This window comes from Chlorocebus sabaeus, chromosome 6, assembly GCF_047675955.1.
Source record: "Chlorocebus sabaeus isolate Y175 chromosome 6, mChlSab1.0.hap1, whole genome shotgun sequence".
Lineage (NCBI taxonomy): Eukaryota > Metazoa > Chordata > Mammalia > Primates > Cercopithecidae > Chlorocebus > Chlorocebus sabaeus.
In genome coordinates, this window is record NC_132909.1 from 16,183,541 (window position 1) to 16,255,629 (window position 72,089).

At 42.1% G+C, this 72,089-nt stretch overlaps 1 protein-coding gene and 1 pseudogene across 3 annotated transcripts in view; both read left to right on the forward strand.

Annotated features, from left to right (window-relative positions):
• Positions 1-18,354: 18,354 nt before the first annotated feature.
• Positions 18,355-41,400, forward strand: LOC140711847 (pregnancy-specific beta-1-glycoprotein 2-like; annotated as a pseudogene).
• Positions 41,401-61,771: 20,371 nt separating this feature from the next.
• Positions 61,772-72,089, forward strand: part of LOC140711846 (pregnancy-specific beta-1-glycoprotein 7-like) — an 18,923-nt gene continuing 8,605 nt past the window's right edge. For all 3 annotated transcript variants that reach the window (XM_073016371.1, XM_073016372.1, XM_073016373.1), the window contains exons 1-3: positions 61,772-61,986; positions 63,256-63,615; positions 69,252-69,530. In XM_073016371.1, coding sequence (XP_072872472.1) covers positions 61,905-61,986; positions 63,256-63,615; positions 69,252-69,530 — 721 coding nt within the window. In that variant the 5' untranslated portion in view covers positions 61,772-61,904. The remainder of the gene's footprint in view (positions 61,987-63,255; positions 63,616-69,251; positions 69,531-72,089) is intronic.

Sequence of the window (72,089 nt, forward strand, 5' to 3'; positions counted from 1 at the left end):
CTGCATCAAATAGGGAGCAAAATAACCAGCTAATACTACAATGACAGGATCAAGTTCACACATAACAATATTAATCTTAAATGTAAACGGACTAAATGGTCCAATTAAAAGACACAGACTGGCAAATTGGATAAAGAGTCAAGACCCATCAGTTTGCTGTATTCTGAAGACCCATCTCACATGCAGAGACATACATAGGCTCAAAATAAAGGGATGGAGAAAGATCTACCAAGCAAATGGAAAACAAAGAAAAGCAGGGGTTGCAATCCTAGACTCTCATAAAACAGACTTTAAACCATCAAAGATCAAAAGAGACAAAGAAGGCCATTACATAATGGTAAAGGGATCAATTCAACAGGAGGAGCTAACTGTCCTAAATATATATGCATCCAATACAGGAGCACCCAGATTCATAAAGCAAGTCCTTAGAGACTTACAAAGAGACTTAGACTCCCATACAATAACAATAGGAGACTTCAACACCCCGCTGTCAACATTAGATAGATCAACTAGACAGAAAGTTAACAAGGATATCCAGGAATTGAACTAAACTCTGCACCAAGCGGACCTAATAGACATCTACAGAACTCTCCACCCCAAATCAACAGAATATACATTCTTCTCAGCACCACATCACACTTATTCCAAAATTGACCACATAGTTGGAAGTAAAGCACTCCTCAGCAAATGTAAAACAACAGAAAATATAACAAACTGGCTCTCAGACCATAGTGCAATCAAACTAGAACTCAGGACTAAGAAACTCAATCAAGACCGCTCAACTACATGGAAACTGAACAACCTGCTCCTGAATGACTACTGGGTACATAATGAAATGAAGGCAGAAATAAAGATGTTCTTTGAAACCAATGAGAACAAAGATACAACATACCAGAATCTCTGGGACACATTTAAAGCAGTGTGTAGAAGGAAATTTTTAGCACTAAATGCTCACAAGAGAAAGATGGAAAGATCTAAAATTGACACACTAATATCACAATTAAAAGAACTAGAGAAGCAAGAACAAACATATTCAAAAGCTAGCAGAAGGCAACAAATAACTAAGATCAGAGTAGAATAGAAAGAGATAGAGACACAAAAAAAACCCTCCACAAAATCAATGAATCCAGGAGCTGGTTTTATGAAAAGATCAACAAAATTGATAGACTGCTAGCAAGACTAATAAAGAAGAAAAGAGAGAAGAATCAAATAGACGGAATAAAAAATGATAAAGGGGATATCACCATCAACCCCACAGAAATACAAACTACCATCAGAGAATACTATAAACACCTCTATGAAATAAACTAGAAAACCTAGAAGAAATGGATAATTTCCGGACACTCACACTCTCCCAAGACTAAATGAGGAAGAAGTTGAACGTGAATAGGTCAATAGCAGGCTCTGAAATTCAGGTCATAATTAATAGCCTACCAACCAAAAAAAGTCCAGGACCAGACAGATTCACAGCTGAATTCTACCGGAGGTACGAGGAGGAGCTGGTACCATTCCTTCTGAAACTATTCCAATCGATAGAAAAGGAGGGAATCCTCCCTAACTCATTTGATGAGGCCAGCATCATACTGATACCAAAACCTGACAGAGATACAACAAAAACGGAGAATTTTAGACCAATATCCCTGATGAACATCGATGAAAAATCCTCAGTAAAATACTGGCAAACCAGATCCAGTGGCAAAACAAAAATCTTATCCACCATGATCAAATGGGCTTCATCCCTGGGATGCAAGGCTGGTTCAACATATGCAAATCAATCAACGTAATCCAGCATATAAACAGAACCAAAGAAAAAACCACATGATTATCTCAATAGAGGGAGAAAAGGTCTTTGACAAAATTCAACAGCCTTTCATGCCAAAAACTCTCAAAAAATTTGGTATTGATGGAACTTATCTCAAAATAATAAGAGCTATTTATGACAAACCCACAGCCAATATCATACTGAATGGGCAAAAACTGGAAGAATTCCCCTTGAAAACTGGCACAAGACAGGGATGCCCGGTCTCACCACTCCTGTTCAACATAGTGTTGGAAATCCTGGCTAGGGCAATCAGTCAAGAGAAAGAAATAAAGTGTATTCAGTTAGGAAAAGAAGAAGTCACATTATCCCTGTTTGCAGATGACATGATTGTATATTTAGAAAACCCTGTCATCTCAGGTCAAAATCTCCTTAAGCTGATAAGCAACTTCAGCAAAGTCTCAGGATACAAAATCAATGTGCAAAAATCACAAGGATTCTTATACACCAATAACAGAGAGAGAGCCAAATCAGGAATGAACTTCCATTCACAATTGTTTCAAAGAGAATAAAATACATAGGATTCCAACTTACAAGGGATGTAAAGGACCCCTTCAAGGAGAACTACAAACCACTGCTCAGTGAAATAAGAGGACACAAACAAATGGAAGAACATATCATGTTCGTGGATATGAAGAATCTATATCGTGAAAATGGCCATACAGCCCAAGGTAATTTATAGATTCAATGCCGTTCCCATCAAGCTACCAATGAGTTTCTTCACAGAATTGGAAAAAACTGCTTTAAACTTCATATGGAAGCAAAAAAGAGCCCACATTGCCAAGATTATAATAAGTCAAAAGAAAAAAGCTGGAGGCTTCACGATACCTAACTTCAAACTGTACTACAAGGCTACAGTAACCAAAACAGCATAGTACTGGTACCAAAACAGAGATATAGATTAATGGAACAGAACAGAGCCCTCGGAAACAATACCACACATCTAGAACCATCTGAACTTTGACAAACCTGACAAAAACAAGAAACGGGGAAAGGATTCCCTATTTAATAAATGGTGCTGGGAAAATTGGCTAGCCATAAGTAGAAAGCTGAAACTGCATCCTTTCCTTACTCCTTATGCGAAAATTAATTCAAGATGGATTAGAGACTTAAATGTTAGACCTAAAACTATAAAAGCCCTAGAAGAAAACCTAGGTAATACCATTCAGGACATAGGCACGGGCAAGGACTTCATGTCTAAAACACCAAAAGCAACGGCAACAAAAGCCACAATTGACAAATGGGATCTAATTGAACTAAAGAGCTTCTGCACAGCAAAAGAAACTACCATCAGAGTCAACAGGCAACCTACAGAATGGGAGAACATTTTTGCAAACTACTCATCTGACAAAGGGCTAATATCCAGAACCTACAAAGAACTCAAACAAATTTACAAGAAAAAAACAAACAACCCCATCAAAAGTGTGCAAAGGATATGAACAGACATTTCTAAAAAGAAGACATTCATACAGCCAGCAGGCACATGAAAAAATGCTCGTCATCACTGGCCATCAGAGAAATGCAAATCAAAACCACAATGAGATACCATCTCACTCCAGTTAGAATGGCAATCATTAAAAAGTCAGGAAATAACAGGTGCTGGAGAGGATGTGGAGAAATAAGAACACTTTTACACTGTTGGTGGGATTGTAAAATGGTTCAACCATTGTGGAAAACAGTATGACGATTCCTCAAGGATCTAGAACTAGAAATCCCATACGACCCAGCCATCCCATTACTGGGTATATACCCAAAGGATTACAAATCATGCTACTATAAAGACACATGTACACGTATATTTATTGCGGCACTATTCACAATAGCAAAGACTTGGAATCAACCCAAATGTCCATCAGTGACAGACTGGATTAAGAAAATGTGGCACATATACACCATGGAATACTATGCAGCCATATAAAAGGATGAGTTCGTGTCCTTTGTAGGGACATGGATGCAACTGGAAACCGTCATTCTCAGCAAACTATCACAAGAACAGAAAACTAAACATCGCATGTTCTCACTCATAAGTGGGAATTGAACAACGAGATCACTTGGACTAGGGAAGGGGAACATAACACACTGGGGCCTATTATGGGGAACGGGGATGAGAGAGGGATGGCATTGGGAGTTATACCTGATGTAAATGACAAGTTGATGGGTGCTGACGAGCTGATGGGTGCAGCACACCAACATGGCACAAGTATACATATGTAACAAACATACACGTTGTGCACATGTACCGTAGAACTTAAAGTATAATTAAAAAAAAAAAAAGAAAATTGAAATTATATGAAGTACTCTCTCTGAGACAACAGTAGAATAAAACTGGAAATTAACTCCAAATGGAAACTTTAAAACCAGGCAAACACATGGAAATTAAATAACTTGCTCCTGAATGATCACTGGGTGAAATATGAAATCAAGATGGAAATGTAAAAACCCTTTGAACTGAACGATAGTGATGCATCCTATCAAAACATCTGGAATTCTGCGGAGAGTGTGCTAAAAGTTCATAGCTTTAAATGCCTACATCAAAATGACTGAAAGAGCACAAATAGACAATGTAAGGTTACACTTCTGGAAATTCAAGAAACAAGAAGACACCAAAGCCAAATCCAGCAGAAGAAAGAAAATAACCAAGATCAGAGCAGAACTAAATGAAGTGGAAACAAAATAATGCAACCTATAAATAAAATGTAAAGCTGGCTTTTTGGAAAAGTAAATAAAATTGATAGACTTTGGCAAGATTAACCAAGAAAAGAAGAGAGAAGAGCCAAATAAGCTCATTTAGAAATGAAATGGGATCCATTACCACCAACAAAACAGAAATACAAAAGATAATTCACAGGTACTATGAACACATTTATGTGCATAAACTAGAAAACCTAGAAGGCATGAAAAAATTCCTGGAAATATAAAACCCTCCTAGATTAAATCAGAAAGAATTCGAAACCCTGAAGAGACAGCAAAAAGCAGCAAGATGGAAAAGATAATTTAAAAATTAACAACAAGACAAATTCCAGGACCAGACAGATTCACAGCTGAATTCTACCAGACACTCAAAGAAGAGTTGGTACCAATTCATTTGACACTATTGCACATGCTTGAAAAAGATGGAATTCTCCCTGAATCATTCTATGAAGCCAGTATCGCCCTAATACTAAACCCAGAAAAGAACATAGCAAAGAAAACTACAGACCAAAATCCCTGATGCACACAGATGCAGAAATTCTTAACAAAATACTAGCTAACTGAATCAGAAATATAACGCACCATGATCAAGTAGGTTTCACATTAGGGATGCAGGAATGGTTCCACATACACAAGTCAATAAATGTGGTACACCACATAAACAGAATTTAAAAATCACATGATCCTCTCAATAGACCCTGAAAAGGTACTTGACAACATTCAGCATCGTTTTATGATTAAAACTCTCAGCAAAATTGGCACACAAACCCACAGTCAACATAATACTGAATGAGAAAAAGTTAAAACCATTCACTCTCAGCAGGGGAACAAGACAAAGACGGCCACTGACTCTCACCACTTTTATTCAACAGAGTATTGAAAGTCCTAGCCAAATCAATCAAACAAGGGAAATAAATAAAGGGCATCCAAATTGGTAAAGAGGAAGTAAAACTGACGCTGTGTGCTGATGATATAACTACATACCTAGAAGACACTAAGGACTCCACCAAAAAGCTGTTAGAACTCATAAACGAATACAGCAAAGTTTCAGTATACAAAATTACTGTGCACAAATCAGTAGCTCTGCTACACACCAACAGTCACCAAGCAAAGAATCAAATCAAGAACTGAACCCCTTTTACAACAGCAGTCATAAAGAAATAATAACTAGGAATATATCTAAACAAGGAGGTGAAAGACCTCAAGAAAAGCTACAAAACACTGCTGAAAGAAATCATAGACGACGCAAAAAATGAAAATGCACCCCATGCTCATGGATGAATAGAATCATTATTGTTAAAATGACCATACCGACAAAAGCAATTTACACATTCAATGCAATTCCCATTAAAATGCCACCATCATTCTTCACAGAACTAGGAAAAACAATTCTAAAATTTATATGGAAACAAACAAGAGCCAACATACAGAAAGCGAGACTAAGAAAAAGAACAAATCTGGTGGTGTCACATCACCTGACTTCAAACAATTCTCTAAGTTCATAGTCACCAAAAAGCGTGGTAATGGTGTAAAAATAGGCACATAGATCAATGGAACAGGATACAGATTCCAGAAAAAAAAACCTAAATACTTACAGCCAACTTATCTTTGACAAAACAAACAAAAACATTAAATGGGAAAAGGACACCTTATTCAAAACATGGTGCTGAAATAATTGGCAAGCCGAATGTAGGAGAATAAAACTGGATCCCCATCTCTCACCTATACAAAAATCAACCCAAGATGAATCAAGGACTTAAATCTAAGACCTGAAACTATAAAAACTCTAGAAGACGACATTGGAAAATCCCTTCTAGACATTGCATTAGGCGAAAACTTCAGGACCAAGAACCCAAAAGCAAATGCAACAGAAGCAGAAATAAATAGGTGAGGCTTCATTAAACCAAAGAACTTCTGCACAGCAAAGTTACAGTCAGCAGACTAAACATATCACCCACAGAGTGAAAGAAAATCTTCACAATCCATACATCTGAAAGATAACCAATATCCAGAATCTACAAAAAACTCAAATTACCAAACAAACAATCCCATGAAAAAGTGGGCTAAGTACGTGAATAAACAATTCTAAAAAGAAGATATACAAATGGCTAACAAACATAGGAAAAAATGTTCAATATCACTAATGATCAGGGAAATGCAAATGAAAACCACAATGTGATACCACCTTACTCCTGCAAGAATGTTCAAAATCAAAAATGAAAAAATAATAGTTGTTGGACAGGCACGGTGGCTTACACCTGTAATCCAAGGTGGCCAAGATGGGCGGATCACTTAAGATCAGGAGTTTGACACCGGCGTGTACAACATGGTGAAACCTTGTGTCTACTAAAAATACAAAAATATTACAAAGGTGAGGTAGCAACATGCCTGTAATCCCAGCTACTCCAGAGGCTGAGGCAGAAGAATGGCTTGAACCTGGGAGGCAGAAGTTACAGTGAGCCAAGTTCACGCCACTGCTCTCCAACCTGGGTGAAAGAGCAAGACTCCATCCATCTCAAAAATAAATAAATAAAAATAATTGTTGATGTGAAAGCAGTGAGAAGAGAACACGTCTATACCGCTGGTTGGAATGTAAACTATAAATGAGTGGATAAAGCAATTGTGGTATATATATATATGATTGAATACTACTCAGCCATAAAAGGAATGAATTAATGGCATTTGCAGCAACCTGGAAGAAACTGGATACTATTATTTTAAGTAAAGTAACTCAGGAATGGAAAACCAAACACTGTATATTCTCACTCATAAGTGGGAGCTAAGCTACAAGGATGCAAAGGCATAAGATTGATTGATAAAATAGACTTGGGGAAAAGGGTGGGAAGGGGGTGAGGGATAAAAGACTACAAATGGAGTTGAGTGTATACTGCTTTGGTGATGGGTGCACCAAAATCTCACAAATCACCGCTAGAGAATATATGTAATTAAATACCAAATCCCCAAAAACCTATGGAAATAAAAGATTCAAAAATAAAATAAAATAATAAAAAATTTAAAAACATAGTTACTAAAAAATTCTTCTTAAAAAAAAAAAAGTTTCTGATGGTGATATACCAAAAACTCTATTATGTTGCCTCTTAATGCCTATATTTGAGGCCACTTGCTCAACTTCTGAGAACTTATCGGGAAGCTGCTGATCACTTGTTTCAGGTGTTTTCTATCTATTGTGAGACTGTATCTCCCTCTACCTAACTGCAAGCAATCTTACTTTAGAATTAACAAACACTTGACTTGACCATCACCTGGTGATGAACACTTGACATTTCTAGTGTGTGGAAGTGGAAGGATCTCTCCTGCCCTGCTCATGTCTGACCAGCTACCTACTGCAACACTTTCAGGTTTTTGTTTCTTTGTTTGTTTGTTTTTTAAGATGGAGTCTCGCTCTGTCACCCAGGCTGGAATGCAGTGGCACAATCTCAGCTCACTGCAACCTCTTACTCCTGGATTCATACCATTCTCCTGCCTCAGCCTCCCGTGTAGCTGGGACTACAGGCCTGCGCCACCATCTCCAGCTAATTTTTTGTATTTTTAACAGAGACGGGGTTTCACTGTGTTAGCCAGGATGGTCTGGATCTCCAGAACTAGTGATCCGCCCACCTCGGCCTCCCAAAGTGCTGGGATTACAGGCATGAGCCACTGCGCCCGGCCTCAGATTTCTTATCATCAGATGTTAGGTAGGACAAATAGCTGATATTTCTGGCTTTTGATTTTCTTTTTTTAACCAAAAGTATTAGTTCCCAAATGAAATTAATAAGCCTTAACCAAGATTATGGCTTAGCCAAGCATGTATGAGGCACCTCCAAAGAGGTGAAGGAACACCTCAAAAACTCAAAAATCACACAAATATCAAAACAAATAAGGCTGGTTCCTTCATCCGAAATTAAATCCAGGATGCAGCAGTAAAAGCATAAAATTTTTAACTATTCGATCACAAGGTAAAGTGGATTTTATTGTTATTTGCTGAGAGGTTCTAAGGCAAGCAGTTTGAGCTTACAAAAAAATTAACTTTCTTTTAGGTCAGATTTTTGCTCTGTAATTTAGTCAAAAGAAATGTTAAGGCTAGCCATAACACTATTAGGTAGGTGTCTTTCTTTGAAATTCAATCCTCTGATCAACCGTTTGGAATAAGAGAGCTCTAAAATATTTTTTAACTTAGAAGTCCCAATTTAAAGAATCCATCTTCTGGCCATGGACAATTAGAATTTCCAGTGATGTATTGATTCCAAGTGACTCGATCCAACAGCCTCTTCAGTGAAAAACCAACCCCAATGATCTTTTCCCCCACCCCAACAAAATAAAATATGTACTCTCAGGAATAGGCTTAGGAAAGCAAAAGACTCGTGTTGCCACAGCGCTATCCAAGCAAAAAGACTTGGGATGACCAAAGTCCAAGATGGATGGGATTTCTTATGACAAGCCCTCCTGGGAGCTTAACACATTTGGAAAACAAAAGAAAAAATAAAAAACCTCAGGTTCTCAACCATGTTAAGGCAGTCAACTAATGTGACTCAAAAATGATTCCTCCCCCTGATGGTGGAGACCAAGAGTGAGTGCTCTGACTCCGTCACAGATCAACCCCTCAAGGACATATGACAAGATGAGAGAAAACTTTATTCAGTAATTCCATTTATGAACAACACTGAAGGAAAGAGGTAAAGGAAAAGACTATTTCTGGGAGGAAATGGATTAAACAATCAAAATATTCATACCCCAACATCGCTAAAAAGTACACCAGAATTACTACACCAAGACTAGTCCAACACAAATCTTCCCCCATTGATCAAAATTTGATGGAGGAAACAGTGATTTTTACCATCCTATTGGAAAGAATGTACAGAGAGAAGCCAGAAAACTCGAGACTAACACATTTTTACCCTTTAGCTGGTTGATTATTTATCTACATTTCTGCATGTCCAAAACAAGGTTATGGCAGTAAATCAGGTTTAGTGGTAATACAGGTCATGGGAGAAAGAAAGGAAGTTCAGTTAGCAAAGCTGGTCTTGTGTCAGTGAAACCTTGCACGTAGCAGCCCTCAGAGAAAACTCAACGCTACATTTTTTTATCTTTAAGGTATCAGATTCAATCTATTTCTCCCAGATCCAGATAAGGAAAGACATTATCAGTGTAAAGTCTAACAGACTTTAGTTTTAGGAGCTAGACTTAGATTGCACACTTAAAGTTACAATTGATGTGACCTTGTTTTATGAGAAAAAATACAGCTTAACATGTAGATGAAAATGAAGAGGAAAAACCCTGCTAAACACTGGGGACTTTTATGTTTGCACCTCATATAATGCTCACAATGACCCTTTAATCAGTTACTATTATACCACTGTCCCAAAACATCGATGAACTTGTCCCTTATCTCAGAGCCCATTAAAGGTGGAACCAGGACTCAGACTCACATTTCTGAATCTAAAACTCATGCTTCTAGCAAAGAAACTGTCAACCGAGGGAACAGACAACTTAAGAAATGAGAGAAAATATTCAGAAATTATGCATTGGACAAAGGTCTGATATCCAGCATCTATACAAAACTTAAATAAATTGAGAAGAAAATAAACCATTAAAAAGTGGGCAAAGGACATGGAGAGACACGTTTCAAAAGAAGTTATACATGTGGCCTACAGCACATGAAAAAGCTCAATATCTCTGATCATTAGAGAAATATAAATCAAACCCACAACCAGACACCATCTCACACCAGTCAGAATGGCTAGTATCAAAAAACAAAAGATAACATGCTGGCAAAGCTACAGAGAAAAGGGAATGCTTATACACTGTTGGTGGCAGTGTCAATTAGTTCAACCATTGTGGAAAGCAGTGTGACAATTCCTCAAAGAGCTAAAAACAGAACTACCATTTGACCCTGCAATCTCATTACTGGTTATATACCCAGAGGAATATAAATCATTCTACCATAAAGACACATGCACACAAATTTTCATTGCAGCACTATTTCCTACAGAAAAGACATAGAATCAACCTAAATGCCAGTCAATGGAACTTGGATTTTTTAAAATGTGGTACATATACACCATGGAATACTATGCATCCATGAAAAAAAAGGATGAGATCTTGTCTATTGCAGGAACATAAATGGAGCTAGAGAATAATACCCTTAGCAAACTAATGCAGGAACCAGTAAATGAAATATTGCATGTATAAGTGGGTACTAAATAAACAGAATACATGGATGCAACGGGAGCAACACACACCAGGACCTACTTGAGGGTGGAAGGTTGGAGGCAAAAGAAGAGAAGAAAAAATAATTATTGAGTATTAGGCTTAGTACCTAATTGGTGATATAATCTGTACATCAAACCCCCATGACATGGGTTTACCTACGTAACAGACCTACACATGTACCCCTGAAACTAAAACAAGCATTTTTTGAAAAAACCACAATGAATTTCAAACATCAACAATTTTGTCTCTAATCCTTCTCCAATCAAAATTTTAAGATTTGTTTTAAAAGGAAAATTTTTAATGAGGAGAATAAATTAGCTGCTTTTTTCTAATTAATAATATTGTGTATTTCACTCTACACAATTATACTTACCAGAATTCAAAGAAAGGAAAGTTGGCTGCCTCTAACAGAAATAACCATACAAACATCAATGAAGAGACAGGGTCTGAAATTGGCCTTAGGACAAAAAACAATTAAGGAGGTTGAGTGTCTGAGTCGGACTGGCAGATCCTGAAACAGCGACGGATGAACAAATATACTCAGACACAAATATCCAACGAAAGAATGGGCTGGGCTGCGGAGCCACTCACCCATACCAAGAAAGTTCTGGAAAAGAGTTAGTAGCAGTGGCCCAAATCAGCCAGCTAAGTTCGCATTTATTTAGTACAGATTAAATTACAAGCGTCTTGAGTAAACACCACTAGAGGGTCATTGACATTACCGACCTCCTGCAGATAATCAAAGGTTGTTCTTAAGACCACCTGAGTAAACTCCTCTACAATCCTATATATCTACACCTTTTAAGAGAATTCAGCTGCCTTCAGCCAAATCTTTTACTGAAGCTATGCAACCTCCCCGGCCTTCCAAGAAGGTTTGCAACTATTTCCTATAACTATCTTTATAATTTTCCACTAAAATCATCTCCACCACCCTGACTGAACTCCCACATCTCCCTCTTTTCTGTTTCTTATATCTGTCTCAAACAACAACAACAAAAATATTTCTTGGCACTTGTTCCCAAAGCTCTATGTCTAGCTTACCTTCTTTCGGGAACCATGGGTTAAGTGATACAATTTGCATTAGATCCCTTAGTTGAGCCTCCAAAACATGGCTCCAGTGGCTTAAAGCAGCTGTTTGAATACTTTTAGATACTGCTCCTGTTGTGCTGATAACTGTTGTCCCGTGATAAAACCATACCCTGAACAATTCCCTCGAAATTGGAGATCCCAAGCGGGCACCCATGACCTACTGACTTACTGACTTATCGACTTACTGGCTTACCAACTGCACAGTCTTCTCCTTAGTTTTCAAAGGTTTTGTTATGATTATTTGCAGGTATATCTCAGAACTGATCACCAATATGCCAGGTCCTCTCACGGGACACCAACTGTCTGGATCCAACCGGTAGACCCTGACCCAGCAATGGATGAACAAATACACTCAGACACAAATATCCAGTGAAAGAGCAGGCTAGGTGGCCGAGTCACTCACGGATACCTAGAAGGGTCAGGTAAAGAGTTAACAGCCTTGGCCCTGATCAACCAGGGAAGTGCATATTTATTTAGTACAGATTAAATGACAAAGGTCTTGAGTAAACACCACTAGAAGGTAATTGACATTGCCAACCTCCCCAAGAGTAGCTCCACCAGCATAAGATTAAATGTTGGCTTTAGGAATGCCTAAGTAAACAAGCTATTTAGATAAACTCCTCAACATTCTTGTGTATCTATGCCTTAAGCATTTAAGATAATTCAGCTGCCTTCAGCCAAACATCTCACTGAAGCTATGCAAACCCCCAGACTTCCAAGAAGGTTTGTGACTATTTCCTATAACTATCTTTATAATTTTTCTTCTAAAATATTTCCCACCACCTTGACTGAAGTCCCACAGTTGAGAAGACCGGGAAGAGCATCACACAAGCAAGAAAAAATTAGAACAAGTTTGGCCATAAGAAACTAAAATATTGGTCAAGTCCTTCAACACGGATCAAAAAAAAAAAAAAAGGGAGATTAGGGCTATGCTATGAGGACACTGAATGACAGCCTACGTAATGGGAACTTCATCCTACAGATAAGAGAAGTCACTGGAAAGCTTTGAGAAGGTCACAAACATGACCAACAGCATTTCCAGGAAGATTACTCTGACCAGTATTAGGCAAGAGAAGTTGGGAAATGATCTTCAACTTTGGAAACTTAATAGAAATATCTAAAAGATCTCTATTTCTTTTCTTTTCATGTTTAAGTTTGAAATAATTTCAGACTTTCTAAAATCTTCCAAAAATAGGCAAAGTCCTCATATGCTTTTCATTCAACTTTCCCAAATATTAACATTATAGATATGCACCTAATAATCAAAATCAATAAATGATTATTAACACTGTAAAATGAATGTCTGTACAGACCTTATCCAAATCCCCTCTATGTTCTGACTAATGTCCTTTTTCTGGACCAGGATCCAATCTAGTAACACATATTTCTCTTCATTGTACTGTTCTTTCAGTCTCCTTTAATCTGTGAAACTTAGGATTTACCTTTAAGAGCTTCACATTTTTGAAGAGTATTGGTTACTTATTTTGTAGCATGACCCTCAGTTTGGACTTTTCTAATATTTTCTCATGATTAAACTCAGGTTATACAGGTTGTACAAGAATACTACAGGGATGATGCTGCACCTTCTCCATCCATTATATTACAATGCCCTAATATGTCGTTAACTCTGATTACTGTGGATGTTAACTTTGATCACTGGGTTAAAGTTCCTCCAATGCAAAGTGACCCTTTTCCTTGAAAGCATTGTTAAACAACCAATCCCTGGGTTACACCACACATCAGCCAAATCAGATACACTTGAGGGATGGTACAGGCATTGCTAGGTTTTAAATGCCCTACAAGTGACTGTAATCAGTATCTGGAAATGCAAACATATAACTGACAGTGAAGATTAGAATCCTGAAAATCAGCTAGGAGACCATTCCTAAGACTTGTCTTTAAAAAAAAGAAAAATCTATTTCTAAACAAAAGCAAATACATCTGGATTTTGGTATAGACATATGGTAGAGAAATAGAGGAAAAATAGAAATCACCTGATGGGGAAAGAGATGAGAGAGTAGACCGCAGTCCAATTTGAGGGAAAAAAAAAAAAAGCAGAATCAGGTGGGGTGACACTTGCTGGTAATTTCAGTATTTTGGGAGTGAAAGTGGGTAGATCACTTGAGCCCAGAAGTTTGAGAAAAGCCTGGGATTTCTCCAGCCTGGGTGAAACCCTATCTCTACAGAAAAAAAAAAACACAAAAAAATTAGCTAAGCATGGTAGCACGTGCCTGTGATTCCAGCTACTTAGGAGGCTGAGACAGGAGTATCGCTTGAGCTCACAAGGTTGAGGCTGCAGTCAATTATAAACTCGCCACTGCACTTTAGCCTGGGTATGAGAGTGAGACACTCTCTCTTTAAATTTTTTTTTTTAAAAGGTAAAAATAATGTTCTAAGGTCATATCTAGTACAAAAACTGCATCTTATTCTGTGATATTTAGATACCACAATTAAAATAGAACATGGAGAAACTGGGAGCAAGATGGCCAAAAGGAACAGCTCCAGTCTCCAACTCCCAGCGCGAGCGACAGAAGACAGGCGATTTCTGCATTTTTAACTAAGGTACTGGGTTCATCTCACTAGCGAGTGCCGGACAATCAGTGCTGGTCAGCTGCTGCAGCCCGACCAGCGAGAGCTGAAGCAGGGCGAGGCATTGCCTCATCTGGGAAGCGCAAGGGGGAAGGGAATCCCTTTTCCTAGCCAGGGGAACTGAGACACAGAACACCTGGAAAATCGGGTAACTCCCACCCAAATACTGTGCTTTACCAAGGGTCTTAGAAAACGGGCACACCAGGAGATTATATCCCACACGTGGCTGGGAGGGTCCCACGCCCACGGAGCCTCCCTCATTGCTAGCACAGCAGTCTACGATCTCGCCACAAGGCAGCAGCGAGGCTGGGGCAGGGGCGCCTGCCATTGCTGAGGCTTAAGTAGATAAACAAAGTGGCTGGGAAGCTTGAACTGGGTGGAGCTCACAGCAGCTCAAGGAGTCCTGCCTGTCTCTGTAGACTCCACCTCTGGGGACAGGGCACAGCTAAACAACAACAACAAAAAAAAAAACAAAACAAAAAAAAACAGCTGAAACCTCTGCAGACGCAAACGACTCTGTCTTACAGCTTTGAAGAGAGCAGTGGATCTCCCAATACGGAGGCTGAGATCTGAGAACGGACAGACTGCCTGCTCAAGTGGGTCCCTGACCCCTGAGTAGCCTAACAGGGAGACATCCCCCACTAGGGGCAGACCGACACCCCACACCTCACACGGTGGAGTACACCCCTGAGAGGAAGCTTCCAAAGCAAGAATCAGACAGGTACACTCGCTGTTCAGCAATATTCTATCTTCTGCAGCCTCTGCTGCTGATACCCAGGCAAACAGGGTCTGGAGTGGACCTCAAGCAATCTCTAACAGACCTACAGCTGAGGGTCCTGACTGTTAGAAGGAAAACTAACAAACAGGAAGGACACCTACACCAAAACCCCATCAGTACGTCACCATCATCAAAGACCAGAGGCAGATAAAACCACAAAGATGGGGAAAAAGTATTGCTGGTGAGATTATAAAAAGGTACAGCCACTAGCAAAAACAGTTGTGCTGTTCCTCAAGAAGATAATCATAGAATTTTCACATGAAACAGCATCCATTCCCAGGTATATACCCAAAGAATTGAATCCAGGGACTCAAATAGGTACTGGCATGGGAATGTTGACTGCAGCATTACTCACAAAAGATAAAATATGAAAACAATCCAAGTGTTCATCAACTCATGAAAAAACAGATGTGGTGACACATGCAACAGAATGTTAATCTGCCATAAAAAGGAAGGAAGCTCTGACATCCACTGCAACATGCATGGACTTTGGAAACATTATGCTAAGTGAAATATGTCAGAAATTAATAACATACATATATAATTCCATTTATATGAAACATCAAGAATAGGCAAATTCATAGAGATAGAGAAGAGATGATCAAGGTCTAGGGTGGAAAATAACAGGGAGTTATTATTGTTTCAAAGATACAAACTTTCAGTTTAAAATGACAAAAGTTTTCTAGGAAAAATAGTGGTGATGGGAACTTAACACTGTGTATGTGGTTAATTCCACCTGATTGTACATTTTAAAGTGATTAAAATAGCACATTATTCACAGGACTATGCAAAATCTATTTCTATTATTTAATTCACCCAGGTTAAGGTGTTTGTTATGGCAGCTGAAGCACATGAATACATCATCTGACCCAGTGTTTTCCATGAAACGTATCACTTTTTCAATCAAGTTAGCTGCAGACTCCTGTCCCCAGAAGAACCAGACGTCCCAAAACAAGAGCTCCAGCAGGGGTTCAACCAGCACAGGTCCCATAGGGCAGCCTCGATGTCAGGCCCTGGATGGCATGTGAGGCTATAATGATAAAACCACAATGTGAAAGTGTAAGTGTTTTTTCTACTTACAGACACTGGAGAGCACTCGGCACACCTGGAAACCACAGATACAGAGGTCAGCGAGGCCAGGCAGGGAGGAGAGAAGAGACTGGTAAGCCGATGGCTTTATTAAGTACACGTGTTATCTGACAGGTTTCCAGCAGGGAGCTCTGATGGATGTGTTTCAAGCAAGCGGCAGACACTGGGACCAGGAGAACATGCTGTGACTGAGAAGTGGTCACTTTAAATGTAAGGGCAAATGTCAGAATTACCAGTTTAAAGAAAGTAGATGGAGAGAAGGGAGCCCAGCACACCAAGCAGGAGAGATGCCTCTAAGATTTCACCCCTGGCCACCAACTGGAGAAACTTGAACCAGATACAGTATTGAAAACTGCCATGGTGAGCAAGGCCTGCCTCTGATGTGAGGCAAATAAATTTACACCTTAAAAAATGAATGCCAAGGCAACATGACACTATGAGCACTCATGACATCCAGGGACACCAGCAGGGTGTGGTACTGCGCCCTGGACTCAGAATCCTGGGTTCTGGTCTCTGGGACTGAGGAAATGAAAATGAATTGTCCCTGCCTCCCTGGCATTGATCCTCCCGCCCTGCTGCTCCATCTTCTGTTCCCAAGACCATGTGCAGTGCTCAGCCCCAGACATCACTGCCCCCAGGGTATACACAGTGCCGCCTACTGCACACACACACAAACTCACAGAAGGTGACGAAAATCTGCGTTCGGGACACTCGATTATGAAAGAGGGAGAACAGAGAACGTAGAACCACAGAGATGGGACTCACGGGGCTGGAAGGTGATGGAGCCGTAACATAACATATGTGTGACCTCGCGTGAAATGTGCAGATCCTTTAGGAATAAAACACGCAACCTGGCCTGGGACTGTGGCCACCCACACTTCCCTTCCAGTCCACCAGAGGGCGGCAGAGTCCTTCCAGCCTGGAGCTTTCCCAGGGAATGCCGACCAGAACCTGTAGCCAAGCAGGGTCCACCCTCACCAGGGTCACCTCGGCCCAAGTCCTCAACGTCCTCCATGCTCCCCACAGGGACTGTGTCAGCTCCTCCCTGACCTGGCGGCCGCCAACCTAACACCACTCCCTCTGCAGGCAGCTCCTGCCCCACACACCTGCTCCTTCCCTGGGTTCAGCTAAAAATACATCTCCCAGGGCAGCCAGGGTGCACACGAAGCCACACTGCGCGCTTTCCCCTGGTGACCTCCCTCCATCCTCATCAACTCTTTCTGTCACTGCTCCCTAAATGTCCGCCCCTGCTCCATCTGTCCTGTTCTCTGGGGCAACCCAGGGCAAGCCTAGCGCTGACACAGGACGGCGGTTGCCTGAGGGCCCACAGACTCCCTGGGAATCAGTCAGGCACCCTGTGGCCTGCCTGCCCGCAGCACCTCGGGGGGCTCAGAGCGAGTGGGATTGTCACACACAGGCACCATCCAGGATGTGTCCACCTACCCCCGGCTTTCCCTTGGGAAGACAGACCTCTCCTGTGTCTCTGCCGGGAGAAGGGGGTATTATTGCTCTTTGATCCAAGAACGCAACTCACCCCCACCCGCCTTCTCAGGTGTGAGCAACGTCCCTCCACACAGGCTCTCTGGTGACTGCCTGTTCCTCCTCTACAGAGAGAAGCTTGGCCAGGTCAAAACCCTCAGGACAAACCCCTGGGTATGTCAGCACATGGAGGGCTGAGCCCATCACGACCACAGAGTAAGTCGGGATGAATCTCTCCAGCTCTGAACCCCTGCTCTGTCCCAGACTCCCCTTCCTGCATCTCAACGAGCCATGTTCCACGGGGTTCCTGGGTAACTCCCCACTTCCTCCTGCACCACCACGGTGACGGTGTGGTGACCACAGGACAATCAGATGGGCAGAAAAGAGAGGACACCAAAGATGGTCAGGAAGAAAGGAGAAACCCTGAGCCCCAGCTCAGCCACCGGTCCCCAGGGAGCAATAGAGTGACTGAGAACTGTCCCTTTGACTATGGGACTCACAGCCCCCACTGAGCAACCAGCACAGGCCTCTCCTCACAAGAGACATGAGAGATTCACCCTGCACAACTCCAGGAAGGACACTTTCCTCTGGGACACCCAGGTCCTGAATGTCCATCTTTGGAAGCTGCGGCCAAGCTAGACATAATTAGAGAAAGGAAGGGTCCCTGTCACCAGGCAACACACAGCTCACCTACAGCACAATGTGGTGTCCTTGTGACAGGGACCTGGTGCAGCTCCAGCCTCCTGCACTGAAGGGAAGAGCCAGATGGGGATGAAAGAGGGCAAAGGTCGAGAAAGTGCACCCTAACCCAGAGCCGTGGGGACAGCAGGAGGCTGAGGCCCAGAACTGTGCTTGCCCAACCTACAGGGTATGTGTGTGACTGTGTGTGTCTGTGTGCGTCTCTTTTGTGTGTGTGTTTGTGTTTCTGCACATAGTGTGCGCCGAGGTTTGGTGACAGATCACTGGTAAAAAAGGCAGAGGCCTCCACAGTTCCCAGGGACCTGACACACAGACAAAAGGTAAAAAAGAAGGAGGGACAAGGAGGCAGGACTGAGAGGGGCGGGGACAGCGGGGTGTCCTGGGCACAGACTCCGCCCATGAGCCTGAGAAGTGCTCCTGCCCCGGGAAGAGGCTCAGCACAGAAGGAGGCAGGACAGCACAGCTGACAGCCATGCCCAGAAATTTTCTGGATCTCAGGCTCATCTCCACACAGGAGAACATGCAGGCAGCACAGGCCATGGGGCCCCTCTCAGCCCCTCCCTACACACTGCACATCACCTGGAAGGAGCTCCTGCTCACAGGTGAGGAGAGAACTTCCTGGGAGAGGACAGGAGGAGGAAGCAGAATGATTGGATGGGGTCTCCTGGAGAGGATGGGGTTCTATAAACTAAAAGGAGTCAGCACTTTGGTAGGCTGAGGTGGGTGGATCATGAGGTCAGGAGTTCAAGACCAGTCTGCTCAACACAGGGAAGCCCGGTCTCTACTAAAAATACAAAAAATTAACCAGGTGTTGTGGTGTGCTCCTGTAATCCTAGCTACTTGGGAGGCTGAGGCAGGAGATTTGCATGAACCCGGGAGGCAGAGGTTGCAGTGAGCAGAGATTGCGCCACTGCATGCCAGCCTGCGTGACCATATGAGACTCCATCTCACAAACAAAAAAAGAAAAAAAAATACAGGAAAGAAGGCTCTGTTGGAGCCTGCATAGGGGAACATATACCCGAGAGGGACACGGGTCAAAACAGGAAAATCACATTGAACTGGAAATGGTAAGAGGTAGGAAAATCTCAAGTGTTCTGTTTTCCTGGTTAATTATCACTGGCCACAACATTTTGAAAAATGATAATAATAACTATTATCAGATGGCACTTCAAATGAAAATATAAGCAGGGCATGAAACACTGTCCTCAGCCAAAAACCTCAACAATTGGGGAAAGAGAAGAAAGAAACACCGGGCATGGAGGGCCCTGGGAACTCTCACATGTACAGGAGTCTGCCACCTGTCCGAGGCTCTAGGGTGCAACCAAGATCAAAAGTCCCTGTCCTCGGGGAACACATGCTTTCATGGGAAGCAAGATAGACAGACATGCAAAGAGATCTAGAATGTAAGGTCAGATGTTGACAAGAGCTCCGGAGGGAGCAGAGCAGAAAAAGATCAGAAAGGGAAGACCCAGTGTCTCTGAAGGAGGTGTTAGGAAAGAAGTCTAAGGATGCCCTCATGTGAGTAGGACCTGAGGGCAGTGTGGAGGGAACCATGCAGACCCCTGGGGAAGAGGATTCCAAACAGAAAAGTGCCAAGGTCGGAAGTGTTGAAGGAAATAGGCTCATACTGCTGACCTTGACACAATAGGACAGTTTGAGACACACACACAAACACACACACACAGAAAAGGGGTGTGTGTGGGTGTGTGTGGGTGTTTTCAAGGCTGATGATTGAAGAGATCTTCTCAGGTCCCAGGACCCCATTTTTCACCCCAATACATAGGTCTCAATATTGACTGATACTCTCTCCACCTACTAGTATCACTTTTAATCATCTGGAACCCGCCTACCACGGCTCAAGTCACAATTGAAGCTCAGCCAACCGAGGTTTCTGAGGGGAAGGATGTTCTTCTACTTGTCCACAATTTGCCCCAGAATCCTACTGGCTACAGCTGGTACAAAGGGCAAATAACAGACATCCACCATTATATTACATCATATGTAATAGACACTGAAATTATTATATTTGGGCCTGCATACAGTGGACGAGAAACAGTATTTTCCAATGCATCCCTGCTGATCCAGAATGTCACCCAGAAGGACACAGGATCCTACACCATACAAATCATACAGCGAGGTGATAAGACTAAAGGAGTAACTGGACATTTCATCTTATACCGTGAGTGATTCCACATGATCCCTTGGTGTTGGGGGGCGGGGGTCACTTCTACTTTGCACACACAGGATTGTCAGGCCTACACTGCGCCTGTGTCCCTCTCTGCATTATGTCCCATGTTGGGGTTTCAGCATTTAGTGCAGGACACACACAGAGGAGACAAACTTCAACAGATCAGAATTCCTTTCCTGCCTCCAGACCCTGCAGACACTTGCTGCACAGGAAGGACAGTCTGATGGGGGGTGGGGGGTTGCTCAGCAGGAGGAGATCAGTCTCAGCCAAGAACCTCATGCCCTCTTCATAAACTTGATCCTGAGAAAGACCCTGGAGAACTGAGTAGCGCTTTGTCTAAGAGGCCCCCTGACAAACTCTCAGAGAAGCTCAGCCCTAGAGGCCTCAACCCCAGACCCCTGTCCCTAAATCCTTACTCCAGATAAAGCTGAGGAGCCGGTGCCAGGGCTGGGTTGTGGCAGGGCTTACTGGGACCAAGGATTTACCAGCTCTCTGAGGACTGTGTCTCCTGGAGCTGCTCACCAGCCAGGGCTCAGCCCTCACAGCCTCATCTGGGCAAGGACAGAGCTTTCTTCACCTGACACTCAGAGTGGAGAGGACAGAAAGACAAGCTTTGTAGGCCATCAGCTAACTGTCTTGCGAGGCTTAGGACACTCCATAGAAAGTCTAATATCTCCAGATGCAGAAACAGAAGAGAGAAAATGTACCTGGCAGCAGCTTGTCCACAGGGATCTGACCTAAAGGTGCTCTCTCATGAAAGTGAATAATAATAAATGCTGTTTGTGTGAACACCTCCACTGTGCCAAGCATTAGGTCAGGTGACTGTGAAGAATTTACAATTTATTCACAGATAGCATGAAAAGCCACAGTCCATTCGCCATTTAGCTTATTTGACTGAGAGAAACCTGAGGCACAGGAAGGCACAGTCACTGAACCAGAGTCACACAAACACAAAAGGCAGATCGGGGTCACATGAGGTCTGTCTGCAGCCACAGGCCCATCCTCTCCTCCACCAGAAGTGAGGAATTATTGGGTTCGAAGGACACATAGTCATTTATTGGCTCAAATCCTCTCTTCTTAGGCATCCAAACCTCAGAGGAGTGAGAGCAAATGGTCAGCTGATTAGTCTGCACTCCAGAACTAAATCACCTGCCTCAACTGTCAGAGTCAGTGCAAAAAATGTCCAGGCCTCCCCCTCAGATCTTAACTCCTATCACTGAACCTGAAATCCTGTGTTTCTCAAAGTGTCCATGTCACTGGCATGACAGGATAAAAGAGAGGACCTAGTTTTCCTTCGCCACTCACACCCTGCACCAGCACAGGCCCAGTGAGAGACACACACTCAGGAGCTCTCACATAACAAATGAAGGAATTGAATGAAGAAATGAATGATCCATAACCTCTTTAGAGACTGGATCATGGATGCAGAATCCTAGGAAGTTCTAGTCACACCTGTCCCTTGTCCTTCATTTGCTGACAAGCATGTTTTATCCCCCCACTACCTCTTGCCCCTAATGCCACCCCACCTAATATAACTCTGAAGCTCTTTGGCCACTGGAGGGTTTTCAGGGCTCCCTCGTCCTGGACTGTTGAACTGGGGCACCTGGTCCCTGGGGTCTCCACAGTCACTGTAGGTCCCACTGTTCACTGCCGTGCTCTCTCTGCCTCTCTCTGCTTCTTGTGTCCCTCATCTTCCTCCCACTTCATTCTAACTGGCAAACCCTGTCCTGCTCAGCTTCTTCCTCCACTCCTTGGCTTTCCCCAGACACTCCTTCAAACTACGCTGACTGTTCTGTTCCCTTCCTGCTAACACTGTGGCCTGGCCCAGCTCCCAGGAAATAGGAAAGGCAAGAAATCACCTGCAGTTTCCGCTCCTGCCATGCTTCATCTCGAGCCAATGTCCCCAGGTCACTAAGAGAAAGAGCTTCCACTGTATCCCCATCCAGGGCTCTGTCCCTTTGTGAGGCTGTTCTGTGGACAAGACCGTGGGACAGGGATAGACAACTCCTCTATCCACTCTTATAATTCCCAGACAAGTTATCCAGATGGTGATTTGGAGTAAAGAAAGATTTTAATGAGTCCAAGTCTGCCAAACAGGAGAACGGAGGTTTATTATTATTCAAATCAGCCTCCCTAGTGGATTAGGGGTTAGAGATTTTCGAGGATAGTTTCAGGGGCACAGGATTAAAAAATGGCTACTGCTGACAGTTTGGGGATGGAATCATGTGGGCTGAGGGAAATGATCTGTTTCTTTTTTTTTATTATTGCTAAAAATTATTTAATGTCCAGACAATAAAATACCTAGGAAGCTTTAAAATGACATTATTAAAGAATGTGCACATAATAAAAACAGATTTATAATGCATTTTTTTATTATTATTATTATTATTATACTTTAAGTTCTAGGGTACATGTGCATAACGTGCAGATTTGTTACATATGTATACTTGTGCCACGTTGGTGTGCTGCACCCATCAACTCGTCAGCACCCATCAACTTGTCATTTACATCAGGTATAACTCCCAATGCCATCCCTCTCCCCTTCCCCCTCCCCATGATAGGCCCCGGTGTGTGATGTTCCCCTTCCCGAGTCCATGTGATCTCATTGTTCAATTCCCACCTGTGAGTGAGAACATGCGGTGTTTGGTTTTCTGTTCTTGCCATAGTTTGCTGAGAATGATAGTTTCCAGCTGCATCCATGTCTCTACAAAGGACACAAGTTCATCCTTTTTTATGGCTGCATAGTATTCCATGGTGTATATGTGCCACATTTTCTTAATCCAGTCTGTCACTGATGGACATTTGGGTTGATTCCAAGTCTTTGCTATTGTGAATAGTGCCGCAATAAACATACGTGTGCATGTGTCTTTATAGCAGCATGATTTATAATCCTTTGGGTATATACCCAGTAATGGGATGGCTGGGTCATATGGCACTTCTAGTTCTAGATCCTTGAGGAATCGCCATACTGTTTTCCATAATGGTTGAACTAGTTTACAATCCCACCAACAGTGTAAAAGTGTTCCTATTTCTCCACATCCTCTCCAGCACCTGTTGCTTCCTGACTTTTTAATGATTGCCATTCTAACTGGTGTGAGATGGTATCTCATTGTGGTTTTGATTTGCATTTCTCTGATGGCCAGTGATGATGAGCATTTTTTCATGTGTCTGTTGGCTGTATGCATGTCTTCTTTTGAGAAATGTCTGTTCATATCCTTTGCCCACTTTTTGATGGGGTGTTTGTGTTTTTCATCTACAGCCATCTGATCTTTGACAAACCTGACAAAAACAAGAAATGGGGAAAGGATTCCCTATTTAATAAATGGTGCTGGGAAAATTGGCTAGCCAGAAGTAGAAAGCTGAAACTGGATCCTTTCCTTACTCCTTATATGAAAATTAATTCAAGATGGATTAGAGACTTAAATGTTAGACCTAATACCATAAAAACCCTAGAAGAAAACCTAGGTAATACCATTCAGGACGTAGGCATGGGCAAGGACTTCATGTCTAAAACACTAAAAGCAACAGCAACAAAATCCAAAATTGACAATTGGGATCTAATTAAACTAAAGAGCTTCTGCACAGCAAAAGAAACTACCATCAGAGTGAACAGGCAACCTACAGAATGGGAGAAAATTTTTGCAATCTACTCATCTGACAAAGGGCTAATATCCAGAACCTACAAAGAACTCAAACAAATTTACAAGAAATGATCTGTTTCTGCTTGAATCTGCCTCTAGGTGGGGACCACGTGACCGGCTGTGGTATTAGTCATGGGTATGGATGAGGTCAGCGGGTTGCCAGAATGCAAAGAATGAGAAACATCTCAAAAGACCAAACTCAGGTTCTACAATAGTGATGTTATTTATAGGAGTAATTAGTTACAAATTTTGAAAACTCTGGCCAAATGACATCTGAGCAGTAAGGGATCATGAAAAACTGTGCCTACATTTTAGCAGAATTCACTTCCCTCCTATAATCTTACTCTCATGGTCTTTCACCAGTTTTACAAAGGCAATCCCTTGGCAAAATAAGGATATTAGTGTTATGGAGGAACTATTATCATTCTTGCTTCAAAGTTAAACCATAAACTAAATTCCTCCCATGGTTAGCCTGGCCTATGTCCAGGAATGAGTGAGGACAGCCAGCCTGAGACTGGATGCCACATGTATTCAGCCATGCTAGTTTGCTGTCACTGTTGTAAACTTTGCACTGACTCACCAGGGTGTCAGTTGTTGGACAGGCCTGCGGTGCCCAAAGCCCGTGGGCTAATTTCACCCATTTCACTCGTGACTCCATCCTCAACCTACTATGGAGTTCACATTCTCCAGTCATTTCCTAGAGATTTCTGGTTTCCTTTCAGGCATATAACATGCCAGAAATTTGTCACTTGGTTCTAAAAGTAAGTAAAAAGCTGACCAAACTCAAAAGTCAACAACTCGTTAAAATCTCTAGAGGAAAAACTAGGTAGTACCATTCAGGACATCGGCATGGGCAAAGACTTCATGTCTAAAACACCAAAAGCAACGGCAGCAAAAGCCAAAATTGACAAATGGGATCTCATTAAACTAAAGAGCTTCTGCACAGCAAAAGAAACTACCATCAGAGTGAACAGGCAACCTACAGAATGGGAGAAAATTTTTGCAATCTACTCATCTGACAAAGGGCTAATATCCAGAACCTACAAAGAACTCAAACAAATTTACAAGAAAAAAACAAACAACCCCATCAAAAAGTGGGCAAAGGATATGAACAGACATTTCTCAAAAGAAGACATTCATACAGCCAACAGACACATGAAAAAATGCTCATCATCACTGGCCATCAGAGAAATGCAAATCAAAACCACAATGAGATACCATCTCACACCAGTTAGAATGGCGATCATTAAAAAGTCAGGAAACAACAGGTGCTGGAGAGGATGTGGAGAAATAGGAACACTTTTACACTGTTGGTGGGATTGTAAACTAGTTCAACCATTATGGAAAACAGTATGGCGATTCCTCAAGGATCTAGAACTAGAGGTACCATATGACCCAGCCATCCCATTACTGGGTATATACCCAAAGGATTATAAATTATGCTGCTATAAAGACACATGCACACGTATGTTTATTGCAGCACTATTCACAATAGCAAAGACTTGGAATCAACCCAAATGTCCATCAGTGACAGATTGGATTAAGAAAATGTGGCACATATACACCATGGAATACTATGCAGCCATAAAAAAGGATGAGTTTGTGTCCTTTGTAGGGACATGGATGCAGCTGGAAACCATCATTCTTAGCAAACTATCACAAGAACAGAAAACCAAACACCGCATGTTCTCACTCATAGGCGGGAACTGAACAATGAGAACACTTGGACTCGGGAAGGGGAACATCACACACCGGGGCCTATCATGGGGAGGGGGGAGGGGGGAGGGATTGCATTGGGAGTTATACCTGATGTAAATGACGAGTTGATGGGTGCAGCACACCAACATGGCACAAGTATACATATGTAGCAAACCTGCACGTTGCGCACATGTACCCTACAACTTAAAGTTTAATAATAATAAATAAATTTAAAAAAAAAAAATCTCTAAGTGATGGCCGAGCACAGTGGCTCATGACAGTAATCCCAGCACTTTGGGAGGCCGAGGCGGGCGGATCATGAGATCAGGAGATCAAGACCATCCTGTCTAACACTGTGAAACCCTGTCTCTACTAAAAATACAAAAAATTAGCCAGGCGTGGTGGCGGGCGAATGTATCTCAGCTACTCGGGAGGATGAGGCAGGAGAATGGGGTGAACCACGGAGGGGGAGCTTACAGTGAGCCAAGATCATGCCAGTGCACTCCAGCCTCAGCAACAGAGCGAGACTCCGTCTCAGAAAAAAAAAAAAAAAAAAAAAAAAAGGCTGTTAGAGAAATGAAGAATGCTTTTGATGCTTACTGGTAGACTGCACACAGCTCAGGAAGGAATCCCTAGCTTGAGGATGTGTCAATAGAAACTTCCAAAACTGTAACAGGAAAGTTCAAAAAGAGTGGGGGGAAAAAAAGTGGAACAACATATTCAACTTCATATTTAATATTTTGTATTGACAATAGCAATTTTTCAATTTGTAGTTGTGGGACAACTACCAAGGCTGTAACTACCAAGGCACGTAATGGGAATACTGGTGGTTTCGGGGACCTCTTGGAGGTAGCCAGGTGGCTGCTACCTGATGGTTTTATTGCCTGTGCTACAAACCATTGTTTCATCATTATGATGCCATTTTCATAAGTTGGGGTTCTTCGTGTGGGGGACACATGAGCCACTGGCTTCTCACTTAGACTCTTCCTAATTCACACAATCTTAAACTCTAGTTGTATTTCCTGAGGTTAACAGAAAATGAAGAAAGCATTTCAAATACCTGTTTTGGGCTCCTCCAAATTTTTCCTAACTCTGCACAGAAATTAGAAACAGGGAATTCTTTCCATATTTACTAACACAACACACATCACTTCTTTTAATTCAGCATCATTCCTCCTTTTATGTAATTGACACACTGACCAGTTCTGCCCTTTTAACGGGACTCTCTCTACTTAAGGAGTTGCTCATTTCAAATCACCTTTGATATCTTTCTTTGAGCATAATGTGATCCTGCAGGAATTCACGGCACACCTAAAACTTAATTTGTAATCAGGAGAAATACTACTACCAGCAATTGATCTTAGATGTTTGGACCATCAGTAAAATTTTCACTTCTGACAACATTTGATGTTTCCTCCAAATTTTGCTATTGTTGTTGTTACTGGAGTCAGAATATAGCATGAGGTCTAAATTCCTGACAACTTTTTATGGGAAAATTACAGTATTACAAATTGAGCATCCCAAATCCAGAAATCCAAAATCTAAAATGCTCCAAAATCCAACACTTCTGAAAACTGATGTAATCCTAAAAAGAAGTGCTCACTGGAGCATTTTGGATTTTAAATTTTTCAGATTTGGGATGCTAAACCAGTACATCTACTGCAAATATTCCACAATTGAAAAGAAGTTAGAAATCCAAAACACTTGGTTTTAAGCTTTCTGCATAAGGAACACTTTATCTGTATGAACTATAGGCATGAAGCTGCACAGGAAATCTCTAGGTCCTCCTCATCCTGCATAACTGAAACTGCACACTCACAGATCAATGCCCTATTTCCCAGACCCCAGCACCTGGAAACTACTGTTCTACTCTCTGATTCACTCTGGAATCCACTGAGATGAGGTACATAGAGTAGTCAAACTCATAGAATCAGAGAGTAGAATGTCTAATGAGAGAAAGTATCTGCAACACTTCTTCCCAAATATTGGTCTATATCCACCAAACACGTACGGACCATGAGGGCCAGACTTCTGTCATCAGTTCATGTTCGGCCTTTCCACCTGTCAGTTCTGCATTTGCAAACTTCCCCATGTATTTCTAGAAAGATCCACATAGTCCTCACCTGCCCTCTATAGGGAGAAGGGAACATCATGGACAGTGAACAGGGAACATGGTCTTGTTCCAAAGCTATCAGAGCTTGCATGTCCCCTTCACTCTTTGTACATCATTCCTTGGACTCTGCTCTATCTTTAGTAGTCACTGGCTCAAGTCACTTACTATGAGACAGCTGGGAAAGTGCCACAACTTGTAGCTCCACTCCCTGATGACTGAACTGACCTCCAAGCTTGACTCTGGTCTCCCCTGTGTTATTTCTGCTGAAGTACGCAGTCCCAGGCCAGGTTTCCCAGTACCCAAAGGGTTTAAGGACATTGGGAAGTTCCATCATCCATCTCTAGGATATCCTTGGAAGGGGAAGCTGAAGAGAAAACATACCCTAGGAGGCAAAGTAAGACTGAAACTAAAAAGATTCCAGAACTACATGCTCCAGGTGAGGACCACAGGGTGGGCTAGGCAGGCAGTTGGAGAGGGAGAGACTCAGAGAGGCACCAGGGACTGTGACTGCTGGTACCATGTTTTTCCATGACCCAATGCTGCTGCTCAATTCACATTTGGGAAAGTCTGTGCTTCTCCCACATACAGAAGGCAGCCTCACAATCTCTGAGCCCTCAGATTGCCATGCATCTGTCTTGTAACACATATACCTGCCATGGACTTTTAGGGACATGGGTGTGCTGAGAGGTAGGAAATGCCAACTCTGATTGAAAAATGTCTTAGGAGGAATCAAACGTGCCACACAGTGCAATCTTCTCTCTGTTTTCTCCACAGTGGAGACTCCCAAGCCCTCCATCTCCAGCAGTAATTTAAACCCCAGGGAGGCCACGGAGACTGTGGTCTTATCCTGTGATCCTGACACTCCGAATGCAAGCTACCTGTGGTGGATAAATGGTCAGAGCCTCCCTATCAGTCCCAGGTTGCAGCTGTCCGAAAACAACAGGACCCTCATTCTATTTGGTGTCACACAGTATACTGCAGGACCCTATGAATGTGAAATGAAGAGCCCAGTGAGTTCCAGCCGCAGTGACCCAGTCATCCTGAATCCCATCTGTGAGTATCTTCTGTTCCTCTGTGAGCCAGGCTGCCATCTCAAATACATATGACCAGAGGCCAGGTCTCCCTGTCCCTCTCAGGGGCAAGTACAAAGACCTTTACACCTGCACATCAAAGCTGGCCATGACTACAAAGAATAGGCTTCAGTTTGATCAACAATGGGAGAGAAGAGGCTGCTCCTGTCACAGGAGACTCAGGGTCCACAGCTTATGATGGGAGAAACAGGTGAATGTCTCAGGCTCCAGAACAGTGAACACAGCAGGGATTTGGCTGGGACTTCAGTGTTGTGACTACGCTCACAGGGTCACTGTGGCCTTTCCACAGACCAGGATTTTCCCTTCCCTCTGACAACATCAGCTGTGACTTTATTCTCTTTGCTCCAGATGGCCTAGATACCCCCACCATTTCTTCTTCATACACCTATTACCATCCAGGGGAAGTCCCCAAGCTATCCTGCCTCACAGACTCTCACCTACTGCCAGAGCTTTCTTGGCTGATTGATGGGAAGTTCCAGTAATCCAGATAAAGAACAAAGTGTTCTTTATCCCCCAAATCACTAAAACATATGGAGGGGTCTATGTCTGTTTCATGCATAACTCAGCCACTGGTGGAACAAATCTCATAATCCAGAGGATCATATTCCTGGTAAGTGGATCCCTGGAGCATTGCCAATACGTTTTCCAGTGAAGTCTCTCCGGCTATCAGGGAAGAGCCACCTGCCCTCTGCAAAAGGAGGGGGAAAATCAAAAACCCAGGACAGGGAATATGTTTCTGCTCCAAAACCACCAGCTTTTGCCTGTCGCCTTCACTCCTTCTACATCATTCTTTAGGCTATAAAGTAACAATGAACAATCTGAAAGGAAATTAAGAAAAGAATTTCCAATCACATTAACATCAAAAGGAATAAAATATTTTGGAATAAGTTTAACCAAAAAGGTCTAAGGGTTATATCATGAAAACTACAAAACATTACTGAAAGAAATTAAAGACGACATCATTATATGGAAAGAAAATTCACTTTCACGGATTGGAAGAATCAATATTGTTAGGAAGACAATATTACTCAAAGTGAGCTGCAGATTCAACACAACCCCTACCAGAGTCCCAGTAACATTTTTTGCAGAATTACAAAAATCTGTCCTAAATCTGACCTGACAGGCTCTTATTGATGACTGCTACAACAGAGACACTGAGGAAAAGATGCAACCATGAAAAGGTGGAAAGTGTTGATGACATAGAAAATAGCAGTCATTATTTCTCACATCCCAAAACCTTCAAAAATATACAAGTGCAGCATGGCCAGTATGGAATTGACCAAAAACTAGTCACCAAGCTAGAAACATGGTGAGAGAGAGAAAAAGGAAAAGAACGTATTTGGCCTACCACCTCCCACTTTTGCGTACTAATCTGATGCTGAAAAGAAATGCTCACTGGAGCATTATAGATTTGGAATCTTTCAGATTTGGGACGTTAAACCAGTAAGTATGTGACAAATATTTCAGAATCAAAAAATGTCAGAAATCCAAAACACTTTTTGTCCTAAGTCTTATGCATAAGAAATACTCAATCTGTGTGAACTGTAGGCATCAAGCTGTATATAATATCTTGCATAACTGAAACTGCACACCCATGAACAACTTCTGATTATCCCCACTCCCAGCTCCTGGCAACCAGCAGTCTCTTCTCAGATTCACTCTGGAATCCACTTCCATGAGGTCCCTAGAGTAGTCAAACCCATGGAATCGGAGAGTAGAGTGTAAAATAAAAGAAAATATTTCCAAAACTTCTCCCAAAATTTGTCTCATTTCCATCAAACATACCTGGTCCAACGAGGACCAGATTTCTAGCAGTTCATTCCCACCCTTTCCACCAGTCAGTTCTGCATTTGCAAATATCCACATGTATTTCTGGAAAGATCCACATAGTCCTCACCTGCCCTCTGCAGAAGGAGAGGAAACTTAAAGATTCCAGAACATGGAATATGGTTCTGCTCCCAAGCCACCAGCTCTTTCCTGTCCCCTTCACTCTTTCTAGATCATTCCTTGCACTCTGCTCTATCTTTGGAGGTCACTGGCTCAAGTAAGTCTACACTGCCTGAGGACTGAACTGACCTCCAGGCTTGATTCTGGTCTCCCCTGTCTTATTTCTGCTGAAACATCCAGTCCCAGGCCAGGCTGCTCAGTATCTTCAGGGTTTCAGGACAATGGGAAGTCCCATTATTACTCATCTCTAGAATGTCCTTGGAAATGGAAGCTGCAGAGAAATCACATCTAGGGGGACAAAGTAGGATGGAATTTGGAAGGGGCACAGCAGTTGCACATTCCAGGTAAGGAACCCAAGGTGACCCAGCCAGTCAGTACCAGGGGCTGTGACTCCCACTGACGTGTCTGTTCATGACCCAACACTGCTGCTCAATTCACACTTGAGAAAGTCTGTGCTTCCCTAAGACAGAGCAGGTGGCCTCACAGTCTTTGAGCCCTTAGATCACCATGCATCTGTCTTGTGACACATGCACCAGTTATTGGCTTTCAAGGACTCAGGTGGGCTGAAAGGTGGGAGATGCCAACTCTGATTGAAGGATGCCTGTGGAGGAATCAAAGGTGCCACACGGGACAAACTTCTCTCTGTTAACACACAGCGGAGCTGCCCAAGCCCTACATCACCAGCAACAACTTCAACCCCATGGAGAATGAGAATGTTGTAGCCTTAACCTGTGAACCTAAGACTCAGGGCTACACCTACTTGTGGAGGGTAAATGGTCAGAGCCTCCCGGTCAGTCCCAGGCTAAAGCAACCTGGTAAAAACAGGATCCTCATTCTACCCAATGTCACAAGGAATGACACAGGACCCTATGAATGTGAAATACGGGACCAAGTTGGTAACATCCCCAGTGACCCAATCACCCTGGATGTCCTTTGTATCTTTGGTTCCTCTGTGGGCCAGACCACCAGCTAAAATCCAAATGACCAGAGGCCAGGCATCTTAGTCTCTCTCAGGTCCAAGTACAGACACTTTTATTTCTGGATACCAGGGCTGGTCATGGTGTCCCTGCCCTGGGAAAACCTGAGTAGGCACAGCCTTCACCAAGAATATAAAGGGAGAAATTCTCTTGTCATGGGAGACTTGGGGTCTACAGGCTGTGATGGGAGAAACAGGCGAATACCTCAGGTCTCGGCTCAGTGAACACAGAAGGGGTTTGGCTGGGTCTTGAGGGTGTGTCTTGACTCAGAGGGACACTGTGTCCCTTTAAGAGACCAGGAGCATCCCCTTCCCTCAGACGACATCACCTGTGGCTTTATTCTCTTTTCTCTAGATGGTCCACACGTCCCCAGCATTTTGTCTCCATTCACCTATTACCATACAGGAGAAAACCTCTACTTGACCTGCTTCGCGGACTCTAACCCACCAGCAGAGTATTCTTGGACGATTAATGGGAAGTTTCTGCAGTCAGGACAAGAGCTCTCAATCCCCAAAGTTACTGAAAAGCATAGCGGGCTCTATGGTTGCTCTGCTCGTAACTCAGTCACTGACAGCGAACGTTCCATATTCAAGAGGATCAAAGTCTCTCGTAAGTGGATCCCTGCATCATTGGCAATAGGGTTTTAGGTGGAGTCTATCAGTATTTCAGAGAAGAGTCAGGAAAACATGTTTATTCCCAGCCTGTGTCCCATGGGCAGAAGAAAATCCTAAATTCTCCTCCTGAACCCTCCCAATTTGTCTCTACAGACACTCTTCTCCTTGTTTCTCTGTTTTCTCATGGCTGACTTTGTGTCCAGCCTGAGAAATGTAGGGAGGGGGCTTTGTCAGCCCTGAGCCCTATGTGGTGGAAGAGACTTCACAGAGGGACAAGAGGAGACCCCGCAAGGTCAAGTTGCTTCTCACTGTCACCAACACATCCCTTTCTACGTGGTTTTTGTTGTCTTTTACCTACTCCATGAGCTACAAGGAACATCTGAGGTTTTGAAACAAGCCCATATTTTTCTCCCAAATGAGAGGAGGAAGCCCCGTGGATGAGAGAGGAGCAGCTCAGTCCGCTCCCTGATCTGCTCCGGGCTTCTCCGGTGACTGGCGCTGCCTGACTCCACCTGGGGTGGGACCAGCATGTGTGGAGAAAGATCCCTGGTGGTCTGTCCTGAATTTGGCTAAATCGAGCTGCCAGTTGAAGTGAAGCCTAGGCTACAGGGAAATAAGAAGAGAGGGAGCCTCGGGGCAGACTCTTGAGCTGTGTCCTGGCTCTGAAGTCACCAGCTGTATGAGGTTGTGGGCACTGCACGTGGGACACAGCACAGAGGAGAGTGAGTGATGCATACTTGAAGAAATAGGGAGATTCACCTCTAGGGCTCTGGATGGCAGGAAAGGGGCAATGCCAAAAAGTGTGTATTTATAGTGTGTAAGACTACCAGGACACTTTTTATATATCTAATATAAGGGTTATCAATAACTATTTCTAAGTGTACAATTTAGTGTTGTGTAACCATCACACTATCCATTTCCAGAACTTTTTCCTTTTACCATATTAAATCTCTGTACCCAATAAACAGTAACTCTCACTTCTTATGCCCCTAACCCTTAGCACCCACCATTCTACTTTCTGTCTCTATGTAACTGGCTATTCTATCTTTTATAAATGGAATTATGTAATAGTCATCCTTTTGTGTCTGACTAATTTCGGTTAGCATAATGTCGTCAAGGTTCATCCATTTTGCACGATGTATTGGAATTTTATTCCTTTTTAAGGTTGAATAACATTTCGATGTATAGATATACCTCATTGGCCTACCCACTTATCTTTCAATGGACTTTTCCATTGTTTCCATTTTTGGGCTATTGTGAGTAATGCTTCTCTGAACATCAATGTACAAATATTTGTTAAAATTTCTTTCAATTCTATAGGCAGTATGTCCAGAAGTGGAATTGCTGGATCAAATGGTAATTTATTGTTTAATTTTTTGAGAAACAGCCACACCACTTTTTACAGTGGCTGTAATATTTCCCATTCTCATCAGCAATGCACTAGAGCTCCAATTTTTCCATCTATTTGAAAACACTTGTTGTTTTGTGTTGCTGTCGTTGTTGTTGTTTATCAAAGCCATCAAAATGTGTGAGGGGGTGTAACATTATGGTTTTGATTTGCATATCTAGAAGTATTTGTGATGTTGAGGAGCTTTGCATGGGCTAATTGAATATTTGCATATCTTCCTTGGAGAAAACTCTATTTTAATCCTTGGTTCATTTTTTAATTGGGTTTTTAATGTTTGCTAGTTTTTCATGTATTCTGGAAACTAATTTCTTATCACACTTATAATTTGCAAATATTTTTCTCATGTCATGGGTTGCCTTTTTACTTTCCTGATAATTTCTTTGATATATAAAAGGTTTTGATTTTTATGAAGTCCAATTTATCCATTTTATTTGTTGCCTATTCTTTTGTTGTTACAACCAAGGAATCATTGTGAAATCCAATATCATTAAGGTTTTCTTCTATCTTTTCTTCTAAGAGTTGTATAGTTTTTGCTCTTACATTTAGATCTTTGATCTATTGTGGGTTAATTTTTGTATATGGTGTTAGATAAAGGTTCCACTCATTCTTGCCCTTGGATATCCAGCTTTCCCAATATCATTTGGTGAGAATACTGTCCTTTCAACATTGAACGATCTTGGCACACTCGATGAAAATCATTTGGCCATATATGCAAGTATTTCTTTCTGGGCTCTCTGTTCAATTTCATTAATTTCTATGTCCTCCTTTGTGCCAGTACCACACTGTATTGGTTACTGGGGCTTTGTAGTAAATGCTGAAATCCGGAAGTGTCAGTCCTCCAGGCTTCATTCTTCCTCTTCAAAGTTGTTTGTCTATTTAGGGTCATGCGTTTCAATATAAATTTTAGGATAGATTTTTCTTTTTCTGCAAAAATGTCACTGAGTTTCTGATAGGAATTGTATTGAATCTGCAGCTCACTTTGGGTAGCATTATTCTCCTAACAATATTGAGTCTTCCAATTTATGAAAACAAAATGTCTTTCAATTTATTGATGTCATCATTAAGCAATAAGTTATGGATTTCAGGTATAATCATTTTACCTCTTTGGTTAAACTTATTCCTAAAATATTTTATTCTTTTTGATATTAATATGAGTTAAAACTTTTTCTTAATTTCCCTTCGGATTGTTCATGGTTAGTGTATTGAAATACGACTGATGTTTGAATGTTGATTTTGTATTGTGCAACACTACTGAATTCATTTATTAATTGTAATAGGTTTGTTCCATCTTAGGATTTTCTACATATAAGTTCAAGTTATCTGCAAACAGAAATAATTTTACTCCTTTCTTCCAATTTGAATGTCTTTTTTAAAATTCTCGCCTAATTTTTATGACTAGACCTTTCAATACTACGTTGAATAGAAGTATCAAAAGCAGCATCCTTGTCTTGTTCCTGCTCATACAGGGAAAGCTTTCAGTCTTTCTCCGTTGCGAATGATGTTAGCATTGGGTTTCTCACATATTGCCTTTATGTTGAGGTGATTTCCTCCCATTCTTAGTTAGAATGTTTTTAGTGTGAAAAAAACATTGAATTTGATCAAATGCATATATTGATTCAATCTTATTACTGATTATAGTTCTATTCATATTTTTGTGTTTTTCTAGGAATTTGTCTATTTCATCTAAGTTATCCAATTTATTGGCAAACAATTATTTACAGTAATTTCATAATCATTTTATTAGAATTGATAGTAATCACTTCATTTTCTTTTTTCTTTTTCTTTTCTTTCTTTCTTTCTTTCTTTCATTCTTTTTTTAAGAGAGAGACAGGCTCTCACTTTGTAGGCCAGCCCAGGCTGAAATACAGTGGTGTGATTATGGCTTACTGCAGCCTCAACCTCCTGGGCTCAAGCAATTCTCTTTCTTCAGCCTCCCAAGATACTAGGACTACAGATGCATGCCAATATGCCCAGCTAATTGTTTTTTAATTTTTTTTGTAGAGACTGGGTCTCCCCAGGTTACCTATGCGGGTCCAAACACCTGGCCTCAAGAAATCCTCCCATTGTGACCTCCCAAAGTGCTAGGATTAAAATATGACCCATCATACTCAGACTCCATTTTCATTTCTGATTTTAGTAATTTTAATCTTCTCTTTTTTTTTTCTTAGTCAGTCTATTTAATGGTCATCCATTTTGTTGATTTTAATTTGAAGAATCAACTTTTGGTTTCATTAATTTACTCTATTCTTTTTCCATTCTCCATTTTATTTTTATCCACTCTAATCCGTATTGTTTCCTTCATTCACTGTGCTTGGGTTTCGTTTGTTCTTCTCTCATATTCTGAAGTATGACAGAGTTTGCTTCATATCATTCTTTTAAAGGTTTCATGCAGTCAATGAAACAAGATGCCACACACAGGCGAACCAATGTCAGTTGCTATATTACTACCATCGTCATTAGCATTGAGGTCAAATAGTCCCAGCATCAAATCTCAGATCCACCTATTACTAGCCATATGACACCAGGAAAGCTTCTACACTACTCTAAGCTTCAGTCTTTTCAATGGCAAAATGGAAATAATATCTGCCTGACAGGCTTACTGTGTGAATTAAATTAAGTACAGGTAAACTATTTAGCACAGGGCCTGGCACATAGGACGTGCCTCTCAAGAGTACCTGTTTCCATATATATATAGAAAAAGAGGTAACACATAAAACTCTAGGACATGGTGACTGATTACTTGTGGGAGAGAAAGGAAAAAAGCTAAGTGCAAAGAACCAAGCCTGGCATGTTAGTTTTTACCAACTGAGATATATCCAGGATGGGATTAGACATATAAGATAATTTATCAGGGAAGACACCTCTGAGGGAATGTGGGGCAGGCATGAAGGTAGTATGGGAGAACTCACAGACCACTAAGCAAAACTGACTCCTGTGAAAAAGAAAGAGAATGAAGTTTTAGGTATCAATGCAGTTCTAAGAGAGTTTTTGCAAGGCTGATGGGTAGTCCTCCTACCAGTTTCCCATTAAAGTTAAACAGAGCCTCAGAGAACTACACTTACTTTCATGCCTTTGCTGGGAGCCTGTGGGAAGGAAGCTTTCTGTGTAAAGGATGTGGTGAATTTGAAATGCACTGACCTGGGCCTTCTGTCAATTTTGTCCCTGCCATGAAGACCTGACAGGGTCTCATTCATGGTTGCCACCACAGAGACACTGAGAAAAAGATGCAACCATGAAAAGGTGGAAAAGTGCAAAGTTCTAATGACATAGAAAATAGCAATCAGCCTTTCTCACATCTGAAAGCTTTCTGAAATATCTGAGTGTAGTTGAGAATTGACAGAGGACTGATCACCAACTTAGAAACACGGTGAGGGGGGATAAAACCTCCAAGAATATAACCATCTCCCATCAAATTTCCTACAGAAATAATGCATTCCTTGAATAAACAATTATAGAGTATCTCATGTTACATGCCTGTTCCTGAGGCTTCCCCCAGTAAAATAACATCACCGCCATTCGTTCTTTTATTTCGTTCCATGACAGCTCCTTTAAGAAGATCACAGCTATCCTGGAATATTCCAATATAGCCACCGTGATGTCATTTCTGTATTTCAGGAAGACTAACAGGTATGATGGCATTTTCTCTTGTTCTGTTTTCTGCAGGGCTGACTGCCATGCTTGGGAGAGGGAAAAGACTTATTTCCCTGTATCTGGGACTGGATCTCCTCCTTCCTCCACCAAACTCCTGCTTCTCAGCACTAATTCCTGCAGTTCCCTTTCTCCCTGGCCTTTATGCTCCCTCTACCCCAATGTCGTTTAGACATAATTATCACCAGTCTCTGCTCATTTGTTTCTCAGATTCACATGAGAAACACAATTCCACATTATGAAACCTTCTTCATTATTTTTAACATCTCTCAATAGTGTAATTCTCTCCATTCCCATAAAGCTCAACCATTTCTCAAACTGTTGCTTGACTTCTTGTCTCCAGACTTTGAAGACTTCCTTGCATAGGACTGCCTCATTACCTTTCTAAAATCTAGTTAATTCACTTAATCAAGAATCCCTAAGGGTCTACTCTAGCCTATTTGGTAAGTTTACATTTCTTCTATTTACTAATCCTTCTCACTTCCTTTACCTCTACTTCCTAGTACAATTCCTCCATCCTAATTACAACGGTCTTCCTACATATCCCTGCCCCTTCACCCATATAGACAAAAAATTCTTAGTTCCAATGCTATGCCTAAAAACAGGGTGAACTCCCCTCCACCACCTGCACTACAGACTTAACCACTCCCTTCATCACAAGCAATCTCCGACCTCATGGAGAACAAAGACTTTAGGATTAGCCTGTGAACCTGAGACTCAGAACACAATGTATGTGTGGTGGAGACCTTTTCCTGATGACTAATTCACTTGTTCAGAAAAGATACAGAAATGAAGATGGCAAAGTCCCTACCCCAGGGGACATAAAGCCTAAGACAGGGAATGAGACCTGAAAGCAATCATGATACCAAAATAGAAAAAAAGTGAAGGCCACAAGAAATCAGAGAAATCTGATGGGAAATACAGCTACACATTGGAATCAATGGAAAATATTATTAAAAGTGGATGCTCAAACCCCATCCATGAGTTCCAGTTTAAAAGTCTGGAAAGCGACCCAAGAACTGGTAATTTTTAAGTCTTCCTTGATACTGCAAACATGTAACGAGGATGGAGAACTCCTGTTGTAATAGGTAGAACTTAAAACTAAATCAATGATTTTCAGCTAGAAGTACTTGTATTACCTAAGGACCTTTTTCAACATAAACAAGACTATACTTTTGTGACCCTAATTATTAACGGGCTACACCAAGAACTCAATAATCCAGTTGGGAAACAGAGCTGAATGGAAAAGCCACCTTATTTGATATATTAAAATATATATAAAGTATTTTCAAATGAGTGATAAGTGATGCTAAACCTTCTCTAAATAATATTTATGGGAATGTTAATAATATGAGTATTCTAGGCTGGCATGGAGGCTCACACCTGTAATCCCAGCACTTTGCGAGGCCGAGGCTGGCAGATCATGAGGTCAGGAGATCGAGACCATCCTGGCTAACACGGTGAAACCCCGTCTCTTCTAAAAATACCAAAACAAACTTAACGGGGGGTGGTGGCAGTCACCTGTAGTTCCAGCTACTCCGGAGTCTGAGGCAGGATAATTGCATGAACCTAGGAGGCGGAGCTTGCAGTGAGCAGAGATCATGCCACTGAACTCCAGCCTGGGCGACAGAGCAAGACTCTATCTCAAAAAAAAAAAAAAAAGAATTTCAAAAAAAATGAGTATTCTAAAAACTCTGTGAAATTTCTGGAAATCCAATATGTTATCAGTCATAGTATCATATGCCACAGAAGTAACTAGATTTCTATGTGAGCTCTGTCTTTACCATAATAAACCTAACAAAAATCTCTTTAGATTTCTAACCATAGTCATTTTAAATCTTTGTCATTCCCAGACAGTTGCTATGATTCTTCCTGGAAGTATTTATAATCAGCAATAGTCCAAATTTGCTTTTTCTTTGAGGTGATATATGGAAAACTCTCTGACAACGACTCTTGAACACAAGTTTCTGATAACTTCAATATCATAGCACTGGACTCTCTGAGAACTTTCAAACTTTTAATGAACAGGTTGATATCTTCCTGGAATTCAAGGCAAAGAAGAAAAAAAAACTCAGTTTTATGGGACTAAGCAATACAAAGGATAAGGTTTTCATAATTTTTTATTTGAAAATGTGCTGATTCTTTGAATGTTTTTTTCCAGATTTATGAACTTCCTCTTTTAAGCTATTAATACTTTACAGTAATTTGGTAAACTACACTTTTGTAAACAAAAATGAAACATTTGCTTTTACTCCCAGTCTGAGTGCCTCAGAATTGGGAAACTATTCATGAGTATTCATATGCTTATGGTAATAAAGTTATTTGCACAAGTTCAGTAAGAATCTACTCTGTTTATAACAGGACACATTTGAAAACATTGGTTATGTTACCAAGGCTTTGACTGGGATGTTCTATTTGAGAATATACATAGAATAAACCCATTGGAAATGCAGGCAAAGTCTAAAGTTGGCCTTGGTTTGGCTTCCTAGTCTCAAGAGGTTTTGGAAGTTTAATCTGAGAGTCTTATAAAACTTCTAGCAAAGCAAAGTTTAAAAACAGCCCTATGGTCCCTTGCTACTCTTGCTGCACTTAAGAAAAAAAATCTAGGCAAGTTCAGTGAGACTCATCCTATTTTGCAAACAAATTCATCCTACTGGAATTATCTTTGGTAAAAATAGAGACTCCTATATAGAGAAAAATTATATTGAAAAGAAAACTGCAGTACACCTGTTACTGTATTGAACCATTCTTCATTATCTTTGAGTATTTAAAATCCACTGGTAGACTGGATTGTACCCTGAATTCTTTTAGTTTTTCCAATTCAATTTTCTATAATGAAATCATTAAGAACAAGAACAGCTCTGTTAAAACCCTCATGTCTGAAGTGTGGGCCACTCTGAGTTCACCAAATATTCAATGCCATAACTTAGAGACACTTAAACTGCAAACCAGGACAACAAGTTGATGAGTGTACACTATGGACAGCTTTTCTCAAGATGTCAGAACAAGACTATCGATCATGATGAGACTCTTACCTCTCTTAATTTGTCCTTGCTTATGCCTGTCTCCTTTGCTTCCCAGAAAAATGCTGTACTTAGGATTTCACAAGAAATACCTTCTGAGAGTAAGTTAACAGTGTCAGATATATCATGTCAACCACACCTTTTACTTTTAAGGTGGAGTTTCTCTCTTCTTGCCCATGCTGGAGTTCAATGGCACAATCTCGGCTCATCACAACCTCCGCCTCCTGGGTTCAAGTGATTCTCCTGCTTCAGCCTCCCTAGTATCTGGAATTATAAGCATGCGCCATGACACCAGGCTAATTTTGTATTTTTAGTAGAGACAGGGTTTCTACATGTTGTTCAGGCTGGTCTCAAATTCCCGACCTCAGGTGATCCGCATGCCTCAGCTTCCCAAAGTGCTGGGATTACAGGTGTGAGCCACCACACCTGGCCCACACATTTTTACATAACCAGAGATCCTTTAATCCACCCAAAGTCTGACATAAGCTGCATCTTTAACACAATATTTCCCTCAAATGTATGGAGATTTTTTAAGCTTCTACTTCTATACTTGCCTATTCTTCTCACTCCCTGTTTTAATTTAAAGTAGACATGCAATGCTAGAAAATAGAATTGCTCTCTACCAGCTAAACAAGGGGGGAGCATGTGCAGTTTCTGACACTTCTTGTTGCACATGGATAAAAACATCGGGTATTATAGAGACTCAGTTGTAAAAATCAACAAATGTGCTGCCAGGTTAAAATGACTAGACTCTTCTGGCTTCTTCTTTGATCTATTCTATTGTAGTTAGTTTGTATCTCGCCTAAGGTGCATATTCCAAACTGTTGATATTTTCATCCTGATAGTCATACTGGTACTCTCCCTCATGTGGTGCAATTTACAAACATTTTTATTTGTGTGCAGCCATCCTTCAAGTATCAAATTGTTTCTCTTGGGCTGGAATTCAAAAACTCAAGGAAATGTGTGGTTTATGGGCCAGGAGCAGTGGCTCATATCTGTAATCCCAGCACTTTGGGAGGCCAATGCAGGTGGATCACAAGGTCAAGAGTTCGAGACCAACCTCGTCAATATGTTGAAACCTGTCTCTACTAAAAATACAAAAATTACCCGGGTGTGGTGGCGTGCACCTGTAGTTATGTAGGGAGAACCCCTGAAACCATTGCTATGGAATGAAAGATAAAACGCTCCTGATTATTGTAAATACAAAATTGCATGCAGGATTGTGTATTTACACAATGCCAGTTTGGGCTGCCAGAATGAGCCAACAGCACGTGGTGTACTTCCCCCTGCAGAGAGCCTATAAATGGACATATAGTCAGGGAGGTTTCACATTACCAAGATTCCTATCCCAGAAAAGCAGATATTCATAGCTCTGGGAATGGAATGCAACCCTTGTGGAGAGCCTATAAATGGACACACGAGGGGAGCCTGTTCATACGGATAAGATAGGGTTATAAATGCCCTTATCTTGCCACAGCTCTTCTAGGTCTCTTTAGGGTTAAGGCATACTCCCTTCTGAGAATTTTTTGGTTTAACTGGTTGTCTAGCTTCATGTCCTGTTTCTATTGATTGTTTGCAACCAGCTTTTCCTGCAACTGTTACTGCTGATTAATATCTTGCTAATCATAGGTTATGGATTGACTGTGTTTCTGTTTTAAGGCTCCGTTAGAAATTGCTGATGCACACACTATGCTGTAAATTCTTATCTCTGTATACTGTACTTCTGCATAAAGGTGTTACGTTAAAGAATTCCTTCATCCCCATGTGACCATCTCACCTCGTAATCAAACAACAATGAATCCCTCATTAACCTACCCCCACCCTCACTAAACTTAATAATAAATGTTGGTATATCCAGTACATTGGTGGCATCACAGGACCAGAAAACAATGACCCCCCTGGACCCAGCTTTCACTATCGTGTGTGTGTCTTTTATTTCTTGACCTGCCCATCCACCTGGGAACAAAGAAAGAGACCTGTTGCATGGCGGGCTGCTGGTCAGATCCCGCAATATCATCCCAGCTACTTGGGATGCTGAGGCGGGAGAATCGCTTGAACTCGTAAGGCAGAGTCTGCAGTGAGCTGAGATCATGACACTGCAATCCAGCCTGGGCCACAGAGCGAGTCTCCATTTAAAAAAGAAAAGGAGGAGTGGCGCCGAATGGCGCCAAATAGGAACAGCGCCAGCCTCCAGCTCCCAGCATGAGCAACACAGAAGACGGGTGATTTCTGCATTTCCAACAGAGGTACAGGGTTCATCTCACTGGGGCGTCTTGGACATTGGGTGCAGGACAGTAGGTGCAGCCCAACGAGTGAGAGCAGAAGCACGGTGAGGCATCACCTCACGAGGGAAGTGCAAGGGGGAAAGGAATTCCCTTTCCTAGCCAAGGGAAACTGTGACACATAACACCTGGAAAATCAGGTCACTCCCACCCTAGTACTACACTTTACCAAGAGTCTTAGCAAACGGCACACCAGGATATCATATCTTGCACCTGGCTCAGAGGGTCCCATGTCCACGGAGCCTCCCTCATTGCTAGCACAGCAGTCTGAGATCTAACTACAAGGCGGCATCGAGGCTGGGGGAGGGGTGCCCACCATTGCAGAGGTTTAAGTAGGTAAACAAAGCAGCCAGGAAGCTTGAACTGGGTGGAGCCCACCGCAGCTCAAGGAGGCCTGCCTGCCTCTGTAGACTCCACCTCTGGGGACAGGGCATAGCCAAACAAAAGGCAGCAGAAACCTCTGCCCTTGCAAATGTCCCTGTTTGACAGCTTTGAAGAGACTAGTGGTTCTCCCAGCATGGAGTTTGGGATCTGAGAATGAACAGACTGCCTGCTGAAGTGGGTCCCTGACCCCTGAGTAGCCTAACTGGGAGACATCCCCACTAGAGGCAGACTGACACACCACACCTCACATGGCCAGGTACACCTCTGAGATGAAGCTTCCAGAGGAATGATCAGACAGCAACATTCGCTGTTCAGCAATATTCACTCTTCTGCAGCTTCCACAGCTGATACCCAGGCAAACAGGGTCTGGAGTGGACCTCAAGCAAACTCCGACAGACCTGCAGCTGAGGGTCCTGATTGTTACAAGGAAAACTAGGAAACGGAAAGGAGATCCACAACAAAACCCCATCTGTATGTCACCATCATCAAAGACCAAAGATAGATAAAAAACCTAGGCAATACCATTCAGGACATAGGCATGGGCAAGGACTACATGTCTAAAGCACCTAAAGCAATGACAACAAAAGCCAAAATTGACAAATGGGATCTAATTAAACTAAATAGCTTCTGCACAGCAAAGAAAAACTACCATCACAGTGAACAGGCAACCTACAGAATGGGAGAACATTTTTGCAATCTACTCATCTGACAAAGGGCTAATATCCAGAACCTACAAGGAACTCAAAAAATTTACAAGAAAAAAACAAACAACCCCATCAAAAAGTGGGCAAATGATATGAACAGACACTTCTCAAAAGAAGACATTTATGCAGCCAACAGACACATGATAAAATGCTCATCATCACTTGCCATTAGAGACATGCAAATCAAAACCCCAATGAGATACCATCTCACACCAGTTAGTATGGTGATCATTAAAAAGTCAGGAAACAACAGGTGCTGGAGACGATGTGAGATAAATAGGAACACCTTTACACTGTTGGTAGGACTGTAGACTAGTTCAACCATAGTGGAAGACAGTATGGCAATTCCTCAAGGATCTAGAACAAGAAATACCATTTGTCCCAGCCATCCCATTACTGGGTATATATCCAAAGGATTATAAATCATGCTGCTATAAAGAGGCATGCACACATACGTTTATTGTGGGAGTATTCACAATAGCAAAGACTTGGAACCAACCCAAATGCCCATCAATAACAGACTGGATTAAGAAAATGTGCCACATATACACCATGGAATACTATGCAGCCATAATAAATGATGAGTTCGTGTCCTTTGTAAGGACATGGATGCAGCTGGAAACCATCATTCTCAGCAAACTATCACAGGAACCGAAAACCAAATACCGCATGTTCTCACTCATAGGTGAGAATTGAAAAAATGAGAACACTTGGACACAGGAAGGGGAACATCACATACTGGGGTCTGTTGTGAGGTAGGCGGAGGGGGGAAGGATAGCATTAGGAGATACAGCTAATGTAAATGACGAGTCAAAGGGTGCAGCACACCAACATGGCACATGTATACATATGTAACTAACGTGCATATTGTGCACATGTACCCCAGTACATAAAGTATAAAAAATATTTTTAAAAGACAAAGGAAATTGAAATAAAAAAGAAAAGAAATGATGGAAGCCCAAAATTATGGTTATTGAGAATAATGCTAATTCTTTAAGTTTTGATCATATTCTCACCTAAGTGAGAGTACAGACACTCCAAAATAGAGCCACATATGTTAGACGTTGTATACTCCCACTGAAAATTTAGGGAAGCAGAGAGTTCTCAAAACAGATCATATTTTTCTGTAAAAAGAAGATTCCAGTCTACCTGAGTGAGCATAATAAGGAAGTCCCCTCTGCTTTAAATTCTACCAAAAAAAGTGACCTGAAGTACTCTGATGTTAACCAATCAATTTATTTCAATGGCTTTGTTTACTGATACACATTTGACAAAACCCACTGTTTTGTTATTGTATTGCCCAGAGGAAGTTATCACTGTATCTGTACAGGGAGAGCTGCCCCAAATCATAAATGACAAATAAAAGCCAATTACATCTATAACTAAATTAGTTGTAATTTTGTCTTGTCACACATGTTCACAGAAAGCAATGGCCAGTGGAGTCTCTCAGGCTGTATAATTCTCACCCTGACCCTCCTGCTTTTCTCTTTCACTTACAAGGACCTTTATGATGACACTGGGAGCCACCCAGATAATCTAGAATAAGCTTTCCATCTCAAGATACTCAACTGCATCACCGTTGAACAGTGCTTTTTCCAAGAAAATAAATGCATGTGTTCCAAGTGTTATAATGTGGAATTTTTTTTTTTTTTTTGACAGAGTTTATTCATGTTGCCCCAGCTGGAATGCAGTAGGGTGATCTCAGCTCACAGCAACCTCCACCTCCCAGATTCAAATGATTCTCCTGCCTCAGCCTCACAAGTAGTTGGGATTACAGGTGCCCACCACCACGCCCAGCTAATTTTTGCATTTTTAGTAGAAACAGGGTTTCACCATGTTCACCAGGCTGGTCTCGAACTCCTGACCTCGTGATTTGCCCTTCTCAGCCTCCCAAAGTGCTGGGACTACAGGCATGAGCCACCGCACCCAGCCCGGATGTGGACATTTTTAAGAGGCTATTATTCTGCCTCATACGTGTCACTATCATAAACATTACTCACAATAAAAATATGTTTTGCCTTCTTTCCATGTCTCATTTTTCTGTCTGCACAAACCACAGTGAAATATACTAGCTCTGCTATGAAGTGGTTGGATGACCCTAGGCCACTCATTTGACCTCCCTCAGCCTCTTTCGTCATCTGCAGTCAGAAAATGACAATGGAAGAGTAAATTAACATGCATAAGACATTAGTCACAGAGCATGATACCTAATGAGCCCTCGGTAAACATTCCTTTCAGTCCTTTCCTTTCACCATCCCATTTTTCTTGCCCTCACCCATCTTCTCCTTCAACTCCTTTCTCTTCAGTAACTTCTTCAGTCTAACCTGCCAATCAAAGAGGCAAACTACCTATTCTCTCGTGACTCTGATGGTATGTTCTTCTGATAGAGTCTGCTATCCACTCAAGGCAATGGGTATTATTTATATGGAGAGGTCTGTTTGCAACAAGAAATCCTTTTTATGTTCACACAAAATGTATACACGATTTCTCTTAACTTACACATACCAGTATCAATTCAACCCTGTTATTTCATACTTGCACTTCATTATTTTATTTTTCAGTCTTTCTCCTTACAACTTAAAAATTAGCATAGCATAAAAACAAAAATAATGGCCTGGGCCTGAAGAGGGTATTCCTTTAGCAAGATCAATGCTTTCCTTTCTCAAGATGAATGATATCTGCAAGGCAGCCCTGAAGCCTATTTCTGGGTTTGGCTTACATCAAAGCCATTCGAGCCTTGGATACATTCTTAGATTCCCAGGAGATAATGATTGTCACGGAAGCCACACTCACTCTGAGTATTCCTACTGTTGGGTAAAGGAATGTTTAGAGAATGTTGTGCATGAGTTACTCCTCCTAAATACTACTCCTGGAAGTTAAGCTTCCCCACTAACGAGCTTCATCTCCAGCTGGCCTGCCTGGACCCTGACTGGAAACTACCTCCACACTCTGGATGACCAGGGTGGCACTTTTGCCTACTCCTATAATTTTAATAGCTCACACACTGATGCAGCACTCACTATGCAACAGGCTGTAGCCTAAGAGCTTTTCATGTAGCTACAGTCCTGACAAAAAATCCCAAGTGCCACCATCCCCATTTCTACAGATTATAAAAAAAAAAAAAAAAAAAAAAAAAAACTGTGGCAGAGAAGTATATGCCCACTGTCTCCTCACTCCATAATTTAACCTCATCCTCCACTTCATCTGGTAAGAGGACACTCTAAGATTTATGAGGTCTCCTGAATGACATCCACCTTCAAAAATGATTTTTGTCCCTTTTACTTTCAGGATTTGACAGCCAGCATTTTGTTTTCTGTCTCATCCTTCACTTATGCACCTGTTCCCTAATACTACACTCACAACTGCACAGCCCTGCATAAAAGTTAGCTTTTAGAAACCTCAATCTTTTTTGGAAAAAAGAAAGGCCAGGTTCCAAGTCTCACAAAAGATCATTTTTTTATTCCATTGTCAACTATTTGCATGGCCGTTCTCTGGCCATAAACAAATGCACTAGAAAAAGAAATTGTAATGAGAAGAAAGTAGGAGGAGGGTGAGTTTCCAGATAGACACACAGGGAAAAGATTCCAAATCTGAAAAATTCATAAAATGCACCCAGGGAGTGTGGCTTTGAGCCAAGACAGCCCCATCTGCCATGTTCCATGGCTGTTGACCTCTTACTTCCTTCTCAACCTGCCCTTCCTGGTCTTGCTTTCTTAGACCAATACAAACAACCTGAGAGCTGGGGTCAGATCAGAGCACACAGCACTGAGTGGTAGGGTTGGGAAAGGCAGAAATGGAAGAGTGTTTGACTCAAGAAGATCTGACTCACCTAGATACACATCAACAAGGCAGACAACAGATTACTGAAGGGCTTTGCAGGTCTCATGGTGGTTATCCAGAATGACTGACTGAGGCAAGGGTCTTGAACAATCGAGTTTTATTGAGCCAGAGCTTGACACTGCACCCTGGGAAAACATGAATTGCAAAAAACTTCGGTGGGTTGTGTTCTCTCTGCAGAGGTTTCAGGAGGCTTAGTATTTATACATTTGATTAAAGGAGGGAAGGCAGGTAGGAAGAGATGGAGTGGGCATAAAAACAATTGATCTAATTTTGTCTTTCTTCTGTGCCTCAGAAAATAAATATTATCAGAATGAGAGTTAAAATATTTCAGTTTTAGGAGCTAGATTTTGATTGTTCACCCAAAGTTATAATCAGCATGTCTTTCTTTTGCAAAGAAATATACATCTTGAAAGGTTTTGAAGCCAAGAAGAAACAATTTGTTCAGGCAATCATCCGGAGATGACTGAGATCTTTGGCTTTCCTGTTTACCCCATTCTTTTACTTTTCTTTCTTTTCTTTTTTTTTTTTTAAGAGACACAATCTTGCTCTGTCACCTAGCCTAGAGTGTACTCACTGCAGACTTGAACTCCTGGGCTGAAGCGGTCCTCCCACCTTAGCCTCCCAGGTATCTGAGACTATAGGTATACACCACTGTACATGGCTAATTTGATTTATTTTGTTTTGTAAATACTTGGTCTGCCTTTGTTGCTTAGGCTGGTCTTAAACTCCTGGTTTCAAGTGATCCTCCTGCCTTGTACTCTCAAAGTGCTGGGATTATGGGCCTGTGCCAGCAGACCTGGCTGCCCCAATTCTTCAAAAGCTCTCAGGGAATGCATTGTAGAAGACCCCTGCGGCTGTATGTTTCATCTGATCCTATATGACTAGGAAGGCTCATTCTTAAGTAATCATGCCCATGGAAAAGTTGATGAAGACAAAGAAGAAAAGGGCAATGGGAAGTTGCAGTAACAAAGGGACAGTATAATTCTGGAACTGTACTAAGTCACACAACTGCTGCTTCAATTAGAGCAGTTTGTTTGGCAAACATCACTCTAACCCTTTCAGTTCTATGTTGGCTCACCTATAATGTCTGGAGCAGACTATAGACTAGGTTTTCTAGAGTTTCTGAAGCATCTTCCAATTGCAGTGGCAATCTGACACAATTCTCTGAAGTGCAGTCTGAATCCAGGCTTCATGTGTACCTTTTGTGTTGTCTACTCATCAGCAGGAATAAAGGTTGCTTATATATAAGTTGCTATGATTTCTCCAGAAGTTTACTTAAGTTGTCTAGTTTCAGCTTGCAAGTTTTAATCTACCCATCTGAAAAAAGGCTAATATCCAGAATCTACAAGAAACTTAAACAAATTTACAAGAAAAAAAACAACCCCATCAAAAAGTGGGCAAAGCACATGAACAGACACTTCTCCAAATAAGACATTTATGTGACCAACAAATCTATGAAAAAAAGCTAATCATCATCGGTCATTAGAGACATGCACATCAAAACCACAATGAGATACCATCTCATACCAGTTAGAGTGGTGATCATTGAAAGGTCAAGAAACAACAGATGCTGGAGAGGATGTGGAGAAATAGGAATGCTTTTACACTGTTGGTGGGAGTGTAAATTAGTTCAACCTTTGTGGAAGACAGTGTGGCGATTCCTCAAGAATCTAGAACAAGAAATAACATTTGACCCAGTAATCCCATTACTGTGTATATACCCAAAGGATTATAGATCATTCTACTATAAACACACATGCACACATATGTTTATTGCGGCACTATTCACAATAGCAAAGACTTGGAACCAACCCAAATGCCTATCAATGATAGACTGAATAAAGAAATTGTGGTACATATACTCCATGGAATTCGATGCAGCCATAATAAACGATGAGTTCATGTCCTTTGCAGGGACATGGATGAAGCTGGAAACCACCAATCTCAGCAAACTAACTCAGGGACAGGAAACCAAAAACTGCATGTTCTCACTCGTAAGTGGGAGTTGGACAATGAGAACACATGGACACAGGGAGGGGAACATCATACACTGGGGCCTGTTGGAGGGGAGAGGGCTAGGGGAAGGATAGCATTAGGAGAAATACCTAATGTAAATGATGGGTTAATTGGTGCAGCAAAACACCATGGCATGTGTATACCTATGTAACAAATCTGCAGGTCCCGCATATGTATCCCAGAACTTAAAAGTGTAATTTTAAAAAATGATACAAAATTTAAAAGCACAGTTTAAATTTATATAATGCCAAAATGGAGGAAAAATGGAAGAAAATTCTGAAACCCTTAGTTTTGAAACTTCTGGCCAAGAAAAAATTAAGGATTCAGTCCAAATTGTAGGTAAATAACAAAATTCAAAAAAAAAAAATGAACACATCTAAAATTTAATAATTGTTGTTCTGTTGTTTTCCTCTGAAAAATAATTTTCCCCCTCCTGTTTCCCATTTTATGAAATAGAAATCATTTGGCACCAATGTATTTCCAAAATAAGTTTTAGTCTTATACCTGGATTGTTTACATAAAGTGCAGCAAGAATGTAGATTCAAGGCCTCTATGAATACATATATGTTTTTATATATACATGAATATATATATATTCTATCATGTAGAATGGCACTAAAGTATATTAGTGGCAGCAAATCTGTACAAGTCTGCAGTAGCCTCAATTCTTGTTTCTTCAGAAGAAGGAATTCAACGAAGGGTCATAAGACAGAAGAAGAGACTGAGGCAAGTTTCACAGCAAGAGTGAAAATTTATTTAAAAGCTTTAGAGCAGAAATTAAAGAAAGTAAACTACACTGAAAACAGGATCAAACAGGCGATGAGATTTCATGCGTTTGGTTTGACCTTTGACTTACGCTTTTGTATGTTGGCATAATTCTGGAGTCTGTATCTCTTCTCCCCTGATTCTTCCCTTAAAGTGGGCTGTCTGCATGTGCAGTGGACCACCAGCACTTAAGAAGGGAGCCTGTGTAGTGTGTTTCCTGGAGTACAGTTGGAAAACAGAGACCAAAATAAAAGCTATGTATGTCAACAAAATTGGTCTCCTTATAAAATCCTGTTACAAATTTCTATCATTGTTGTGTTACCTTGGCATCTATTTTTAATCTTCCTTGAACACACCCAAATTCTCTCGCTCTCTTTCTCTCTCTCTCTGCATTGAGATGTAAATTTACTACTTACTTTCACTAAAACTCAGCAAGGGCTTCCTCAGATAAATGTTAACTTTTTCTACTTACAAGAGCACAATTTAAATCCAACTTTTTTTTTTCTAAAATAGTGAGTCTTATGGATTCCACGCATAAAGTTTTAAAATCAAAAATCTGAAGTATTTCTGTATCACTCTATCTTTATGTGAAAATGTATATGTTCTATGTTGTATCACATATATGTATATGTCCATACCTATGTTTATATATGGTTTATATATGGTATCAAATTAATACAAAAATAAATGAGTACTCATCAAGTAAATAATCCCAAATGCTTTTCAACACATGTGATTTTAGTAATCTTCAATAACGGAAGAACACGTCAAATGAGCATGCATGCCTATCTGCAGCCTCCTTAAAAAAAATTATCAGCCAAGAATTTTATATCCAGCAAAACTAAAGTCCATAAATAAAAAAAAGATAACAGTCTTTTTCAGACAAACAAATACTGAGAGAATTTGCCACTATCAAGCCAGCACTACAATAACTGCTAAAAGGAGCTCCGAATCTTGAAACAAATCCTGGAAACACATCAACACAGAACCTCTTTAAGCATGAATCTCACACGACCTATAAAACAAAAATACAATCAATAAATGAATAAAACCAAGGTATCCAGGCAACAAATAGCAGGATGAATGGAACAGTACCTCACATCTCAATACTAACATTGAATGTAAGCAGTCTAAATGCTCCACTTAAAAGACACAGAATTGTAGAATTGATAATAATGCACCAAGCAAGTATCTGCTGCCCTCAAGAGACTCCCCTAACCATAAAGGGTCATACAAACTTAAGGTAAAAGGGTAGAAGAAGATACCCCATGAAAATGGCCACAAAAGTGAGCAGGAGTAACTATTCTTATATCAGAAAAAACTAACTTTAAAGCAACAACAGTTAAAAAGGACAAAGAGGGACATTATATAATAATAAAAGGACTTGTCCAACAGGAAAATATCACAATCCTAAATATATATGCACCTAGCACTGGAGCTCCCAAATTTATTTAACTATTACTACTAGACCTAAGAAATGAGATAGACAGTAACACAATAATACTGAAGGACTTCAGTACTCCACTGACACCACTAGACAGGTCATCAAGACAGAAAGTCAAGAAAGAAACAATGGATTTAAACTATGCCCTAGAGCAAATAGACTTAAGATATATTTACAGAATATTCTACCCAACAACCCAGAATGTACATTCTATTCATCAGCACATGGAACTTTCTTCAAGATAGGTAATATGATAGGCCACAAAACAAGTCTCAAAAAATTTAAGAAAATTGAAATTATATGAAGTACTCTCTCAGACAACAGTAGAATAAAACTGGAAATCAACTCCAAAAGGAACCTTCAAAACCATGCAAACACATGGAAATTAATAACTTGCTCCTGAATGATCACTGGGTCCAATATGAAATCAAGAAAATTAAAACTTCTTTGAACTGAACAATAGTGATCCATCCTATCAAAACATCTGGAATTATGCAAAGAGTGTGCTAAAAGTTCATAGCCTTAAATGCCTACATCAAAAAGACTGAAAGAGCACAAGTAGACAATCTAAGGTTACATTTTTAGAAATTCAAGAAACAAGAACACACTAAACCTAAACCCAGCAGAAGAAAGAAAATAACCAAGATCAAAGCAGAACTAAGTGAAGTTGAAACAAAATCATAGAAACTACAAATAAAATGTAAAACTGGTTTTTTGGAAAAACAAATATAATTGATAGACCATTGGTAAGATTAAATAAGAAAAGAAGCAAGGAGCCAAATGAGCTCAATTAGAAATGAAATGGGAGCTATTACCACCAACGCCACAGAAATATAAAAGATCAGTCAAAGGTACTATGAACACATTAATGTGCATAAAGTATAAAACCTAGAGTGGATGAATAAATTCCTGGAAATATAAAACCCTCCTAGATTAAATCAGAAAGAATTAGAAACCCTGAACAGGCCAACAAAAAGCGGCAAGATTGAAAAGATAATTTAAAAATTAACAACAAAACAAAACAAATTCAAGGACGATTCCACATATTAGAGAAAGATGGAATTCTCCCTAAATCACTCTATGAAGCCAGTATCACCCTAATAACAAAACCAGAAAAGGACATAACAAAGATAACTATAGACCAAAATCCCTGATGCACACAGATGCAGAAATTCTTAACAAAATACTAGCTAACTGAATCCAACAACACATCAAAAACATAATCCACCATGATCAAGTAGGTTTCATATTAGGGATGCAGGAATGGTTCTACATACGCAAGTCAATAAATGTGGTAAACCACATAAACAGAATTTAAAAATCACATGATCCTCTCAATAGACCCTGAAAAGGTACTTGACAACATCCAGCATCGTTTTATGATTAAAACTCTCAGAAAAATTGGCACACAAACCCACAGCCAACATAATACTGAATGAGAAAAAGTTGAAAGCATTCACTCTCAGCAGGGGAACAACACAAGGATGGCCACTGGCTCTCACCACTTTTATTCAACAGAACACTGAAAGTCCTAGCCAAATCAATCAAACAAGGGAAATAAATAAAGGGCATCCAAAGCGGTAAAGAGGAAATAAAACTGTCGCTGTGTGCTGATGATATAATCGTATACCTAGAAGACCCTAAAGACTCCTCCAAAAAGCTGCTAGAACTGATAAATGAATTCAGCAAAGTTTCAGGATACAAAATTAATGTGCACAAATAGTAGCTCTGCTAAACATCAACAGTGACCAAGCAGAGAATCAAATCAAGAACTGAACCCCTTTTATGACAGCAGTTACAAAGAAATAATAACTAGGAATATATCTAAACAAGGAGGTGAAAGACCTCAAGAAAAACTACAAAACACTGCTGAAAGAAATCATAGATGATGCAAAAAATGAAAATGGACCCCATGCTCATGAATGAAAAGAATCATTATTGTGAAAATGACCACACTGAAAAAAGCAATCTACAAATTCAATGCAATACCCATTAAAATGCCACCATCATTCTTCATAGAACCAGAAAAAAAATTCTAAAATTCATATGGAACCAAACAAAAGCCAACATACCCGAAACAAGAATAAGCAAAAAGAATAAATCTGGTGGTGTCACAACACCTGACTTCAAACAATACTCTAAGTCCATAGTCACCAAAACAGCATGGTGCTGGTATAAAAATAGGGACATAGACCAATGGAACAGAATACAGATCCCAGAAATAAACCTAAATACTTACAGCCAACATATCTTTGACAAAGAAAACAAAAACATAAAATGGGTAAAGGACAACTTATCCAACAAATGGTGCTGAAATAATTGGCAAGCCAAAAGTAGGAGAATAAAATTGGATCCCCATCTCTCCCCTCATACAAAAATAAACTGAAGATGAATCAAGGACTTAAATCTAAGACCTGAAACTATAAAAACCCTAGAAGATGATATTGGAAAAATCCTTCTGGACATTGGCTTAGGCGAAAAGTTCATGACCAAGAACCCAAAAGCAAATGCAACAAAAGAAAAAATAGGTCCTGGTGTGTGATGTTCCCCTTCCCGAGTCCAAGTGATCTCATTGTTCAGTTCCCACCTATGAGTGAGAACATGCGGTGTTTGGTTTTCTGTTCTTGTGATAGTTTGCTAAGAATGATGGTTTCCAGCTGCATCCATGTCCCTACAAAGGACACAAACTCATCCTTTTTTATGGTTGCATAGTATTCCATGGTGTATATGTGCCACATTTTCTTAATCCAGCCTATCACGGGGAGGGGGGAGGGTGGACGGATTGCACTGGGAGTTATACCTGATGTAAATGATGAGTTGATGGGTGCTGACGAGTTGATGGGTGCAGCACACCAACATGGCACAAGTATACATATGTAACAAACCTGCACATTATGCACATGTACCCTAGAGCTTAAAGTATAATAAAAAATAAAAATGAAAAAAAAAGAATTCAAAAAAGAAAAAAGCAAAAATAAATACGTGAGACTTCTTTAAACTAAAGAGCTTCTGCACAGCAAAGCAACAGTCAGCAGACTAAACATATAACCCACAGAGTGAAAGAAAATATTCACAATCTATACATCTGAAAGATAACCAATATCCAGAATCTACAAGAAACTCAAACAAATTAGCAAACAAACAATCCCATTAAAAAGTCAGCTAAGTATGTGACTAAACAATTCTCAAAAGCAGATACACAAATGGCCAACAAACATAGGAAAAAATGTTCAATATCACTAATGATCAGGGAAATGCAAATCAAAACCACAATGTGATACCATCTTACTCCTGCAAGAATGCTCATAATAAAGAATGAAAAAATAGTAGTTGCTGGCCAGGCATGATGGCTTACACCTGTAATCCCAACACTTTGGGAGGCCAAGATGGGCAGATCACTCAAGGTCAGGAGTTTGACACCAGCACACACAACATGGTGAAATCCTGTTTATACTAAAAATACCAAAAAAATTACGCGGGCGAGGTGGCACATGCCTGTAATCCCAGCTGCTCCAGAGGCTGAGGCAGAAGAATGGCTTGAACCTGGGAGGCAGAAGTTACAGTGAGCCAAGATCATGCCAATGCTCTCCAACCTGGGTGAAAGAGCAAGACTCCATCCATCTCAAAAATAAATAAATAAAAATAATAGATGTTGATGTGGAAGCAGTGAAAAAGGAACACGTCTACACCGCTGGTGGGAATGTGAACTATAAATGCGTGAATAAAGATATTGTGGTATATATATGATTGAATACTACTCAGCCATAAAAGGAATGAATTAATGGCATTCGCAGCAACCTGGAAGAAATTGGAGACTATTATTCTAAGTGAAGTAACTCAGGAATGGAAAACCAAACACTGAATGCTCTTACTCATAAGTGAGAGTTAAGCTATGAGGATGCAAAGGCATAAGAATGATAAAATAGACTTGGGGAAAAGGGTGGGAAGGGGGTGAGTGATAAAAGACTACAAATTGAGTTCAGTGTATACTGCTCGGGTGATGAGTGCACCAAAATCTCACAAATCACCACTAGAGAACTTATGTAATTAAATACCAAATCCCCAAAAACCTTCGGAAAGAAAAGATTTTAAAATAAAATAAAATAATAAAAAATTTAAAAACAGTTCCTACAAAATGCTTCTAAAATGGAAATAAAAAAAGTCCCTGAAGGTCATATACCAGAAACTCTATTATGTTGCCTCTTAATGCGTATATTTCAGCCCACTTGCTCAAATCTGACAACTTTTCAGGAAGCTGCTGATCACCTGTTGCAGATGTATTCTATCTATTTTGAGACTGTATCTCCCTGGCACTATCTGCAACCAATTACTACTTTAGAGAGACAGTTAACAACCACCTGACTTGACCATCACCTGGTGATGTTCACTTGACATTTCTAGTATGTGGAGGTGGAAGGATCTCTCCTGCCCTGCTCAAGTCTGACCAGCTACCTACTGGTCCAATTTAAAAAAAAAAAAAAAAAAGGCAGAATCAGGTGTGATGACACTTGCTTGTATTTTCAGCATTTTGGGAGTGAAAGTGGGCAGATCACTTGAGCCCAGAAGTTTGAGACCAGCCTGGGGTTTCACCAGCCTGGGTGAAACCCCATCTCTACAGAAACAAACAGAAACAATTAGGCATTCTGGCACATGCCTGTGATTCCAGCTACTCAGGAGGCTGAGGCAGGAGGATCACTTGAGCTCACAAGTTTGAGGCTGCAGTCAATTATGATCTCGCCACTGCACTTCAGCCTGTGTAAGAGAGTGAGACACTAATTAAAAAAAAAAAAAACGGTAAAAATAATGTTCTAAGGTGAGATCTAATACAAAAACTGCATCTTATTCTGTGATGTTTAGATGCTATAATTAAAATAGAACATGGAGGTGTTTCCATAGGAATAGCTGAAAGCTTCTATACTTTTTATGCAGCTGCATCATATTCTATTGTGTAGATATAAAGTAACCTGTTTAAATAGCATCGTGCTGGTGAAAGTCTAGGTTTTTCCCAATATTTTGCTGTTAAACAAACAATACAGTGAATAACCCTGATAAGTGTCACTTTTCAAGACTGAGAGTGTGATAAATTTTTCCCAGTAAAGTTTGGGAGGCAAAAATACATATTTTTTTAAAGTTTGATATGTATTAAGAAATTTTACTCTACAAAGTTTGTACATATTTTTATGTTCCAAGAAAAGTAGGGGAGGGTAATATCACCTCGGTTGCTCTCACACAAACCTCCTGAGTGACAGGACTTTTAGGGACACAGGCACAAGGCCATATCCCTGGTGCTCACACAGGGCAGGGGCATCTGGATCCTGGGAAGCTCCAGGAAAGATGAGGGTGCCCTCTAGAGGACACCCTGCTAAGGATCAGAAAGGGGCCAAAGAAGTTGAGAGATTACAGCAGGTCTTAAACTAAGGGAAAGTTCAAGTGGAGGATATTAAGTTTCAAGGAGCAAGCTGAAGTGAGAAAGTGGAAGAGACTGATGGAAGAAAAAGGTAAAAAGCTCTAGGGAAGCTAGGGGAGGCACATCAGGGCTCTCCACTCCTCCTCAGCATTGAACTTTGTAGTGGTCATGCTGGTGGGCCTCTGTGAGCTCTAGGATGTCCAGCACTCTCTGGGGACTCTACCCACTCAAGGCCAGCAGGACTCCCTCTCCCAGCTCTGACAACCAGCAATGTCTCCAGACTGCCAAATGCTTTTAAAAATGAAAAAATTGCCCCTGGCAGAAGCATTAATCTACACTAATCTAAAAAAAAGCAAATCACCGCTAAAATCCATCACCTCTTGGTAGAAGAATTACAAGTGTGAGATGGGTAAAATGGAGGTCAATATTTACTGAAATGACTTTTACTTAATCAGCAATTTGATGTCCCAGAAGGCATGTTTAGGGGTGATGCCACATGGCTGCCTGTACCTCACAGCAGAAAGAGTATGGGTTTTCCAAGGGTCTGTCACCATGAACTGGAAAGGTCCGGAACTGGGAAAGGTAATGACGTGCACTGGGTTACATTAAAAAGTGGGATGTACGGAATTCTGTAGATATTGGGAGAAAAAAATACACAATGTAAACCCAAATCCCATTCTGATTCTCTCACCATCTTAGGGCCATCTTGGCTATCTATGAATGGTAGCATTTAGGTCCGTGGCCTGTACACTGTCTGGTTCAGGTACCTAAATGCTCTCTTATTATGGAAAAAGAAGACATTTTGAACATTCTCATCCTTCACTCATTCACCTCTCACACCCGTCGACCTCTCAAACCTCTTGCCACTCCTTGATTTCATTCTCAATTTACTGAGCTCCGTATCTGTCTCTCATCCATTCCAACATGTGGTGGGTCCAGATGGTGGCTTCTGCCCATGATTTTGTTAAAAAAAAAAAAAAGACTTTCAAAATTACTTTGCCTGACACCTCCTTAAACTGACCTCCACCTGCAGCCCCATGATCATACCAGCAGCATTTGGACATGTTTTCTGGTAGTCAGATGCTTTCCATCTCTCATTAGGAAATGAGATTCTCTCCACTCTGCATGAAGATTTCCCAGTAGAAATGAATACAGAGACACTGCCTGTGTGCTCCCAAAGAAAATGGTCTCCATAAGAACATGTGAAAGCTGCAATTATAGAACGGACAACCTAAAACACACTGTGTATGTGTTTATTTCCACTTGATTGCACATTTTAAAGTGTTTAAAATAGCACATTCTTCACAGAACTGTGAAAAATCTATTTCTATTATTTAAATCACCCAGGCTAAGGTGTTTGCTATGGCAGCTGAAGTCCATGAATACGTCATCCGACCCAGTGTTTTCAATGAAATGTATCAGGTTTTCAATCAAGTTAGCTGGAAGCTCCTGTCCCCAGAAGAACCAGAGGCCCCAAAACAAGAGCTCCAGCAGGGGCTCAACCAGCACAGGTCCCATAGGGCAGCCTCGATGTCAGGCCCTGGATGGCATGTGAGGCTATAGTGATACAACCACAACGTGAAAGTGTAAGTGTTTTCATTACTTACAGACACCGGGGAGCACACCTGGAGACGACAGAAACAGAAACAGAAATCAGTGAGCCCAGGCAGGGAGGATAGAAGAGACCAGTAAGCCAATGGCTTTAGTAAGTCCAGGTGTTACCTGACAGCAGGGAGTTTTAATGAATGTGTGTAAAGCAAACAGCAAACACTGGGACTAGGAGATCATGCTGTGACTGACAAGTGGTCACTTTAAATGTGAGGGCAAATGTGAGAATATCAGTTTAAAGAAAGCAGCTGGAGAGACGGGAGCCCAGCACACCAAGCAGGAGAGATGCCTTTAAGATTTTATCTCTGGCCACCAACGGGAGCCACTTGAACAACCAGATACAGTATTGAAAACTGCCATGGTGACCAAGGCCTGCCTCTGATGTTAGGCAAATAAACTTACACCTTAGAAAATGAATGCCAAGGCAACATGACACTATGGGCACTCATGACATCCAGGGACACCAGCAGAGTGTGGTACTGGGCCCTGGAGTCAGAATCCTGGGTTCTGGTCCCAGGGAGTGAGAAAATGAAAATGATTTGTGCCTGCTCCCCTGGCATTGATCCTTCCGCCCTGCTGCTCCCTCTTCTGCTCCCAAGCCCATATATAGTGCTCAGCCCCAGACATCACTGCCCCCAGGGTGCACACAAACTCACAGAAGGTGACAAAAATCTACGTTCAGAACATCCGATTGTGAAAGAGAGAGAACAGTGAACGTAGAGCCACAGAGATTGGGACTCACGGAACTGGAAGGTGATGGAGCTGTAACATAATATATGTGTGACCTCGTGTGAAATGTGCAGATCCTTGTGGAATACAAAAGGCAGCCTGGCCTGGGACTGTGCTCACCCACACTTCCCTTCCAGTCCACCAGAGGCTGGCAGAGTCCCTCCAGCCTGAAACCTTCCCAGGGGATGCTGACCTACCTCAGCAGAACCCATAGCCTAGCAGGATCCACCCTTACCAGGGTCACCTCAGCCCAAGTCCTCAGCATCCTCCATGTTCCCCACACGGACCCCTTCAGCTCCTCCCTGACCTGGCGGCCGCCAACCTAACGCCACTCCCTCTCCAGGCAGCTCTTGCTCCACACACCTGCTCCATCCCTGGGCTCAGCTAAAAAGACATCTCCCAGGGCAGCGCTAGTGCACTTTCCCCTCGTGACCTCCCTTCATCCTCATCAACTCTTTCTATCACTGATCCATAAATGCCCGTCCGTGCTCCATCTGTCCTGTTCTCTGGGGCATCCCAAGCCAAGACTAGCGCTGATACAGAGCAGCGGCTGCCTGAGGGCCCACAGCCTCCCCAGGAATCAGTCAGGCACCCTGTGACCTGTCTGCCTGCTGGGCCCCGGGGGCTCAGAGCACTTGTGATGGTCACACACAGGCACCATCCAGGATGTGGCAGCCTACCCCCGGCTGTTCCTTGGGAAGACAGACCTCTCCTGTGTCCCCGCTGGGAGAAGGGGGTATTATTGCTCTTTGCTCCCAAAATACAACTCATACTCACCCGCCATCTCAGGTATGAGCAACATCCCTCCAGGCAGGCTCTCTGGTGCCTGTTCCTCCTCTACAAAGAGAAGCTCGGCCAGGTCAAAACCCTCAGGACAGACCCCTGGATATGTCAGCACATGGAGGGCTGAGCCCATCACAACCACGGAGTAAGTCGGGATGAATCTCTCCAGCTCTGAACCCCTGCTCTGTCCCAGGCTCCCCTTCCTGCGTCTCAACAAGCCATATTCCACGGGGTTCCTGGGTAACTCCCCACTTCCTCCTGCACCACCACGTGGAAGGTGTGGTGTCCACAGGACAATCAGATGGGCAGAGAAGAGAGGACACCAAAAATAGCCAGGAAGAAAGGAGAAACCCTGAGCCCCAGCTTAGCCACCAGACCCCAGGGAGCAATAGAGTGACTAAGAACTGTCCCTTTGACTATGGGACTCACAGCTCCCACTGAGCAACCAGCACAGGCCTCTCCTTACAAGAGGCATGAGAGATTCACTCTGCACACCTCCAGGAAGGATACTTTCCTCTGGGACACCCAGGTCCTGAATATCCATCCTTGGAAGCTGCAGCCAAGCTAGACACAATTAGAGAAAGGAAGGGTCCGTCTCATCAGCCAACACACAGCTCACCAACAGCACAAAGGGGTGTCCCTGTGACAGGGACCTGGTGCAGCTCCAGCCTCCGGCACTGAAGGGGAGATCCAGAAGGGGAGGAAAGAGGGCAAAGGGTATGAATGTGCACCCTGACCCAGAGCCATGGGGACAGCAGGAGCCTGAGGCCCAGGACTCTGCTTACCCAACCTACAGGGTATGTGTGTGACTATGTGTGTCTGTGTGCATTTCTTTTGTGTATGTATTTGTGTTTCTGCACATAGTGTGTGTCAAGGTTTGGTGACAGAATCACTGCTGAAAAAGGCAGAGGCCTCCACAATTCCCAGGGACCTGACACACAGACAAAAGGAAAAAGAGAAGGAGGGACAAGGAAGCAGGACTGAGAGGGGAGGGGACAGAGAGGTGTCCTGGGCACAGACCCCGCCCATGAGCCTGAGAAGTGCTCCTGCCCAGGGAAGAGGCTCAGCACAGAAGGAGGAAGGACAGGACAGCACAGCTGACAGCTGTGCTCAGAAAGATTCTGGATCCCAGGCTCATCTCCACGGAGAACATGCAGGCAGCACAGACCATGGGGGTCCCCTCAGCCCCTCCCTGCACACTGCACATCACCTGGAAGGAGCTCCTGCTCACAGGTGAGGAGAGAACTTCCTGGGAGAGGACAGGAGGAGGAAGCAGAATGATTGGATGGGGTCTCCTGGAGAGGATGGGGTTCTAAAAAATAAAAGAAGTCAGCACTTTAGGAGGCTGAGGTGGGCGGATCATGAGGTCAGGAGTTCAAGACCAGTCTGCTCAACATAGTGAAGTCCCCTCTCTACTAAAAATACAAGAAATTAACCAGGTGTGGTGGTGTGCTCCTGTAATCCTAGCTACTCGGGAGGCTGAGGCAGGAGATTTGCATGAACCTGGGAGGCAGAGGTTGCAGTTAGCGGAGATTTGCATGAACCTGGGAGGCAGAAGTTGCAGTGAGCCGAGATCGCAACACTACATGTCAGCCTGGGCGACAATACGAGATTTCGTCTCAAAAAAAAAAAAAAAAAAAAATGAAAAGAATTCTCTGTTGGAGCCTGGATAGGGGAGAATATACTTGAGAGGGACAGGGGTCGAGTTGAAACAGGAAAATCACATTGAACTGGAATTGAAAAGAGGTAGGAAAATCTCAAGTCTTTCATTTTCCCGGTCAATCATCACTGGCCACCACATTTTGAAAAATGATAATAATAACTATTATCAGATGATACTTCAAATGAAAACATTAGCAGAGCATGAAACACTGTTGTCAGCAAAAAACTTCAACAATTGAGGAAAGAAAAAAAAAAAAAAAGAAAAACACCCCAGGCGTGTAGGGCCCTGGGAACTCTCACATCTACAGGAGTCTGCAGCCTGTACGAGGCACTGGGGTGCAACCAAGATCAAAAGTCCCTGTCCTCACGGAGCTCATGCTGTCATAGGGAAGAAGACAGACATGTAAAGACATCTAGAATGTGAGGTCAGGTGTTGACAAGAGCTCTGGAGGGAGCAGAGCAGGGAAAGGTCAGAAAGGGAAGACCCAGGGTCTCTGAAGGAGGTGTCAGGAAAGAAATCTAAGATGCCCTGATAGAAGCATGACCTGAGGGCAGTGTGGAGGGAGCCATGCAGACCCCTGGGCAAGAGGATGCCAAAAAGAAAAGTGCCAAGGTCGGAAGTGTTGAAGGAATGGGGGTCATGCTGCTGACCTTTATCCAGTAAGACAGTAGGACACACACACAGACAAAAGGTGTGTATGTGTGTGCGTCTGTGAGTGTGTGTGTGGGTGTGTGTTTTCAAGGCTGATGATTGAAGAGATATTCTCAAGACCCAGGGCCCCATGTTTTCACTCCCATACATAGGTCTCAATATTGACTGATGCTCTCTCCACCTCCTAGCATCACTTTTAATCTTCTGGAACCCGCCTACCACTGCCCAAGTCACAATTGAAGCACAACCAGCCAAAGTTTCCGAGGGGAATGATGTTCTGCTACGTGTCCACAATTTGCCCCAGAATCTTGCTGCCTACATCTGGTACAAAGGGCAAATTATGGACCTCCACCATTACATTACATCATATGTAATAGACACTGAAGTAATTGTATTTGGGCCTGCATACAGTGGACGAGAAACAGTATATTCCAATGCATCCCTGCTGATCCAGAATGTCACCCAGAAGGACACAGGATCCTACACCATACAAATCATAATGCGAGGAGATAGGACTAAAGGAGTAACTGGACATTTCACCTTATACCGTGAGTGATTCCACATGATCCCTGGGTGTTGGGGGTTGGGGTCACTTCTACATTGCACACACAGGATTGTCAGGCCTGGACAGTGCCTGTGTCCCTCTCTGCGTTATGTCCCATGTTGGGGTTTCGGCATTTAGTGCAGGACACACACAGAGGAGACAAACCACAACAGATCAGAATTCCTTTCCTGCCTCCAGACCCTGCAGACACTTGCTGCACAGGAAGGACAGTCTGATGGGTGATGTGCTCAGCAGAAGGAGATCAGTCTCAGCCAAGCACCTCATGTCCTCTTCATAAACTTGACCCTGAGAAAGACCCTGGAGAACTGAGTAGGGCTTTACCTAAGGGGCCCCTGAGATATTCTCAGAGAAGCTCAGTCCTAGAAGCCTCAACCTCAGACCACTGTCCCTAAATCCTTACTCCAGATAAAGCTGAGGAGCCGGTGCCAGGCCTGGGTTGTGGCAGGGCTTACTGGGACCAAGGATTTAACAGCTGTCTGAGGACTGTGTCTCCTGGAGCTGTTCACTGCCAGGTTTCAGCCCTCAGAGTCTCATCTGGGAAAGGACAGAGCTTTCTTCACCTGAGATCAGAGTGAAGAGGACAGAAAGACAAGCTTTGTAGACCATCAGCCAACTGCCTTGTGAGGCTTAGGATGTTCCATAGAAAGTCTAATGTCTCCAGAAGCAGAAACAGAAGAGAGAAAATGTAACTGGCAGCAGTTTGTCCACAGGGATCTGACCTAAAGGTGCTCTCTCATGGAAGTAAATGATAATAAATGCTGTTTGTGTGAACACCTCCACTGTGCCAAGCATTAGATCACGTGACTGTGAAGAATTTTCAGTTTATTCACAGATAGTGTGAAAAGCCACAGTCCATTTGCCATTTAGCTTATTTGACTGAGAGAAAACTGAGGCACAGGAAGGCACAGTCACTGAACCAGAGTCACACAAACACAAAAGGCAGATCGGGGTCACATGAGGTCTGTCTGCAGCCACAGGCCCATCCTCTCCTCCACCAGAAGTGAGGGCTTATTGGATTCCAAGGACCCCGTAGTCATTTATTGGCTCAAATCCTCTCTTCTTAGGCATCCAAACATCAGAGGAGTGAGAGCAAATGGTCAGCTGATTAGTCTGTTCTCCAAAACTAAATCACCTGCCTCAACTGTCAGAGTCAGTGCAAAAAATGTCCAGGCCTCCCCCGCATATCTTAACCCCTATCACTGAACCTGAAATCCTGTGTTTCTCAAAGTGTCCATGTCACTGGCATGACAGGATAAAAGGGAGGACCTTGTTTTCATTCCCCACTCACACCCCGCACCAGCACAGGCCCAGTGAGAGACACACACTCAGGAGCTCTCACATAACAAATGAAGGAATTGAATGAAGAAATGAATGATCCATAACCTCTTTAGAGACTGGATCTTGGATGCAGAAACCTAGGAAGTTCTAGTCACACCTGTCCCTTCTCCTTCAGAGGCTGACACCCATGTTTCTTCCCCCCCACTACCTCTTGCCCCTAAAGCCACCCCACCTCATGTGTAACTCAGATTCTCCTTGGCGTCTGGAGGGTTTTGAGGGCTCCCTGATCGTGGATGGTGGAACTGGGGGCACCTTGTCCCTGGGGTTTCTGAAGTCACTGTGGCCCCCGCTGTTCACTGCCATGCTGTCTCTGCCTCTCTCTGCTTCTCTGTGTCCCTCATCTTGCCCCACTTCATTCTACCTGGCAAGCCCTGTCCTGCATAGCTTCTTCCTCCACCCCTAGGCCTTCCCCAGACAATCTCTCTAACTAGGCTGACTGTTCTGTTCCCTTCCTGCTAACACTGTGGCCTGGCCCACCTCCCAGGAAATGGGAAAGGCATAGAAATCACTTGGAGTTGTCACTCCTGCCAGACTTCATCTCAAGCCAATGACCCAAGGTCACTAAGAGAATAAGCTTCCACTGTATCCCCTCCCAGGGCTCTGTCCCTTTGTGAGGCTGTTCTGTGGACAAGACCGTGGGACAGGGATAGGCAGCTCCTCCATCCACTCTTATAATTCCCAGACAAATTCTTCTGGCCTCCTGCACAAACAAAACCAATTTATCCTGATGATAATTTGCAGTAAAGAAAGATTTTAATGACTCCAAGTCTGCCAAACAGGAGGACAGAGGTTTATTATTACTCAAATCAGCCTCCCTAGTGGATCAGGGGTTAGAGATTTTCAAGGATAGTTTCACGGGCACAGAACTGAAAAATGGGTACTGCTGATTGTTTGGGGATGGAATCATGAGGGCGGAGGGAAATGATTTGCTTGTGCTTGAATCTGCGTCTCGGTGGGGACCACATGACTGACTGAGGCATTAGTCATGGGTATGGATGAGGTCATCTGGTTGCCAGAATGCAAAGAATGAGAAACATCTCAAAAGACCAATCTCAGGTTCTACAATAGTGATGTTACCTATAGGAGCAATCAGTTACAAATTTTGTAAAATCTGGCCAAATGACATTTGAGCAGTAAGGGATTATAGAAACTGTGCCTACATTTTAGCAGAACTCAGTTCCCTACTATAATCTTATTCTCATGGCTTTCACCAGTTTTACAAAGGCAATCCCTGGGCAAAGTAAGGGTATTAGTTTTATGGAGGAACTATTATCATTCTTGCTTCAAAGTTAAGCCATAAATTATATTCCTACCATGGTTAGCCTGGCCTATGTCCAGGAATGAGTGAAGACAGCCAGCCTGAGACTAGATGTCAGATGGAGTCAGCCATGCTAGTTTACTGTCACTGTTGTAATCTTTGCACTGACTCACCAGGGTGTCAGAGGCTGGACAAGTCTGCAGTCTCCAGAGCCCATGGACTGATTTCACCCATTTCACTCGTGACTCCATCCTCAATCTACCATGGAGCTCACATTCTCCAGTCACTTCTTAGAGACTTCTGGTTTCCTGTCAGGCATATAACGACCTTGAAATTTGTCACTTGGTTCTAGCAGTAAGTAAAAACCTGAACAAACTCAAAAGTCAACAACTTGTTAAAATCTCTCAGAGATGGCCAGGCACAGTGGCTCACACCTGTAATCCCAGCAGTTTGGGAGGCCAAGGTGGGTGGATAATGGGGTGAGGAGATCGAGACAATACTGGCTAACACCGTGAAACCCCCTATCTACTAAAAATACAAAAATTACCAGGCGTGGTGGTGGGCAACTGTAGTCCCAGCTACTCAGGAGGCTGAGGCAGGAGAATGGCATGAAACTGGGAGGCAGAGCTCGCTTGAGCCAAGATCATGCCACTGCACTCCAGCCTGGACAACAGAGTGAGACTCTGTCTCAGGGGAAAAAAAAAAAAAAAGTGCTGTTAGAGAAACGAAAAATGCTTTTGATGCTTACTGGTAGACTGCACACAGCTGAGGAAAGAATCCCTGGCTTGAGGATGTGTGAATAGAAACTTCCAAAACTGAAACAGGAAAGTTCAAAAAGAGTAGGGGCAGAAATGTGGAACAACACATTCAACTTCATATTTAATACTTTGTATTGACAATAGTAATTTCTAAATGTTGTAGTTGTGGGACAACCGCCAAGGATGTAACATACATGTAATGGGAATACTGGTGGATTCGGGGACCTGTTGGAAGTGGCCAGGTGGGTGTTATCTGATGGTTTGACTGCCTGTGCCACACACAATTGTTTCCTCATGATGATGCCATTTTCATAAGGTGGGGTTCTTCATGTGGGGGACACATGAACCATTGGCATCTCACTTAGACTCTTTCTAATTCACACAAACTGAAACTCTAGTTGTATTTCCTGAGGTTAAGAGAAAATGAAGAAAGCATTTCACATACCTGTTTTGGGCTCCTCCCCATTTTTCCTAACTCTACACAGAAATTAGAAACAGGGAGTTCTTTCTATATTTACTAACATAACACACATCACTTCTTTAAATTCAGCATCATTCCTCCCTTTATGTAATAGACACACTGGCCAGTTCTGTCCTTTTAACGGAACTCTCTCTACTTAAGGACTTGCTAATTTCAAATCACCTTTGGCATCTTTCTTTGAGCGTAATGTGATCCTGCTGGAATTCACCCCACACCTAAAACTTAATTGGGTATCCAGAGAAATACTACTACCGGCAATTGATCTTAGATATTTGGACTATCAGTAAAAATTTCCACTTATGAAAACATTTTAATGTTTCCTCCAAATATTTTTTTGTTTTGTTACTAGAATCGGAACATAACTTGAGGTCTAAACTCCTGACAAATTTTTATGGGAAAATTACTGTATTACAAACTGAATATCCCAAATCCAGAATCCAATATCTGAAATGCTCCAAAATCCAACACTTCTGACAACTGATGTGGTGCTAAAAAGAAGTGCTCTCTGGAGCATTTTGGATTTTAAATTTTTCAGATTTGGGGTGCTAAACCAGTACATATACTGCAAATATTCCAAAATAAAAAAAAAGTTAGAAATCCAAAACACTTCGCTTTAAGCTTTTTGCATAAGCAACAATTTATCTGTGTGAACTATAGGCATGAAGCTCTACAGGAGATCTCTAGAATCTCCTCATCCTGCATAACTGAAACTGCACACACATGGAACAATGCCCTATTCCCACGATCCCAGCTCCTGGAAACTACTATTCTACTCTCTGATTCACTCTGGAATCCACTGAGATGAGGTACATAGAGTAGTCAAACTCATAGAATCAGAGAGTATAATGTCTAATGAGAGAAAGTATCTGCAAGACTTCTTTCCAAATATTGGTCTAATAGTCACCAAACACATAGGGTTCATGAGGGCCAGACTTCCATCATCAGTTCATGTTCGCCCTCTCCACCACTTAGTTCTGCATTTGCAAATATCCACCTGTATTTCTAGAAACATCCACATGGTCCTCACCTTCCCTCTACAGGGGGAAGGGAACATCATGGGCACAGAACAGAGAACATGGTCTTGGTCCAAAGCTATCAGCTCTTGCCTGTTGCCTTCACTCTTCATTCCTTGGACTCTGCTCTGTCTTTAGAGGTCACTGGCTCAAGTCAGTCACTATGAGACAGCTGGGAAAACTGCCCAACCTTGTGGCTCCACTGTCTGATAACTGAACTGACCTCCAGGCTTGACTCTGGTCTCCCCTGTGTTATTTCTGCTGAATTACCCAGTCCAGGCCAGGATTCCCAGTGCCCAAAGGGTTTAAGAACAATGGGAAGTTCCATCATCCATCTCTAGGATGTCCTTGGAAAGGGAAGCTGCAGAGAAAACATACCTTGGGGGACAAAGTAAGACTGAAACTAAGAAGATTCCAGCACTGCATGCTCCAGGTGAGGACCACAGGGTGGGCCAGGCAGGCAGTTGGAGAGGGAGAGACTCAGAGAGACACCAGGGGCTGTGACTGCTGGTCCCGTGTCTTTCCATGACCTAATACTGCTGCTAAATTCGCACTTGAAAAAGTCTGTGCTTCTCCCACATAAAGCAGGCAACCTCACAATCTCTGAGCCCCCAGATTGCCATGCATCTCTCTTGTAACACACACACCTGCAATGGGCTTTTAAAGACTTGTGTGGGCTGAGAGGTGGGAAATGCCAACTCTGATTGAAAAATGTCTTAGGAGGAATCAAATGTGCCACACAGGGCAATCTTCTCTCTGTTATCTCCACAGTGGAGACTCCCAAGCCATACATCTCCAGCAGTAATTTACACCCCAGGGAGGCCGTGGAGACTGTGATCTTATCCTGTGATCCTGACACTCAGGATGTAAGCTACCAGTGGTGGATAAAAGGTCAGAGCCTCCCTATCAGTCGCAAGTTGCAGCTGTCCGAAAACAACAGGACCCTCGTTATATTTGGTATCACAAAGGATACAGCAGGACCCTATGAATGTGAAATGAAGAATCCAGTGAGTTCCAGCCGCAGTGACCCAGTCACCCTGAATCTCCTCCGTGAGTATCTTCTAATTCTCCGTGAGGCAGGCTGCCATCCCAAATACACATGGCCAGAGGCCAGGCCTCTCAGTCCTTCTCAGGTGAAAGTACAGAGACCTTTACCTCTGGACATCAAAGCTGGCCATGACTTTCTGCCCCAGGTAAACCAGAGTAGGCTTAGGCTTGAACAAAAATTGGAGAGAAAAGGCTACTCCTGTCATGGGAGAATCAGGGTCCACACATTATGATGGGAGAAACAGGTAAATGTCTCAGGGTCCAGATCAGTGAACACAGCAGGGATTTGGCTGGAACTTCAGTGTTGTGACTTAGCTCACAGGGTCTCTGGTCCTTCCACAGACCAGGATTTTCCCTTCCCTCTGACATCATCACCTGTGACTTTATTCTCTTTGTTCCAGATGGTCTGGATGCCCCCACCATTTATTCTTCATACACTTATTACCATACAGGGGAGTCCCCAAGCTCTCCTGACTCACAGATTCTCACCTACTGGCAGAACATTGTTGGCTGATTGATGGGAAGTTCCAGCAATCAGCACAACTGTTCTTTATCTCCCAAATCACTAAAATATATACAGGGGTCTATGTCTGTTTCATCCATAACTCAGCCACTGGTAGAACAAATCTCATAATCAAGAGGATCATAGTCCCTGGTAGGTGGATCCCTGGAGCATTGGCAATATGTTTTCCAGTGAAGTCTATCTGACTATCAGGAAAGAGCCACCTGCCCTCTGCAAAGAGAGAGGGAAAATCAAAAACACAGGACAGGGAATATGTGTCTGATCCAAACCACCAGCTTTCGCCTGTCCCCTTCACTCTTTCTAGATCGTTCTTTAGACTCTACACTAACAATGAACAATCTGAAAGGAAATTAAGAAAACAATTTCAATTCACATTAACATCAAAAGGAATAAAATATTTTGGAATAAGTTTAACCAAAAGGTAGTGGGGTTATATCCTGAAAACTACAAAACATTACTGAAAGAAATTAAAGATGACATCAATATGTGGAAAAGCATTTCATTTTCACGGATTGGAAGAATCAATATTGTTAGGAAGACAATACTACCCAAAGTGAGATGCAGATTCAACGCAACCCCTACCAGAATCCCAGTAACATACTTTGCAGAATTACAAAAATCTGTCCCAAATCTGACCTGACAGGCTCTTATTGATGACTGCCACAACAGAGACACTGAGAAAAAGATGCAACCATGAAAAGGTGGAAAGATTTGATGACGTAGAAAATAGCAATCAGCCTCTCTCACATCCCAAAGCCTTCAAAAATATACAAGTGCAGCATGGCCAGTATGGAACTGACCAAAAACTAATCACCAAGCTAGAAACGTGGTGAGAGAAAAAAAAGGGGGGTGGAAGAATGTATTTGGATAATCACCTACCACTTTGGTGTATTAATCTGATGCTGAAAAAGAATGCTAACTGGAGCATTTTAGATTTTGAATCTTTCAGATTTGGGATGCTAAACCAGTAAGTATATGACAAATATTTCAGAATCAAAAAAAAATCAGAAACCCAAAACACTTTTTTTCCTAAGTCTTATGCATAAGAAACACTCAATCTGTGTGAACTATAGGCATCAAGCTGTACAGCAGATCTCTAGAACCTCCCCGTCTTGCATAACTGAAACTGCACACACATGAACAACTTCTGATTCTCCCCACTCCCAGCTCCTGGAAACCAGCAGTCTCTTCTCAGATTCACTCTGGAATCCACTAACATGAGGTCCCTAGAATAGTCAAACCCATGGAATCGGAGAGTAGAGTGTCCAGTGAAAGAAAATATTTGCAAAATTTCCCCCCATATTTATCTCATATCCATCAAAAACCCATGGTCCAATGAGGATCAGATTTCCAGCAGTTCATTCCCACCCTTTCCACCAGTCAGTTCTGCATTTGCAAATGTCCACATGTATTTCTGGAAAGATCCACATAGTCCTCACCTGCCCTTTGCAGAAGGAGAGGAAACTTAAAGAACTCAGAACAGGGAACATGGTTCTGCTCCAAAGCCACCAGCTCTTGCCTGTCCCCTTCACTCTTTCTAGATCATTCCTTGCACTCTGCTCTATCTTTGGAGGTCACTGGAACAAGTAAGTCATCATGAAACACTTGCAGAAAACTGCCCCACCTTGTGCCTCCACTGCCTGATGACTGAACTGACCTCCAGGCTTGACTCTGGTCTCTCCTGTTTTATTTCTGCTGAAACATCCAGTCCCAGGCCACGCTGCTCAGTATCTTCAGGGTTTCAGGACAATGGGAAGTCCCATTATTACTCATCTCTAGAATGTCCTTGGAAATGGAAGCTGCAGAGAAATCACATCTAGCGGGGCAAAGTAGGATGGAATTTGGAAGGGGCCCAGCAGTTGCACATTCCAGGTAAGGAACCCAAGGTGAGCCAGCCAGACAGCTGATTAGAGAGGGACTGGGAGGGGTACCAGGTGCTCTCACTCCCACTGAAGTGTCTGTACATGACCCAGCACTGCTGCTCAATTCACACTTGAGAAAGCCTGTGCTTTCATAAGACAGAGCAGGCAGCCTCACAG